Consider the following 60948-nt stretch of genomic DNA (forward strand, 5'->3'; position numbering starts at 1 on the left):
TATTTTGTGTAATTCCTGATAATGTCCGAGGAGGAAGAAAAATTAAACAGCCAGTATGAGTTATTTTGTTGATATGGCATGAAATTTCAGACAAACTGGTATTGGGGAAGAACTAAGTTTTTCATTTTTATTTTCTTTGAAACACAGCCACATAAGGTTTCTTGAAAGACAAAGAACTTTGACCAAAATGTATTGTTAATGGCGATTCATATTCTTACGGGAAGTGTCATTTACCCATCTCAATAATTGGACTATTGTGATTTGTAAGAATTCTTATCAACCATGTTAACTAACACATTCATCAAAAATTGTTTTCAAGGTTGCTTTTGGATTTTTTTTTTTGTAGAATTTATATTTTTTGCAAATAAATTTATAAAGCTTGGATGTGTTCATGTTTGTGCTGTTTGGTCTGTCTCTCACATACAGTCTGAAGTTTGTACCCCTCTTCCTCCACCACATCTACATGGTCCCAGACTGTGATTTCCAATACGTCATCCTTATACTCTCATGATGGCTCCTTTTCGAACTATTCAGGTCTCTTAGGGTTGTATTTTTTCTGATTTACTGAGTCAGCCACTTCTGAGATTACAACTGCCCCAAAAGGGCTGGGATCTGAGCATGTTCTGGAATCTGCCTTTGACTTCCTTTCTAGAGAGACCCAGAATTGTCATTTCCGTTCTCTTTCCAACTTCTTTGGGAGTGGGAAGATAGCCACTTTCCACTCCTTATTCTCTTTTGATCTCTACAACTTTATTTCAGGGGACTCATTGCCCTTCCCTAACTGGGCAAAATTTCAGGATACAAAATAAATGTACAAAAGTCACTAGCATTCTTAAATACCAACAAGAGTCAAGCTGACAGCCAAATCAGGAATGAAGTCCCATTCACAATTGCCACAAAAAGAATAAAATACCTAGGAATACAGCTAACTAAGGGAAGTGAAAGATCTCTAAGAGAACTACAAACCACTGTTCAAAGAAATTAGAGATGATACAAACAAATGGAAAAACATTCCATGCTCATCAAAAGGAAGAATCGATATTGTTAAAATGGCCATACTGTCCAAAGCAATTTATAGATTCAATGCTATTCCTATTAAACTACCATTGAGACTCCTCACAGAACTAGACAAAACTATTTTGAAATTCATATGGAACCAGAAAAGAACCTGAATAGCCAAGGCTATTTTTTAGCCAAGGCTAAGCAAAAAGAACAAAGCTGGAGACATCACAAGGCTACAGTAGTATAGTTTGTATCAGTACCAAAACAGCATCATACTGGTACAAAAACAGACATATAGACCAATGGAACAGATTAGAGAACCCAGAAACAAGACCACATACCCACAACTATTTGATCTTTGACAAACCTGACAAAAGCAGGCAATGGAGAAAGGATTCCTTTTTCAATAAATAGTGCTGGGATAACTGGCTAGCTAGATGCAGAAGATTGAAACCAGACCCATTCCTTACACCACATATAAAAATCAACTCAAGATAGATGAAAGATTTAAATGTAAAACCCCAGACTAAAAACCCTGGCAGACAACCTAGGCAACACCATTCAAGACATAGGCATGGGCAAAGAGTTCATGACAAAGATGGCAATTGCAGCAAAAGCAAAAATGGACAAATAGGATCAAATTAAAGAACTTCTGCACAGCAAACGAAACTATCAACAGAGTGAACAGGCAACCTAAAGAATGACAGCAAAATTTTGCAAACTATGCATGTGACAAAGGTCTAATATCCAGCATCTATAAGGAACTTAAGTGTGCAAGAAAATAACCAAACAACCTCATTAAAAAGTGGCAAAGGACACTAACGGAAGTTTTTCTAAAGAAGACATGTGGCCAACAAGCATATGAAAATAAGCTCAACATCAATGATTATTAGAGAAATGCAAATTGAAACCGCAATGACATACCATCTCACACCAGTCAGAATGGCTATAACTAAAACATCAAAAAGTAACAGATGCTGGTGAGGTTGTGAAGAAAAAGGAATACTTATATACTGTTGATGGGGGTGTAAATTAGTTTAACCATTGTGGAAGCCAATGTGGTGATTCCCCAAAGACATAAAGACAGAAATACAGTACTCTAAAAAAAAAAAAAAAAGAAAAAAAAGAAACTGGCTGCTTATTGTAATGACCCAAATGTTTATTCTCCTTAATACTGGGATTTAGAACTTTCTGTAAGACAGAGGCTCTTGTGCAGGCCTTGCTCTTTTCATAGGAAGCAACCAGAAAAAAATGGCGAAATGTTCTACCCCTTAGGAGGTTACTGTCTTTGGGCAGCCTGCAAATATTGGCTAAGAATCTGGTGGAATGCTGTTGCTTCTCATAGGTGGCAGATTCAGTTGTGCCTCTAAAATGTATGTATAGATGCTGCATGCATCTATCTCAGTCCTTAGCATGGCAGCTTCTAGGAACCTCCCTTAAGGGACAGCTGGTTCTCTCTCCTTTCCTACTTATAGTTCTCTTCCTGTACCGCTGCTGCTTGGAGTGCAGACAATTGGGCCACAGGGATGAGGGGCCTGGGAGAACAGTGAACTGGAATGAGCCTACACTCCTGAAGGCTACAGGGATCCCTGAGGGCTACAGAGCCATTCTGACAGCGCTGGGACACTTACCTCTGTCTTCATTAATGTGATAAAGAAACCCCATGAGGCTAGTTTACCTGCATAACAAACCTGTGCATGCACCCCTGAACTTAAAATAAAAGTTAAAAAAAGTATTCTGTATCTCAGCAAAAATAAATGAGAAATATTTGAGGTGATGAATGTGTTAATTAGCCTGATTTGATCATTCCACAATGTATACATGTATCAGAACATCATGCAGTACCCAACAAATATATACAATTATTTGTCAATTAAAAACAAAACTTAAAAAGAGAATAAACACTTTCTGTTTTAAGCCACTGTTATTTTTTGCGTTCTGCCTGCCCTTGAACTTATTCCTAACTCCTGTTCTATTGTACCAAGATTTCTGAAGGCCTGCTGGGCAGCCTCAAAAACGCTTTTTATTTTGCTTTGCCCTTCTCAGCTCTTGCCATTAGAACTTTGGTGAGCGTCTTCCAAGTGTCTCACAGTTTGCCCTTGGCTTCCTTCTCCTAGCTTTCTATGACCAGCTTCAATAAATGAAAAAGTAGAAGTAAAACGTGCCTCAGTTGTATTTTTTAATGGAAAATTTTAAACATACAAAAATAGAGAATAGTATAATGAATCCACAGGTACCTGTCACTCAGTTTCAATAATAGCAACAATGGCCAACCTCCTGCCCCCAGATTATTTAAGATCAAATCTTACACATCATATTATTTAGTTCATAAATTCTTGTGAATATCTCTAAATGAAATGTACTTAGGAAAATGTAATTATGATGCCATTATCATACATAAAAATGAATAATTCCTTAATATAATCAATGAATAATTCCTTAATATAAACAATGAATAATTCCTTAATATAATCAAATATCCAATCAACATTCACAATCCTTTCTGATTCAGCTGTGAGGGTTTCCATTTAAGCAGTTCCAGCTTTTCTGAACTGGTCTAACGAGTGTTTGCTTGCATTTGACTCTTTGTGTTTTCTATATTTAAGATTTCCAACTTCAAAATAAGCAGGCACTTTTTTTTTTTCCAGTCGTCTTTTCGATACTTAAGAAAAACCAACTAGGGCTCTCCTCACTTCCTCCTCATCCCCAAGTCATTATACCACCCTAATGCCTGCCTGGGGCTCCTGAGCATCCCTGCCACAGTCACCCAGGTATAGTTTGCCTTAAGAACACCAATGATCTTAAACTTCAACTTTCAAATTTGCGTCCAGGTGAAAATGTGAAAAATTCACATTCACAGATAGCACGTATTTGTCACATTCTGAGACATGTTACTTAAGCAACATCTCAGTTCTGCGGCCTCCTCATTTGGTTCTGGAGTAGCATTGTCTGAAGATTGTTTCTGTTTTCTTTATAAGTTTCCTCAGTAATGAGGGAGTCATTTCTGGGATTAGTGGCCAGATCCACTCTTTACTGAACCTGTGGGCTCTTAGTGTGGGCGGATTATCTAGCGGTGAATGTTCTCTCAACAAGTGAAGACATTCCTTTTTAAGAAATTGCATTAGGGAGCATAGGTTTGTGGATGATCTTCCAAATCAATAGCAAGGTGAAAATGAATCTATATTTCTTCCTAGGAGAATGATTTAAGTATCAAAGACTAAGAGAGGCCTTTGGAAAAATGGAAACATTCATGCCAAAAGCACCTGTTCATGGTTTTGCCACTAAAAACCACAAATTAGGATTGGAGATTTTATCCAATTATGTTAGAAAAATTACTTGATTCAGTCTTCGCTCAGTTGAAGGAGTTGTGCTCAGTTGCAATGATCATCTAGCCTTTGTTATAGCTAAAGTAAAATTAAACTAATTTTAATTAGTCTTTAATTATTTAAGATGACATTTCAAACAAAATTTTTATTATTTTTCTGTAAAAAAGTTCTTCCTCTTTAAAGTTTATTTTCCATAAATATTTATAATCACTCATTTGCTATGTGCATATTTTGGGATTTTTTTTTTTTTTTTTCACCCAGGCCAGAGTGCAGTGGCGCTATCTCGGCTCACTGCAAGCTCTGTCTCCTGGGTTCACGCCATTCTCCTGCCTCACCCTCCCGAGTAGGTGGGACTACAGGCACCCGCCACCGCACCCAGCTAATTTTTTGTATTTTTAGTAGAGACGGGGTTTCACCATGTTAGCCAGGATGGTCTCGATCTCCTGACCTCGTGATCCACCCGCCTTGGCCTCCCAAGTATTTTGGGATTTTTTGTGCTTCAGACTTTTCTTTTTTTAGAAACCGATGTTTATTTTCCATTAATCTTATTTCCATGTTGCTTAAGAGCCCGTGCAAGGGCAGCTTAAGACCATTCAGTGGTTGCTTCTACCCATTCAGTGGCCTGAGACTGGAAGCTGCAGACCAGTCTTCCGTGGCAGGCTGAGCACTCCAGTCTTCAGAAGGGAACTGCTGAATAGTCACAGAGGGCACCTGCGCACCTTCAGACCAGTCTGAACCTCAGGCTGAGTAGCAGTGAACTCAGGAGCTGAAGCAGTCCATTCACTCTGAAATTCCTTCTTGGTCACAGCCTTTTTGGCAGCAGCCTGCTCTTCTTTTTCAATCTCTTCAGGATCTCTGTAGAAGTAGAGATCAGGCATGACCTCCCACGAGTGTTCACAGGAAATGGTGCTACGCATGCGCAGAACTTTCTGAGCCGGCATCCAGCACTTCAAACCCACCGGTCGCTTGTCATTGCATGCGATGGCAATGTCCACATAGCACGAGCAGAATCTGTGTTACAGAGCAATGGTAGGTAGGTTAACAGAAGATACCTCCGTGAGAGGCTGGTGGTCAGCCCTGGGGTCAGTAACTACAAGAAGCCGTGGCTCCCAGAAAGCTGCCTGGATCTGGTTAGTGAAGTTTCCAGGAGTGAAGCGGCCAGCAATTGGAGTGGCTCCAGTGGCAGCAGCAAACTTCAGCATGGCCCTCTGGCCAGTATTCCTGGAGGATATAACACTGACATCTGCAGGGTTTTCAATGGCAGCAATGGCACGAGCTGCCAGCAGAAGCTTCTCCCAGGTCCTCTTCAGATTTATGATGTAGATGCCATCACTTTTCCTTTTACAGATGTACTGTTCCATCTGGAAGTCAAGATTGGTGCCACCTAAGTGGGTTCCTGCTGCAAGGACATCCTCCTCCTTCATTTGCAGGAGATCAAGGCCTCCGGACATTGTGAAAGTTTCCCTTTAAGTTACAACAGAAATCCAGAACAATGCCGTATGGACTCCTCTGTGGGTAGCGCGGAAAGGCTTCAGACTTTTTTAACCAGGCAATAAATGCATGGGGTCCAATATTTAAAATGCCACATAGTGAAACTGTTTCCTGACACTCCCCATTTATTCATTCTCCCTGAAAACGACTCCTGTTACCAATTGCTTGAGGATTCTTCCGAAGGTAATCTATATGTGTATATATATGTATGTATTTCACCTATATATAAATTTAGTACTACCTATACATTATTTTGCACCTCTTTTTCACTTGAGAATATTTAAGGAGATTGACTTCAAACAGTCTTTTTTCAGGACTCAGATAATACTTTTTGTACTACATTTATCAACTTAGTCAATTTTGTGCAAACAATTCTCAATCAGATTTATAAGCACAAATTTTCCCTTAAGTTTTTCCAGGAAGTCATTAACACCTGTCACTCCAAAATGCATGACATCGTAGCTGCCATCAAAGGACTTCTAGAAGATCTAATTACTATAAAATATCAGTAAAATCAGATTGACCTCAAATCCTGTATCTTTCAAAAAAGAAATAATTTTGTTTTTCAAGCATTGTTATTGGGTATAGTAAAAATGATTTTTTTCTTTTGTTTTTTTTTTTGTTTTGAGACAGAGTCTTTCTCACTCTGTTGCCCAGGCTGGAGTGCAGTGGCACGATCCTGGCTCACTGCAACCTCCACCTCTCAGGTTCAAGCAGTTCTCTTGCCTCAGCCTCCCCAGTAGCTAGGATTACAGGTGTGTGCCACCACACCCAGTTAATTTTCATATTTTTGTAGAGACAGGGTGTTGCTATGTTGGCCAGGCTGGTCTCAAACTCCTGACCTCAAGTGATCTGCCCTTGTAGGCCTCCCAAAGTGCTGGGATTACCGGCGTGAGCCACCGCGCCCTGTCTATAGGTTATACCTCTTTAACGTTACAAACTGATGAAGATTAAGTAAATAAACCTCAGCAATGACTACTACATATTTTTAAGCAGATCTACTTTTGCTTCTCATAATCACTGAGCATCCATTTGAGCTTTATTCTTCTTTTCTTCCTTTTTTTGATAATGCTGGCAGACATGATGAACCAATAGCATCTGACCTTCACAAACTAGGCAGAGTTTCAAAAATAAGGTGACTCGTTACATTTGTTTGGATTACTTTTTGAATCCCCATATTTTCTCACGTTGGCACAATTTTGCTTCAAGTGCATCATGGAATAGATGAGACAACAGGAAGCGATAGGCTTTCCCTATTCGGTGAGTCAGGCAGTAACCAAGAGATCAATGTGGATGAATTCAGGGCTTGTGAAGGCATCATTTCTCATCAAATGGAACTGTACTTTGCTGGACGGAAGTCTGAATATGTGTAATCTAATGCAGAGGTTCCAACTGATGTGACCCACAATGTTGTCACCACCACCTCCCTCCTTGTCCTCGCTAGTGACCTAAGGTGTGTCCACTGTGGAAAAATCTTTCTGTTACCAGAAACTGATCCCCATCCAGACTCTAAGAGAGGGTTCTTGGACCTTGTGCAAGAAATAATTCAGGGCAAGTCCACAGAGCAAACTGAAAGCAAATTTATTAAGAAAGTAAAGGAATAAAGAATGGGGGCTGGGCACGGTGGCTCACGCCCGTAATCCCAGCACTTTGGGAGGCCGAGGCAAGCGGGTCATGAGGTCAGGAGATTGAGACCATCCTGGCTACATGGTGAAACCCTGTCTCTACCAAAAATACAAAAAAATTAGCCGGGCGTGGTGGTGGGTACCTGTAGTCCCAGCTACTTAGGAGGCTGAGGCAGGAGAATGGCGTGAACCCAGGAGGTGGAGGTTGCAGTCAGCCGAGATCATGCCACTGCACTCTAGCCTGGGTGACAGAGCGAGACTCCGTCTCAAAAAAAAAAAAAAAGAATGGCTATTCCATAGGTAGAGCAGCCTTGAGAGCTGCTGGTTGGCCATTTTTATGATATTTTCTTGATTATGTGCTAAACAAGAGGTGGATTATTCATGAGTTTTCCAGGAAAGGGGTGGGCAATTCCCAGAACTGAGGGTTCCCCCCATTTTAGACCATATAGGATGACTCCCTACATTGCCATGGCATTTATAAACTGTCATGGTACTGGTGGAAGTGTCTTTTAGCATGCTAATGTATTATAATTAGCATCTAATGAGCATTGAGCATGACAAATGGTGACTTTCATCTCCATTTTCATTTTGGTGGGATTTCGCCAGCTTCTTTACAGCAAACTGCTTTACCAGCAAGGTCTTTGGGACCTGTATTTTTGGCTGACCTCCTATCTTATCCTGTGACTAAAAATGCCCAACCTCCTTGGAATGCAACCCCATAGGTCTCAGCCTCATTTTACCTAGCCCCTATGCAAGACAGAGTTGCTCTGGTTCCAATGCCTCTGAAATTTCATGTCTAATTGATGATCCCAAGATGTTCAACCGTGTGTTCTGTGTCCTGGACGCTCCCCCTTCACCTCTGGCTGCCAATGCTGAGAGGCAGAAGTAGGAGAGAATAGGCTCTGGGGATCTGCTGGGCATTCATTCACGGAAACTGGAAGGATGGCTGGTCCTCTAAGGACACCAGTTCTGGTCCACAGGCCAGAACTTCTGCTAGCCCTTACCTCCTGTGATGGTTACTTTCAGGTGTTAACTGACTGGATAGCTGGTTAAGCACCATTTCTGGGTGTGTCTGTGAAAGTATGTTTGTGTGCGAATCCGGGGACTGACGGGGGAAGATCCGCTCTCATTGTAGGTGGGCACCATCCAATCAGCAGGGTGCCTAGATAGGACAAAAAGGAAGAGGAAAGGTGTGTTTGTTTTTCCAAAAAGGATATTCTGGAACTGGGATGTCTCTTTTCTCCTGTCCTTGGACATCAGAACTCCAGGGGCTTAGGCCTTTGAACTTGGGAACTTGCGCCAGCAGACCCCTGGGCTCTCAGGCCTTCAGCCTCAGACTGAGAGTCACACCATGGACTTTCCTTCAGCCTTGGACAACTATGCTGCTGGCTCCCCTGGTTCTCCAGCTTGCAGAAAGCCTATCATGGGACTTCTCAGGCTCCGTAATTGCATGAGCCAATCAATTCCCTTAATAAATCCTCTCTCGTATCTACCTGTATATATATTAATATATCCTATTTGTTCTGTCTCTGGAGAACTCTTAACTAATTTACTTCCATTATGTGGGAATTTCTTAGATGCTGAATTGAGGAAAATGACATTTTTTTTAACGTTACTGTTGGTTACCTCCCTATATAGTCAGTTCTTTTGCATCTGTTTGTTTGGATCAGCAGGAGAAGGCAACAGTGAGACCCCACCGAATATCTTCTCTTCTCTCTAGAAAGTACTCTGAACATATAATGCTGTGAACATGGCAGGTCTTATCATGTTTTCAGGATGATGAGATATGTACTGCATATTAAATACTCATACCTGGATATTAAATACTCAGGTTTTTAAAAAGTCTTATAACCATTCTAACTGACCATGATCCCAGATGGAACCCCTGCCTGCAGTCATTGCTTTTGTCTCTGCCACCTGGCTGCCCCTCTAGACAGCTTCCTTTCCTTCCTGGGCTGCTCCCAGGCAACTCAAAAAACTCAACTTCCTCCCCCAAAACTCAAATTCTTACTTTTTACGTAGAGCGAATGAAGTCTGTCTCAGCTTTCTTGCGAGGGAAAAGCTGCTTCAGTCAGTTGTCTTTTTAAATAACACCCCTTCCCACTTTGTGTAACAGAATGTTTTAGAAGCTTATGCTTAAAAATTTTTTTTCAGCCACAAATTGAGGCAGACTACTTTGATGAAGGTATTCTGTATTGGCTGAAAGGGTGCTTCTGCAGAGGGCTGGTGCAGGGGGCTGTAATTGAGAGAGTGGGAGGAGTAACCAGGAAGGAAACTGTTGATGAGCATGACTGTATGGGGGAGTCAGCCCAGCTGGAAAAAGGCCAGGACTTGTGGAGAAAGGGCATGTGAGGCAGAGAGATGAGGGGGGAGTTTATTGGCTTCTATAGAGTTACTGAATGTTCTTTCTTCTTAGATATATAAGAAAAACTAAGTAATAAATCCTAAAAAGGCAAATGATGAAATTTACATTCTTTATTTTTCAAAAAGAACTTAGAAAACAAGGACAGGAAGGATATTTTTAAAATGTAATATAGACCATATTAAACCAATATCATGGTTGACAGTATATAAGAGAAAAAGACAAATAACTAAAATTGATATTAAAACATTTATTGAGCATTTACTGTGTATGAGGCATTGAATTTGTTGCCTAACATTAATTATTTCATTTAAACCTCATAAAAGTTATACAAGGTATATATTCTAATACCCCTATTTAAATAATTAGGAAACTGAGGCAAAGGGAGTTTAAATAAGTTGCCTAATTATTAAGTCTCCTCACTTCCTAAGTAGTCTATAACCTAGAAAAGATAAAAATAGACTGTGGATCTCAACAGTTCACTCAGAGAGCATAGTCTTCATCGTGGGGCAGATGTGGGCACTGCTGTGCTTAGCCATTTTCTCCTCCCCAGTCCTTGGTCAGCATCTCTAATTGACAATGACACTCTCTCTTTCTTTCTTTTTCTTTCTTTTTTTAACCTCTGAATTTTTATTGGCCTCCTGCTCCCTAAAGGGTCCCCTGCTTCCGCTGGCTTAATGTCTCAGAACTTTGGTGTCTTTGGTCTCAGACACAACTTTGCCATCCACTATCCAGCGGCTGTTGATCTTTTGGATGGTTTGCATGGAGGTGCTGCTGTCCAGGGCATTATGAAGATTGAAGTTCTTGCCATCTTCCAACAGGCTGTTGTAGGTGGCTATCTCAGGTTCCAGCCTGACCTTGATGTTCAGCAGGGCCTCATACTCCTGGGCCTAGTGCTGTCCCTCTGCCTGGGTCTGTGCCAGCTCTGACTCCAGGTGCATCAGGATCCCATTGAGCTGTTCCATCCGCAGGGCATAGCGGGCCTCCACCTCCCTCAGGCTGTTCTCCAAGCTGGCCTTCAGATTTCTCATGGAGTCCAGGTTGATCTCCAAGGACTGGACTGTATGTCTCAGCTCTGTGAGTGTCATCTCTGCAGCTCCAACGTCGGTGGACTGCGGGGTGACCACTGTGGTGCTCTCCTCAATCTGCTGAGACCAGTACTTGTCCAGCTCCTCTCAGTTCTTCCGAGACAGCTCGTCATATTGGGCCCGGATGTCTGCCATGATCTTGAAATGATCCTGAGATTTGGGGGCATCTACCTCCACAGTCAACCCAGAGCTGGCAATCTGGACTTGTAGGCCTTTTACTTCCTCTTCGTGGTTCTTCCTCATGAAGAGCAGCTCCTCCTTTAGAGCCTCGATCTCTGTCTCCAGCTGCAGCCAAGTGACATTGGTGTCATCAATGACTTTGCGGAGCCCATGGACGTTGCTCTCCACAGACTGGCACATGGTCAGCTCTGTCTCATACCTGACTCTGAAGTCATCAGCAGCTAGACAGGCATTGTCTGTCTGCAGAACGATGCGGGCATTGTCCACAGTATTTGCGAAGTTCTGAGCCCTTAGGTCCTGGATAGTCTTGAAGTAATGGCTCCAGTGTCTGACCTGGGGTCCCTTCTTCTCCAGGTGCTTCCGGATTTTGCTCTCCAGCTTCCAGTTCTCGGTCTCCAGGCTCCTCATTCTGTCCAGGTAGGACGCCAGGTGGTTGTTTAGGCTTTGCATGGTCTCCTTGTTCTGGATGCTTCCCACTCCTGCCAGACCCCCGGCCATCCCCGCAGCCAGGCCACCAGACCCCAAGCCGCCCCGGAAGCTGGTAGAGCAGGACACCGAGTTCCCGGAACCAGATCCCCCGGCGCCTGCATAGAAGCTGGCTGCGCTGCTGACTGGCCGGGCGTGTAGCTGGGCACCTGGACAGAGCCCAGGGAAAGGTAGTTGGTGGAGAAGGTGGAGCAAGTGGTGAAGCTCATGCTGTCCGGGGAAGAGAACGAGGGGACAGGACTCAGGCTTTGCCGACGACCGACATTCCCTCTTTCTAAGTCCAGATATAGAGCTCCAAGAACCCACCAGCATGTAATCAAATGGAGCACACAGGGAGCAAGTTATTTGCGGCTGGATACTAAAGCATCAGGGTGAAGGAAAGGCTGCTTGCTGCTGTCATTGCTATTTAACATTGCTCTCTAAATAGAGGCTAAATAAATTATAAGCAGCACTGCCGGATCCTGTTTGCATGGGCTCTAGACTGCTGACTGGGCCCCAACTCTGCATTCAGTGACATCATGTTGCAGCTTCACCTTGGTCGTTTTGGAGGTAATTATACTGGCAAACAGGCAAATGTTGCAATTACAGCCTTTTTTCTTTTTCTTGCTTCTCTTTTCTCTTAATTTTTGAGATTCAGTTGTTAGACATTTACTAGCATGACACTGATTTATAAGCTAGTAAAAAAGCTAACTATTGAAAAGGGGAGATCAAATGATCATTACTTAGAGAACATATGAGTTCATACACTGAAAACCTTAGAGGGGAAACAGTTCTCTCAGAGGTAACAACATTTCTGTACAATATTGTTACAGACTGCTGATTCATTCCTTCTAGACAGACAACATTCCTTCAGCATTGGGTGAGTTTGCAGGTTGCAAATCTTGGTGCAGACAGCATCTGTGATTTCCATCATGTGGAGAAGGCTGATATCAAGGGAGAAAAAAAAGTCAGCATTTTGTGAGAGGCTGTGGTGGTGGGAGACTAACTGACATTTCACATCCCAGGTTCTAAAAGGCCTGGGGCCCAACAGCGTCCTGGCTTCCTTTGTTCTTCGGCTGTGCCCTGAAACACTGTAGTGTCCCTTCCTCTAAACTCCACTTTTTGTTTAAGCCAGTCCAATAAGAGGTTTCTTTCATTCCAGTCAAAATCAGCTTAATTAACGAAGTCATCTATTTATTCTTACTGAATCTATAAAGGAAAAGCCTCTAACTTCCTCCCTTGCCCCGATACCCTCCTTGCAGAAAGATTAATGCTTTGCACAAGGATCAATAGGACTCTTCTTGTAACAACTTCAATACAAACTAGGTATTTTCTAAAGTTTTCTGCAATGATGTATTTAAATGTTATATAAAGTGACATTGATTTGTGGTGATAAATGTAATTAATGAAGTTGGGGGACAACACTCTGATGTTAAACCAAGGGATCTGATTTTAAAAATACTGATCTCTAAAAAGGCAGATATCTCATTAAAAACAGGCAAAAGATTTGAATAGACATTTCTCAAAAGAAGACATACAAGGCCAGGAATGGTGGTTTGTGCCTGTAATTCCAGCACTTTGGGAAGCTGAGGCAGAAGGACTGCTTAAGCCCAGGAGTTCAAGACCAGCCTGGGCAACATAAGAGAGACCATGTGTCTACCAAAAATTAAACAAAAAAATTAGTTGGGCGTGGTGATGAACACCTGTAGTCCCAGCTACTTGGGAGGCTGAGGCAGGAAGATTGGTTGAGCCTTGGAAGTCGAGGCTGCAGTGGGCCATGATGGTACCACGGTAATCCAGCCTGAGCAACAGAGCGAGACCCTCTATCAAAAAAAAAAAAAAAAAAAAAAAAAAAAAAAAGAGCCAACCCAAAAAAAAAAAAAAAAAAAAAAAAAAAAGACATACAAATGGCCAAGAGGTATATGAAAAAATACTCAGCATCACTAATCATCAGGAAAATGCAAATTAAAACTACAATGAGATATTGTCTCACCCCAGTTAGAATGCCTATGATTAAAAAGACAAAAAATAACATGCAAGCAATATGCAGAGAAAAGAGAACTCTTATACTCTTATACACTGTTGGTACAAGTGTAAATTAGTACAACCATTATGAAAAACAGTATGAAGATTTCTCAAAAATCTAAACATAGAACTACCATACGATCCAGCAACGTCATTACTAGGTATTTATCCAAAGAAATAGAAATCAGTATATCAAAGGGATAGCTGCACTTGCATGACTACTGTAGACCTACTCAAAATAGTAAAAATATAATATCAACCTAAATGTCCATCAATGAATGAATGGATAAAGAAAATATGAAAATGTGGTATATGTACACAATGAAATATTGTTAGACCATAAAAAGAATGATATAATGTGATCTGCAGCAACGTGGATGCAAATCAAGGTTGTTATGTTAAGGAAAATAAGCCAGACACAGAAAGACAAAGACTGCACATTCTTACTCATATGAGGGAGCTAAAAAACTTGATTTTATGGACATAGAGAATAGAGTAATAGATATGAAAGACTAGGAAGGGTAGGTGCAGGGAAGGGGGAAATGAAGAGAGGTTTGTTATGGTGTAAATATACATTTAGATAGAATGAGTTCTAATGTTTGATAGCAGACGAGGGTGACTATACTTGGTGGCCATATTAAATATATTTCAACATAATTAGAAGAGAGTACTTGAAATGATACCAATACATGCAATTGATAAACGCTCAAGTGATGGATACCCCAAATACCCTGGCTTGATCATTACACATTCTAAGTATGTAACAGACATATGTGCTCTATAAATCTGTGAAATATTATGTATTAATGAAAGAAAAAATGACTGATCTCCGTAGTGATGATAAATAACTGACTGTTAGTCATGTCTTCATCAGCACTGTGCTGAACATTTTGAGATTCCTTCTTTCTAGTCCTCATTTTCTTATTGGCAATGAAACCCTCCCCTTCTCATGGAGCCTCCCACCATTCCCCACTCAAGGTGCACATTGGTGACATTCAAAGAATTTCCACCTCGGTCTGCTTCTTGATACTGTATCTAAATATATCTGCAGGTGTGAACAAAGCCTTCTGGTTAAAGTTCATAGGCCCAGAAAACATGTTACCATCTCTTGGAATGATGAGAAAGAAGTACCAAAGAGACCGAACTTGTGACAATTTTGAGGACGGGAAGCTGGAAAACTGTATGTTTTATATGGATTTCAGAAATTTAGAAAAAGCATCTGGGCTCTTTTTAGCAAATAATAGAAAAAATCAATACTTATTCCTTTAGGAAGATTTTTATTATGTAAAGTTTTAAACATACACATAATAGAGCATATAAACAATGGAATGCATCTATAACCCAACCTCAATCATTATAAACATGTGGTTTCAAGGTTATTTTGAAGCCAATCCCAGCCACTGTATCATTTCTTTTTTCTCTCTTCAACTATCTTCTTTTTAATGACTTGAACACCAGCACTGAGACTCATGATTTAACTGCCTAATTTCTTTGCTTTGTGCTTTGGAAAGGACAGGGATGGCATTTCCCACCTTGGCTGAGTTAAGTTAAAACTTTGTCTTGTAAATAAATACATAATTTCCTACCACACACTGCAAATCCAAATGAGACCTAGTTTCCATCAAGGGGCCAGATGTTTCTGGGCACCCACTGTCACTGCTCCTTCTGAGGGCCGGGCTGTGGCTGCCACAGGAGAATGCAGCCAGAATGGCTCCCCTTCTGCAATTCACTGCTCTTCAGACAGGCGAGAATCTGCTCCTGCCTGCCAGGGCTTATGGGGTCTGGCTCTTGAGAAAAATCTTGCTGGGGCTGGTCCTCTAGTAGTACCAACACTTTACCCTGAATGACGGTGAGTTGAGACTTTGTACAAATGTTAGCTGGCAAGTTGGTTTTGACACTCACCATCTTAGCTGATTTATGGAGTTAATACTGTCCTAGGGCCTTTCTCAGGAAGACCTGGATTCCCGTCCTCAGAGAAGCTGAAAAAAGTGGCTTGGGCCAGTTATGGATATGCCCACAAGGAAAAGAGAGACTGTGGGAGGTTTGCAAGGCTGAGCAGCCTGTAGTTTTAACTCGGAAACTGGCAACCCAGGCCCAAACCAACTGTGCTTGTTCTTGTAAGGTGGAGAAGAACTAGGTGGCAAAGGCTTTGATGTCACTCCTTTGGTGCTTGACCTTATTTCCTGTTTGGAAAAACAGTTCTCTTTCTAATGAGAATAGAAAATTGGGAGGCCTGCTGTATTAGTCTGTTCTCACGCTGTTAATAAAGACATATCCAAGACTGACTGGGTAATTTATAAAGAAAAAGAGGTTTAGTTCCACATGGCTGGGGAGGCCTCGCAAGCATGGTGGAAGGCAAAGGAGGAGCAAAGACACATCTTTTATGGTGACAGACGAGAGAGCATGTGCAGGGGAACTGCCCTTTATAAAACCATCAGATCTCCTCAGACTTACTCACTTTCATAAGAACAGCATGGGAAAACTGTCCCTGTGATTCAGTTACCTCCCACCGGGTGCCTTCCATGACACGTGGGGATTATGGAAGCTACAATTCAAGATGAGATTTGGGTGGGGACACATCCAAACCATATCACCTGTAAAAGGCAGTAGAGTGGAGTTTTATAAAAATGTACAGTCATCCACATTTTAGGGACCAACACCATGGACTTTATCTTGCTCACCAAATTCTTCACATGATAGAGCTCATTCCCTATGGCCTTAGCATCTCAGGCACCACAGAACCTTCACTGCTTGAAATTCACTTATGAAGTCCGACAAATAACTTTCTTTAAACAAACAAAGAGGCATTTCTTCAACTTGAAGTATATAAAACAAACAAACAAAGATCCACCAACAAAACAAAAAAAGCAGTAAAATCTCAGAACTTTTGTGCAATGCTTCCAACCTGGCCACGTATTAAATAACCAGAACACCAAACCAACCAAAAGCTACGCAAGTGGCAGGCCACCCTGGGCAGAGCCCTGCCTGCCTGCTCATGGCTACCCCAGCTGGGGAGCAGGGCGTGATCATGCTGGAAGAAATGAGAGGTGGGCTTCCTCCTTGACTTTCAAACTCTAACCTTGGGGGCCCCTAGTCCTAACGCTGTATTCGGTAGCTGGAGCTATCCAGCCACATCAGGGGCAAGGGAAGGCAAACCAGTTCTCAACTTCTTCCTGTGTTTCTAGCAGGAAGGAAGGCAATGGCTTCAGTTCCTTCACCTCTAGGTAACAAGGCAAAGGCCTCCAAAACCCAGGAAGAAGAGCTGTGAAGTTTTTGCTTCTTTTCCCAACTCAGGATGAGCGAGTGGGCTCCTAGAGAAAGACAGTCCTCCTACCACAGAACCCTGAAGGCTTCTAGCACCAAAGGCTCACTAACTCTTCTTCCCCTCTGTTTGCAGGTAAAGGGGGCGGGAGGCAGAAGAGCCCTTCTCCTGATTTGTGCCTGAAGGAGGCAAGAACCGGCATCTGCTATATGCCCTCATGATTCCTCCCTCAGCAGGAGAGGGGAGAGGCGAGGGTGCAAACGCTCTGGGCAGGTCAGTGCAGTTGGATGAAAGCCTCCAGCTCTTCTGGGATGAAGCCCTTGTAGGGCATCTTGTTCTTGTCCAGGGCCCGGGCTGCAAGGCATTGCAGGGTCATGTAGTTGAAGGGCTGCGTGTTGCCCCTGGCCAGCAGATTTTCCTCCAGCAGCTCATAGGCCATCTTCCTAAAGGTGTTTGTGGCGTCTGTGTGGGCCCCTGCTTGGATCAGGGAGTTCATGATTGTCGGGCAGTTGTTCTGGGCTGCCATGTGTAGCCGGGTGTTGTTGTCAAAGTACCTGCTGTCTGGGTCGGCCCGCAGTTGAGCAGCACTTTGACTGCGTGCAGGGAGGTGAATCTGCCTCCATTTGTGGTCCACATTTATGGTGTCCTTGCCCACAGCCACGTGCAGAGGGGTAAAGCTGTTCTTGCCCCTGGGGGCACACTTGAGCAGATGGTAGATGGTCTGGTGCTTCAGGTGCTCCTGGCTAGGGGTGCACTCTACTTTCTCCAACAGATAGAGAAGGTAGAGGATGATGTCCAGCGCCCTGGTGAACTGGGCCGCGTCTTCAGGCTCCTTGGGCAGCGGCAGCTCCTTGGGTCCGGGAAACGTTCCATTTGCCAGACCCCTTTCGTGAGAACCTCTATGAGGTCTGCAAAGCCGATTTGTATGCCCAAGCTGCCTTTGGCTGCCCTGTCCTGCAGCACGTAAGGAAAGAGTTCCGGGAAGGAGAGGAAGCTGCTGGCGGTCATGGGGCTCAGAGGCTGGCTGACCTGCTGCATGGCCAGGTCCCAAGTGGATGCAGCGCTGGAAATTGCCGCAACCCGCCTACACTGCGCCCCAGTAACGGATGTAACAGGAAGTGTCGGGGTGAGAGGAGCAGAGGATTCGCCAACAGATCAACAGGGCCTGTATGCGCATCTCATCTAGGTGGCTTATCAGAGTTTCCAACTCCTTGGTGGTGTGGATCTCCCTGGAATAGCCATAGGCCAAGACCAGCTTCTGGGGTTCTGGTTTGGGCAGGTGACTCCATGGCTCATCTCCAGTGTTTAAGGATCCCAAGCAGATCTCGCTTCTTTTCCACATACGTGGCTCCCAGAAATTTCAAGGCTTCCAAGGCAGCTTCCGGGCTGGTGGGACAGCAGCTTTCATAAGATTCCCCGTTCAGTGGTTCCTCCGCGGAGGAGCTGCAGCATGGAGTCTCTGAGGCTGCGTGCACCCCCGGCTGGTGGAGAGCCTTCTTTTTTTTTTTTTTTTTTTTTTTGAGACGGAGTCTTGCTCTGTCTCCCGGACTGGAGTGCAGTGGCGCGATCTCGGCTCACTGCAAGCTCCGCCTCCCGGGTTCACGCCATTCTCCTGCCTCAGCTTCTCCGAGTAGCTGGGACTACAGGCGCCCGCCACCACGCCCGGCTAATTTTTTTGTATTTTTAGTAGAGACGGGGTTTCACCGTGGTCTCGATCTCCTGACCTCGTGATCCGCCCGCCTCGGCCTCCCAAAGTGCTGGGATTACAAGCGTGAGCCACCGCGCCCGGCCTAGAGCCTTCTTGGAGTAGCCCTGGCTGGGCCTCTCTCCCAGCGTCCTGCTCCTGGCTGGGCTGCTCCTGGATGAGGTACTCCACTATGCTAGTGTGGCCCGTCATGCTGGCACCAGCAGCGGGGTCCTGCGAAGGCCATCCCATGCGGGTCTGGCACCCCAGCAGCAGCTGCAGGCTCTCCAGGCTGCCAGACTCGGCTCAGTCTTGTAGGGCCGTGTTGCCATTAGCGCTGCGCCGGTTCACCTGGGCGCCCTGCTCCAGCAGGTAGCGGGCGATGTCTCGGTGGCCTTTGTAGCACGAGATCATGAGGCACATGTGGCCGTGCCAGTTGGCCACCTCCGGGTCGGTCTGGTTCTCGCCAGTGGCCATGGAAGCAGGCGGCGCTCAGGGGCGTGGAGCTGGTGCCCTGGTGCGGTTAGCCGAGGCCCTGTGGGGCAGCAGGCTCTGCACCACGTCCAGGTGGTAGGCGGCAGAGGCGGCCCACAGCGGCGGCGAGCCCTCTATGGTCTCACCACCCAAGTGTCCCTAGCCGCCAGCCTCCACCCTCGCGCCGCACCGGTTCACCGGGTATCCTACTGCGTCCAGGTGGCCGGAGCGTGCTGGAGGTGCAGTCCACTTTCTCCAACAAGTAGAGCAGGTGGATGAGCAGCGGCGTTCCCCTCACTGGCCACCTCGCCTGTCAGCTTGTCCAGCTCCTCCGGGCTCCGGCTGGTGAACACCTTCTAGAGCAGCTGCAGCTACCGTCGCGGGCGGAGTCGTACACCGCGGTGCGGAGGTCCATAGTCTGGGCGCCGCAGGACACGGAGCCAGCGGATTAGAGCCCGGATGGGCTGGCGGGCGGCAGCCTTCACCGTCTCCCCCGCCGCCACCTGAGGAGTTCCCGTATCATTTCGTCTATACATATTTACTGTATATATCTCTTAGAGAACCAAATCCTTTGAAAATAACCAAAATATCATTATCACATCTAAAAATATAGTTTTTAAATAATATCAAACATCCACTGTGCACATTTCCTAAATTGTCTTACACATTGTTTATCCAGTGTGTACGTTTGAAGTGAAATCCAAATAAGATACAAATATTGCTGTTGGCTGATGTATCTATACATTTTCCCGTTCACTTCTTTCCCTTGAGAGCCTTTGGCTGAAGAAACTGGGTTGAAGAGATCTCAGTGTCAGGATTTTGCTGAGTGTGTCAGTTATAAAGATTACTGATAAAAAGACTTCAATGTCCGGTGGATTTCAGTGGGTTCCTTCTCATCGAGCTTTGCTTTTGAGGATGTGAGGTGAGGAAGAAAGCCCCTTCACAGGGACCTTCTGTCTTTGGCCAGAACTGGCCTCCATTGTGGAAGGAGGGGAAAAAGTGATTTCAAATGCTTTTGAGTATTAATCCCAATGTCCAGTGACAAAATCTGTAACTTATCTGGGAAATACCTTTAAGTGCATCATACTTATATAAGTAAAGTACATAAAAGAAACATAAAAAATTGGAGGTAAATCATGTTTGCTGATGGGATAATTTAATATTTTAAATATTTAAGGCAGTTGAATTAAAATCCCAGTGAACTTTTTTTTTTGCATTTGCATCTTCACTAGCTGATCTCCAGATGAACATAGATGAATGAATGTGTGTAAATAGCTAAGCTAACTTAGAAAATGAGGAGTCGTAAGGGGGCAAAAAATTATCTGAGTTTAAGTTATTATTCAAAGCAATAGAAATGAAAAAAATACACATAAATACATTTAGTATTTGATCTTTGGAAAATGAATGAGTTACTTAATAAATAGTGTTGGGAGACTTGGACAGAATATGAAGTATGGAATAGGAGGAAAAATTGAGTTAGATAAGCAGGTAGATTTAAAAAATTAAATTTGAAAGCTAAAACTGTAAAGCTAATAGAAGAAAATTCAGAAATTTTTCTTTGTGATTGGGCATGTAGAAAGATTCTAAAATAACTCCATCAGATAGAGTGACCTTGGACCATAAATAAATAATAAATCCTTCAAGTATAAACTATAAAGAGAAAAATTAATATATTTCATTACATCAAAATGAACCGTTAACCTGGCTACCCTAACTTCTAGAGTCTGGAAAGGTGGCATTTTAGCTTTCTAGTCAGTACTTAATAAAGGACAATCAAAAACACCACAAACAAAATTTAGGAATGGGGTTTCATTTGGAGAAAATGAAAAACTTAGGATAAGTGATAGTTTGAGAGAAGATCTATAGTATATTTATCACCAACAAAGAATTAATATTTAGAATAATAAAATAAATTTTTGCAAATAAGCAAGAAAAAAACAACATAAAAAGTCAAGGATTATGATTAAGACATACCCTAATGGCTGACAAATGACATGCAAGAATGAGTTGTTTAACTTCATTTTAATCAGCAAAATATAACTTAAAAGTCTGAGATACTGCTTACTGAAGTGCAAAAAATTAGAACATTGCATATCAAATGATGGTGGGACTATGGAGAGATGGGAAACCTCGTGTGCTGCTGGGAGATATGGACTGGTATGGTCACCTTAGAAAGCTATAAAGCAGTACTTAGTGGAATTGATTCATTACTCTGTAGACCCTAAACACTATAGAAATTCTTACAAGCGTGCACCAGAGATATTTAAGAGGATGTTTATCGCAGCATTATTTGTGCTAGCAAAGAACCAGGGGATAATTAGGATAAATTTAGATTATACAGCAGTCACAAGAAAGGAACAAAGTAGATATTTAGCCACATGAATAGATCTCGAAAACATACTTTTTGTAGTCTAGCACTATTTACATAAATTACATGTACACAAATATTAATGTTCATATTTTAAAGACATTCACACATATAAAAATATATATATTGGAGGTTGAAGGTACAAATAAAATAAAAATATTGGAGGATGAAGGTACAAATATGAAATACTTTAGGTTGGGAGCCTGTGGAGGGGAAGAGAAATTGGATTGTATAAGATGGAGATAAAAATAAGATAAGAAACAAAGATAATGTGTCATGAATTGATGGCATGATTAATCCCATTAATCCCATTCTACGCATCTGACATGCCTACAATAAACGAACTTATAAATCCACCAGCTTCTCTTGAGAAATAGGAAGATTTGACCACCTAAGATCTGGGATGGTGGAAGCCAGGAGGTGAGACAGATGTGGAGCAAGGCTTTGCGGCTCCCCTCCCCGTTGTCTATCACCAGTCAATGGAAGACATGTTTATTGGTCTCTGGTTTCTGTAAGCATTTGTACTAAGGCCTCTGCTCTACAGAGGTGTGAAAACTTTGTTCCAGAGGGGGTTTCAGGAGTAGGTGACCTCATGGGCATGGACCAGTTTCATAAGCCTAATGGGGTGAATTTGTTTATCCTAAAAGCTGTTGCTATGCTGTTAAGTTGCCTGGGCTGAGAACCCCAAAGACAGAGTCATTCAGAAATTTTATAGACACTGAAGTCAATATTCACCCTAGGCAGGACTCCCCTTGAAGATCCAAGTAGATTAAGGGAAATAATTCTAAATGAAGTCCATAAGGAAACTTTTATAAGAGTGTAATATTTTCTTCCGTCATGAATAATTCAGTTAAGAGACCTATGAAGAGCACACCTCTTTTCCCCTTTGACCGTTCTACTATTGGAAATGATCGAACTTTCAGTCCCTGATTAAAGTTTTCAATTTACCCCACAGAAAATGTGCCAATTAATTCTGACTCCTGTAGACCCTTGTCAGAAAATAGCAGCTTTTCCAATCATGACCTGGCTTGGTTAAAACGCTAAGAATGTTCTATTTTAGAATAGCTAATAACTTGAGACCACCTTCAAAAGTAGACTCTTTGGGATGAAGTAAGAGAAATAATCTCAAAACAGCTTTAAAAAAGGTATTTTCTTTTTGAAAGAAAAAGGGTTTGTCTGTAAGCCATAGGTGAAATAAGGTTAGTTACTACATTCATCACTGATGTATAACAGGTGGAAAAAAATTAAGAGAGCTTCAATAAAAGTTCTTACTTAGGACAAAGGAAAGTCAAAGCAAACACAGGACCCCTCCATACATTGCTCATCTGTAGAGAATATGTATTACATTCCATAGGGCAGTATTAGCAAGAACAGTGAATCTAATGGACTTCACCTTATTGAATAGCTTCTTTGTTAACAGAGACTAACAGCCAAGGTCCATTTTGCCAGAGTGTGTTAATAATTTTTTTTAATGCTGTACTTGATAATTTAAAAAATAATCAACAAAAAATAAGCCTGCATTTGGCTATGTGTAGCTGTGGTCACATTATGGACTTGTGCCATGTTAGGGGAACCATTTTCTGAATTTCAACCAACTTTGCTGCCACCCAGGAGAGCAGTGATGTCAATATGCACTGGAGGTCAACATGTTTTGCAATAAACACTCACCATCATGACCTAATCCTGGTGAGCACCAGTTACTCCACATCAATAGCTGAAGGACTGAATTTGAAAGTCTACTCTTATGTTACTAAAACACATGGCTTCTAATATGAGGGAGTTTATTGCCAGTGGTGGTGTAGAATGATATAAAATGCAGACAAGCACCCAGATTTTAGGACTATGTACTGTCATTCCCCAGAATGAACCAGCTCTCCATCGAGGGGAATAACTGCTTAACTTGGGCAGGAAGAGCAAGATAGATCTGGAACATCTTAGCTGAATGGGAGTGAGGATGATACTTTCAGAAATTTCTGGGGTAGTGTTAAGAGGTGAAAAGAGGTCAGCCCTATAAAAATGAATGAGTGGTGAGAAATGAAAGTCAACTATTACCACAACGTGAAGAAGGTTGAGTTTAAACAGGAGCCTTGGTTTCATATATATATACACACACACACACACATATATACACACACACACACAAAATACAACATATATATATTCATATATATACACACACACACACACACAAAATACAACCACAAAAAAAGGTGTCTTGGAGTGTGCTAAGAGGCTATGGAAAGACAATTGTATTAAACACAAGCATGCATTTTCAGCTGAAATTCCATATAATATATGGAATGAGTGATATTGTGAGGATTATACTAAAATTGATATTGGGAAAAAGTTTTAGTTCATTTACTTAATAATGAATATCAGTAATCTCAGATGTCCAGCTTTGGATTTGCCCCTTCCCACTCTCCTTATGAAAATTTGCATGGGGTAACAGGTAACTCCGATCTGACGTTAAAGCCTCCACAGTTGCGTTGGCCATAACCTGACAGTTAACAGCTTCCCCTACTGATTCTTCATTGACAAGGAAGCCTACCTTTGAGTTAACAAGCTCATGGAAACAACTACCCTCCTCTGATAGAGCAGCAAAGAGACGAGCGCTACTATAAAAAGGGCCAAGCTTCTTTGGTCAAACAGGGGTTTGCATAGCATGTCATAGCTATTCTGTCTGGTTACTATCCTGAGGTGCATCTTGTCTCATCCATCTTTTCTCCAAGAACCTTGGTTGTAGTGGGGAGTGTGTATGTGCGTGTGTGTGTGTGTGTGTGTGTGCAGAAAGCACAGACCATAGTGCATATGGTGCCAGCCACATTCATCCTAAGGTTGAGAATTCCAGATGAAGAAATTATTCTGCCACTGGACTAATGGTAGATAGTTGCTGCTACTTCCATTTTTGTCCACTAGACCCACTAAATATGACTTTTCTGGCTATTATTTTCCTTGAAATCTAATGATGAGGACTTAATATAGTGGAGCATTTGAATAGATTGACTTTAATATTACTATTTAGGAGTCATCTTCAATAATTTGGAAAGAAATAGTGCACCCTCTAGTGAACATTTTAAGGACTAGCATCGACCACCGTGCAAAACAGCTTGCAATTGGGTCAGTTAATGGGGAGTAACGTTACACATCCTTGGCACCCTTTACTCTGTAGCTTACTGGTTGCCGTCTTTGTGGTAACATGAGTAGTATGAAGGACTAACCACAGGACCAGAAGACGACAATGGTTGGAAGCGGGGAGTGTGTATGTAGAATGTAGTAGAGTCCTTGCTGCTTCACTCTACTGCCCTTTGCAGAGTGTAGGAAGAATAGGGCAAAGTTTTGCAGGGAATTTGGAGAGACACTCTCTCACAGAAAAGAAAATCAGAGCATCTGGGTGTCACGACATGGAAATATAAAAACTTAAAAAAACCCTGTGATTGTGAAATTAGAAAAATTATTTTAATTCTCATTAGACTAAAGTCACTTGGCATACAGAGAACTGGCCAAGTTGTGAAAAGCAGGAAGAAATTTTGCTCTTGAAATCCTACGATTGGTTTTTTGTCCTTGCGATAGTTTACTGAGAATGATGATTTCCAGTTTCATCCATGTCCCTGCAAAGGACATGAACTCATCCTTTTTTATGGCTGCATAGTATTCCATGGTGTATATGTGCCACATGTTCTCACTCATAGGTGAGAATTGAACAATGAGAACTCATGGACACAGGAAGGGGAACATCACACTCCGGGGACTGTTGTGGGGTGGGGGGAAGGGGGAGGGACAGCATTAGGAGATATACCTAATGCTAAATGACGAGTTAATGGGTGCAGCAAACCAACATGGCACATGGATACATATGTAACAAACCTGCACATTATGCACATGTACCCTAAAACCTAAAGTATAATTAAAAAAAAAAAAAAAGAAATCCTACGATTTGTCTTCACCGACCCCAGTCAATTAACTTCGAGAAGACTGTGGAATGGCAATATTTCCATGGAATGAGATAGAAAGTGTGATGGATAAAAGTGGCATATGGTTACCTAATATCCTAAAAGCCATTACTAGCAGAGATTATTCTTTTCTATTTTTAAATTTTTTGAAGTAATGTTTCTTTTGACAATGTCCAAGTATCAATTTTTTAAAAATTCAGACAGATGTAATATATATGAACTAGGCTAAAAGTGTGCTCCAAAGGTAATAAAAATAGTATCAATTGTTAGAAATAATAAACCCCATATATATAATTTGAATTGTTTGATTTGCAATGTATGTTTATTTATATTTTGAAACTAGTAAAGGCCTTTTTACTTTGTTCTTGTGTGACATTTCTGATGCGCTTGCAAGCAATTTGTTATTTTTGAAATCATGGTTACTTGCTCCAAACCTCCAAACAAGAATCTTTGTGAATTTGATTTATTAGAAAAGTTTTTGACTATATATACTCTGTAATTTATTTGGTTTTCTCTTAAAGCAAAATGTAAGATTAAACAGAACTCTGTGCTATAAGGTTAAACATATAATTATATGGTATTTTTAAACAATCGAGTACTTTATATAAATTAGATGTAATAACTTTTAAAGAAACGTTAGCCTGAAAGTGATTTTCTGTGACTTTGCCAGGAATGCGCTGGGAAAGGGCACTAAAGAGGGAGTGTGCTCAGAAATTGAGATAGCCAGAGATTCTTTTTAATCAAAGGTACGTAGAAGCTCACCAGTTGCCCCAGAGACACAGAAGTGAAAATCTTGCTAGACCACTGTAAAAGTTGGCTCAAATCTTCTCTAGGGTGAGAGGGAGAGACACACACAGGCGGATACCTAGTAGTGTTGGTAAAGTTCCAAATGGAATTTAAACTGGCCCTTTGAAATTAGAATCACAAATTAAATTATGCATTTTGGTTTTGTTTGGACATTTCCATACTGACTGATTGCTTTTCATTTAAAGGGACTCTTTTTTGGTGGAGGGGGTGAATTTAAACTGAGAAATTGTGTATACTTGCTGGCAAGCTGCAGCTTCACTAACCACATAATGCTAAATTTTGTGGGATGGAGGCATGGAGGTATACAGCCCAGTGACTCCCAGACTTAGTGTGCTTAAATGTTATGTGGAAAGACTGTCATAGATGTCTAGGCATCAAGCCCAGGGGTTCAGATTCAGAAGTTCTGAGAGGGGGATGAGAAGGCATCATTTTAAACAAGAACCCCAATCCCAGGTGACTTGGAAGCAACTGGTCTAGGGATTATCACTGAGAGAAACACCAGCTAACCTGAGGTCAATAATGTGGAGGTGTGCAACCATTTATAAATGAATTTATTGAGAAAAGTTCAGTGATAGTTATTTTTGAGGAGTCTGTGTGTGTTTTGGAAAAACTGGGAGGTGGCCCAACAATGACTGAAATATAATTGCACTGGTATACAAATCCGAATGCACTACAAAATGCAGGCTCTTCAGGGCATGTGCTGGAGCCAGGGCGGAACTCCTCAGCCCCACTCTGCATTCTTGCATCGGGGCTTCCGTTCCTGCTCCCTCCTCTGCTGGGGCTGCTCTTCTTCTTGTCCTCCTGACTTTCTCTCATCAGTCAGACTCTGCTGTCTTGTCACCTCTCAGGAGCCTTCTATGAAACCATCAAGAAACCTCCTTTCCCAGCCACTACCCTTCTCCTTTTCCTACTTCATCTTTCTTCATAGCACTTGCAATTTGCTGAAATAATATTGTTGATCTGTTTACTTTTTTAGTGTTTGTTCTTTGAGACTAAACTCCAGGAGGTCAGGGATTTTGTTTGTTTCGTGCGTAGCTGTATACCCAGCACCTAGAATTAAGTAGTGAAAGAAATCCAATTCCTTTTCCAATCAAAATTTAACTGGTTTTGTGGCCTGTTTTCCAGGGGTTTGTGCTCTAACATGGAAGAATACACTGACTCCCTGAACAAGTCCATTCTTGAACCATGGGGAGTTCAGTGTTATGCCCATTTTCCCCAATGATTGAGAAATTTACTTTGATATTCCCTTTTACTCTTGATGGCTGTCACTTTTTTGAAAACTTGAGATTGGTAATAGACAATGTATTTCTCACTGTCTTTAATACAATAGGGTAAAGGTTAATGAATAAATATGGCATATCTTGAAATGAGGTGTGTGTATTTAGCATTCATCTGAGTGTCACCACACAGTGGTAGAGGATGGATGGGATTAAGAGAGAATATTTGTCAGTGCTCATTCAGGAAAACAGCTCATGCCAACTAGTTCAATAGAAGGCATCCAATATGGGAAACTAGTTACAGCAATGATGCAAGATCCAAAATGGCAGGAAGGGAAAAAAGAGGCATTCCCATTATTATCCACAGCAGAAATTTCCTACCAGCTTTAGAATGGAGGAAAGGGGGAAAAGGGAGGTAGGATGGCCAGAGTCCAGAGGGGCTGGGAGCACAGAAGGAGAGGCTGTCCAGAGGAATCTGGAAGTCCTGGAGGATGTCCAGCCACTTCCAAGGATGCCTCCAAAGCAGAGAGGTAGCTGAAGAAATGTCCTGGCCTCTTCTTTTTTTCACCCTCAAATATTCTGCCAGTGTTCCCACTGCCTGAACCCAACTATAAGGCAGTAGGAAATGGAATTTGTAGGGATCAGCCCAGGCCACTACAGAAGAGACTAGAGAAAGGGCTGGAATGGGTCTGAGAGCACACAAGGACAGAAGGAATTTGGAGAAGTGCAAATAATATAATCATCTTGGTTCAGGTTTGTTCTGCATATGAATTATTCTAACTGCGTGGTGTGAAGCTCACTACGTGATATAAAATTTCCTAAGATCCTGCCACAAAGCTGTCTTGTTTGCATGAGTCCAAAAACTGCAGGCTAGAAAGGTGACTGAAAGTTAGAAAATGGTTACATAAATGATCAGCCATCCACATGGGCTTGTTTTGGATTTACTACCATTATTTTTTATTTTATTATTTTAGTGCTACTGTTATACTGCATCAAACCTTATTTTCCTGTGGGGTCTTTGGCTCCCTTAATGACAACTCAAGTCATTTCTGTAATCTTTCAAACACTTTTAGTTATTAAGAGGTGAATTTCAAATATTAGACCTAACCTTGTGCATCCTCTGTTCCTCTTCCCATGAATACAGGTGGACTTTAAGCTCTAGCAGCTGGGAACTGTGGACATTGGTATAGTTATTCTCTCACTCACCTCCTTTCCTGCACTTGCCCTCCTGGTGCTAAGAGGAGAAGGAAGATGAGGGAGGGAGGCTTCACACATACCTAAAGGTTTTTTCCTCCTATTGTTCATCAATGAGTCCAGATGGGACTGTCGGTTTCCTCAGAGCAGCAGGCTGTCCTGGGTGGTGAGGTGTATGTTTGGGTCGTTGGAGGAGGCAGTCCCTTCAGAGGCCCTGGTAAAGGACCAGCAACTGAGCTTGTGTTTTTCTCACCTGTAGCCCCTACAACAAGTTATCCAGATTATCTTGTTGCTGCTAGGGTTGCCTCACCCAGAAGTGGCTCTCTTGAAGGGGCCAGTACAATGAGTGGCTGAATCCCTACCACCTGCTACAGGGTTTGCTCGAACATCTGCAGGAAATCCACAGATGTTTACACATCAAATGGTAACGCAGTCCAACTAGGTTCTCTCTCTGCACCAAGGCCACTCTTCTGCCCATTTCTTTATGCTTCCACCATCAGACTTGGGGAAACAGGCACTGTGTGAGAACAGAGGTTCAGCATTTTTACACAAAAGATAATTGAAAATCTTGAGCGCAGTGGCTTAGGTATCTCCAGTATCGCAGGGATGGGGCAGGGGGATTGATAGAATGGCCCTATCCCAAAAGATAGAAGAGGAGGAATGGATGGTTTGCTACTCCACAAATTATGCATCTCTATTCTCCCAACCTGTGGCAAACTTGAATCCCTTCTCTAGTCCTCCGGTAGTTTTATATTAATACAGATTCTGCTGAAATGGTCCTTCTGTGTCCAGAGTTGGTTCCTTCCGGAGGGCTCGTGGTCTCACTGACTTCAAGAATGAAGACACAGACCTTCGTGGTGAGTGTTACAGCTCTTTAAAGGTGGCATGGACCCAAAGAGTGAGCAGCAGCAAGATTTACTGTGAAGAGCAAAAGAACAAAGCTTCCACAGCGTGGAAGGGAACCCGAGTGAGTTGCCTCTGCTGGCTGGGGTGGCCAGCTTTTATTCCCTTATTTGTCCCTGCCCATGTCCTGCTGATTGGTCCATTTTACAGAGCACTGATTGGTCCATTTTGCAAACCTCTAGCTAGGTACAGAGCACTGGTTAGAGCACTTTTACAGAGTACTGGTTGGTGCATTTTACAAACCTCTAGCTGGCTACAGAATGTTGATTGGTGTGTTTTACAAACCTCTTGTAAGAATTTTACCTCTTAAAAGAATCTTTAACTTATTAACTTATTAATTTTAACTATTTATCGAGCACTTAACAACTGCTAGGGATTTAGCTGGTCATTGAGGATAAAATGAACAATGTACGGTTGCTGCCTTGAGAAGCCTCAAGATGGATAAATGGATAAATAACAGGAACTAATTGTGGAGCATTTATTCAAGGCCAGATGGTTTGTCAACTTAGTTTAACTTCTCATAGTTTTGTTGCAAAGTGAGAATTATTATCACCAGTACACCAATGAGGAAATGGTTATAAAAGTGATATAACTCACAGAGTTTAGATGACTTAACCAGGACTGCTCGGGTGTTGGGAATCATGACCAAGTGTTGGTCCTGGGACCGTCAGTACACCTTATTTCCTCAGGGGCCCTCACTTTCCTCAGAGTCAAATGTCTCTTTGCTTTCAGAAAATTCCAGAAACTGTAGTGATGATCAGGGTTTGTGACTTAGTTTTATTTATTTTGGGAGCAGGTTCAGGCATGTGTATAGAATGGAGGCGGTCAATGGTATGAAGACCTTGACAGAAAATGACCAATGGTGAAGTTGTTCAGCTCCTGTGGACGGGACTAGCTAACTTATAGCTGAAACTCCCAGATGTGAAAAATTTAAGGCCAGGGTTAAATTTCTCAAATTTGAAAATCTTATAAACTTAAGAAAATTTGATTTTGTAAACTCATATCTGAAAATGGCGTTCAATTCTTAGTTGTAAATTAACTCAATTTGAATTGAAGAATAAGTAAAGCAGAGTTAAAAAATAAAATAACATCCTTCCAAAGCAATTAGCCTCTCAACCCTGCAGATATAAGGAAAACAGATAAAAGTACTTTAAACATTTGATTCACCTGAATTAGCAATTTAATTGAGGATAATGGCTCTTTTGTGGAGCCACAAAGGCAACTTTTTTTTTTTTTTTAAAGACTCCAGAGAGGCGGAGTCTCGCTCTGGAGTGCAGCGGCGAGATCTCGAGATCTCGGCTCACTGCAAGCTCCGCCTCCCGGCTTCACGCCATTTTCCTGCGTCAGCCTTCCGAGTAGCTGGGACTACAGGCGCCCGCCGCCACGCCCGGCTATTTTTTTTTGTATTTTTAGTAGAGATGGGGTTTCACCGTGTTAGCCAGGATGGTCTCGATCTCCTGACCTCGTGATCCGCCCGCATCGGCCTCCCAAAGTGCTGGGATTACAGGTGGGAGCCACTGCGCCCGGCCACAAAGGCAACCCTTTACTCAAATACACACATGAACACACACACTAACTTCTTATCGATAGAGATGATGTTGTCTAACACAGCAAGGTGTCATAATATTCTGCTAAGAATATAGACACAGTCCATATAGCACAGTATTTTTAGTTGTTTAAATTGAGTCTAACACACACTCAGCGAAGTGTAAAAATTACGTTTTTTTTTGTTTTTTTTTTTTTCCAAAATGAGCACACTCAGGTAAACAGCCAGATCAAAAAACAATCAAGAGCTTGAAGTAAATGAAATCAGTATTTGCTCTTTTGTGTCTGGCTTCCTTCACTTGGGATTATGTTTATGAGGTTTATAGATATTGTTGTATGTAGTTGTGTATACTCTTTCTGAATAGTATCAATGGGGAGCAGAACTACATAGTATTCTATTATCTGAATGTACCACAATTTATTTTTCATTCTTGATGGACATTTGGGTATATTCCAGTTTTTGGCTCTTATAAAAAGTGCTCCTATGAACATTCGTTTTGTATCTTTTGGTGAACATATGTATACACATCTTTTGTGTATAGAGGGTCATAAGATAGGCATATGTTCAGCATTAGTAAATACTGCCAGATAGTTATTCCAATATGTTTGCATCAATTTTCACTCCCACCATCAGTATATGAGAGTTTAGGTTGTTCTACATTCTTGCCAACACTGGGTATTTCTTTGTTTGCATTTTGCTTTTAATTTGCATAGTCATGATGCCTAATTACGTTGTGTACCTTAAGTGCTTAAGTCGTTTTCTCCATTTTCCATCAAGTTGTCTTTTTCTTATTAGTTTGCAGTTCTTGGTATATTTTGGATGCAAATTCTATATTGGGTAAATATATTGCAAATATATTACATTATGTGGGTCGCCTTTTTATTCTCAATAATGTCTTTTGATGAACAGAGTTTTGTTTTCATGCAGTCCAATTTATAATCTTTTTTTTTATTATAGCTCTGTTTGGAACTCTTTGTCTGCTATGAAAACATCCTCTAACATTTTCTTCGAAAACTTTTATTGCTTTAATGGTTACAATTATATTTGCAGTCTACTTAGACTGTGTTTTAATGGTTTGAGAATGATATATATTTTGTTTTCCATATGGATATCCAATGAATTAAACCTGGTAGCACAATTAAAAAAATGTAATATTTTTTATTTGAATAATGGTACTATTGTTACATGGAATGGATTGTATCCCAAATTATTCTATAAGTATTTAAGTAGTTAAATTTATGGAGTCTTTGTATCACATACTATGAATATTTCTTTTTAATATGCTTTCACATGATCAGATCCTATCAAATAAATGAAACCTTGGGTGATAAATAGGTTTGGAAATACTTTCTCAAATCCCTATATATATTGAGTAGATTAGAGATAGTGATTCCAGAAACCTTCAATATTTAAGCATATTGACTCAAATAAATTAACATTCATTATTTGCTGTAACACTTTATAGAAATGTGCAGAAAACATTTGAAGCAACTTGAAGAAAATAGTTTATACAGATCATATAAAAAAACCCAGACAGTGAAAGTTGGGCAGAGATAGTGCTTTTTCTGAGGGATTTAATTAGAAAAGGAAGAGAGGAGACAGTGACAAACAGTGCTAAATAGAAAACATTTGCATGAATTTGTGATTTTGAAAAATTCTTATTCAGTAACAAAAACAACTTTTTTCTACTCTGCTGACACTCTATCTACTTCAATATGAAGAGGGTGAAAAGGCAACCTGCAGGATGGAAGAGCATCTGTTGCCAGTGCTTGGCTGGAATGAGATCACCTGCAGGTAGCACCCAGATCATGATTCTTTACCTGGGCTTTTACTAAAAGCAGACTGGGCTCTCTAGAACAAAGCCATTATTAGCTCTAGAGTCAGGAAAAGCAAGACAGTCCCAGACTATGTCATGGCGGAGAGGCAAAGATGGCTTGGCAGATATCTGGAGTAAAACTGAAATGATTCAAGGTGCCAACCCCCAGAAGAAGGCTTTGCTCAAATTGTAAGAATTCTCTACTACAGTTTTTAATCGACACCAGTTAATTCACTCCTTGGACTCAGAAGGCATTTTGTTCTTCAGAAGGGTTTCTTTCTTTCTCCACTGGCTTTACTGAGGTGTAGTTGAGAAATTAAAAAAAAAAAACTCAGAGTGTACAATGTGATGCTTTGATATACCTATACATTGTATAATGATTTCCACAAACTAATCAACACATTCATCACCATGCATACTCTTTTTGGGGAGTGTATTTGTGGTTAGGACACGTAAGATCTACTCCTTTAGCAAATTTCAAGTAAATAACACAATATTAATCAGTCACCATGCTAACCATTAGATTTGCAGAACTTATCTATTATACCTGAAAGTTCGTGCTTTTTGACCAACATTTCCCCACATCCCCCCTACAACAACATGGATGAACCTGGAGGACATTGTGCTAAGTGAAATAAGCCAGACACAGAAAGACTAATACTGTACAATTTCATTTATATATGGACCCTAAAAAGTCAAGCTCGTAGAGAGTAAAACGGTTGCTAGTGGGGCTTCTGAAGAGGAGGATTCTTGTCTGGTGTGGCAGATCTTGCCTATTAGCAGAATGGGAATTTAATGTGTAATTCTAGTTTACCATCACATAGGGCATATCACAAGTTTTATTTTGTTTAATTTTACTTACGTGTTTTATTTTATTTTTATACATTCTGTGCCCAGGCTGGAGTGCAGTGGCACAATCACAGCTCACTGCAGCCTCCACACACTGGGCTCAAGTGATCCTCCTGCCTTAGCTTCTCAAGTAACTGGGACAGCAGGCATGAGCCACTGTGTCCAGCCCCTGTTTAATTTTCTAGCAGGAATTAAGCACCACATAGAGATGACTTTTTTGACTATTTAGGAACAAGGCAGAGTCTCTGACTGGTGAATGAAGGGGAAGCACTCTGCAAGATATTAACAGGCCAGTATAGTGTACTTTCCTAAGAACAGAAATTACAAGTGTTTCATTAAGAAATGTAAATTGTTGACATAATTTTAATCCACAGCATTATTTAAATTGTCTAGTTCAAGATTATTTTGAGAAAACAATTAACTGTGGCAATTCTAATTAGATTCCCTTGATGTGTATATTGGAAAAATATATAAAGCACAGATTATAAAATAAAGAACAGCATTGGAAAGTTTCAAAATATATATTTTTAAGAAAAGCTAAAATAAGAATCAAAATGAATTTGCTTGGATTCAGATTTTGAGTATATTTTGGTTCAGAATTTTCTGCTTTAAGTAAATAGAGATAATTTAAAACTGATTAACATAATCGAGCCACCAAAATACTTTAAATTCTGTCACTAAACTGGAATTTAATCTGTGTTTCCCTAAGTAAGATAAAGCAATCCAACTTTCGATAATTAGACTGGTACTTCTTGGAGGAGTAAATAAGCCAAGGATAAGTAATTCCCACCTCTGCTCTAAGAGTTTTAGCATGTGGAATACTGAGGGGAGAAGACCAGGCCCTGGTGGACAAGAGAGAGTGGGAGATGGGAACTCTACTGAGTCTTGGTCACCAGGAGCAATGCGCCTTTAATCTACTACCTGAGTTGGCTGTATAATTTCTGGTACATTTCATTTCTGCAAAATGAAAATTTTGGGCGCCCTAATGAAAAACAGGAAAAAAAAGTGCTTTTAAGGTTCTAAAGTATAAAGCTTTGTTTCTGTATTCCATGGGCCCTGTCTCTCATCTTCTCATGGTGATTTGTGTTATTTAATGTCCTAAATGAAATAAATTATTAGCATAAATTTTTACCATTCATCTTTATAATGTACATTGCCCATTTTAAATGCAAATACAAAAGTATTTAACTTGTGTGCAGAATCACTGAACTCACATAATTTGAATTTTGTACATGCATATGTATTTTGTTCTTCCCAGAATAGTGGAAAACCTGCTGAAAATAACTCAAATGTTTTTATTTTACTTCTTGATATGTGTACAATATGGGTTACCCTGTCTTTCCCTTTCTTTTCCTTTCCTTCTATGTCATCACTTTTGGTGTAAGTCCTTGAATAATACAGGAAAGTGATACAAGCAAGAAAGAATATGATAGTTTCTTAGTCATGAATGTTCTAGAACATCATTGCCTCCTTTCTGAGTTCTGGGTTAAATGGAAAATGTGGCTATCAATGTCCCATTTACTCAGTCGTGGACATAACACATTCATCCTGCCCTTTGAGTGTTGCTGGACTCCCATGCATTGCTGGTCCACTGGAACTTTACACTCATGGGACTCTTGAATGCTATATGCAAATAGGGCAGCAAGGCATGCCCTAAATGCAGACTGTGTGTAGCTTCTCCGCTCGTGCTTCATTGTGTTTTCAGACTTCACTTACAAAAAAGTTTAAAGATAGTATCATTAAGAATCCAAAGATGGTGACAACCAGAGCATGAAATCAAGTGCAGGGCTCTTCTGCACATGGCTTCCTGTACAGTTGCACTGGTTATAAAGCCATGGAACCAGCCTTGCCTGCAACAGTCAATTTGTTCAGATAGCACCTCGAGATTTACACTATTTCTCTTTAGAGTAGCAGGCCTTCCAGGGCATGAGGCTCAGTCAAAGGGAGGCCCAAGAGGAAACATTCATACTGCATTTAGCACTAGCTCCTTCACCTCAGTGGTGAATTCCTACACTACACGATGATCTGCCTTTGTGCCCAGGCCACAGTCCAGACTGTGAGATCCGTTGTCAAAATGTCTGGAAGTGGGTGGGACATGTTAAAGATTCCCAGGGGATTCCAAAGTGTAGATTAGATTAAGAACCACTACTTCACTGCTACTACTTCTTGTTACTGAAAGTATGACCCCTAGACCAGTAACATCAGCATCAGTCACCTGGCAGCTTGCCAGGAACACAGAACCTCAGGCCCCACACCTACCATGTCAGGTCAGAATCTGCATTTTCATCTGCAATTAAACTTTGAGAAGCATGGCTGCAGCTGGATGGGCCATTTGTAACACCTAAAAGTTGACTCCTTAGGCTCTTCTATAAACACTGGTTATTAGCCCTGGTTGTACATTTAAATGATCTGTTTTATTCTAGCACCTAAGTACATAGATTCATTACATTTATTTTTATGTTTAATAATTGTTTATCAGAATTGTGCAATTGGATTATTTTAACCAACTGAGCTTTATTAACAACAAATGTCATTAAGATTTATTTTAATGCTTGGAAATGTATAATCATAAAATTAAAATATGTTTTAATGTTTTAACCTACATATGAAATTTGGCTACAGAGAAATATAATGTGTGACCAAGAAAACCTATAAATATATTAAAGCATAAATTAGATTTCAGTAGTAAAAAGTGTGTGAGGAAGTAGATTGGAAATATGAGATAAAGGAGAAAATGCATGTAAAAATTTTGACTGTTAAAGATGGACATGTTCATGTATTTTTTAAGTGGCTGATGATAGATATAAAATCCTGATGATTTTTTCATTCCATTGGATACATTTAAAAGAGTAATATAACAGTTTTATTTTAAGATATCAAAAGGTCAGTACTTGAAATATGCCAACAATTAAATTACTTCTGTTTAAATTTATGATGAAAACACTAGACAACAATGTCTTTATTTTGGTGTCAATATTTATAATATATCAGGGATTATGTTATTTGCAACAATTTAAATTTCTGATGAAAAATATTAAATGCCAGTATGTGAGAGGTACATAATTTTTCAAAATTCTACAGATGTAAAATAATTTGAAGAACACTGAGATACATGGCAGAACCTAAGAATCTCATGGGCATCTTTGAGTTTCTCAGCCTGCAGCCTCCCTGGGGTCCACTTACCAGCACACATTCATTTTCTAGTATCCTACGCATCACTCTGAGAGGAACGTGAAGGACAGTTTTTTTGGTGAGTCTTCTCTGTTGCCTAAACTTTTCCTTCTTACTGGTGAGGCTACTTAAACCTGGGCATGGCCTGAGTTGTTGAACAAATACAGACTTACTTGTTATTGTATTCCCCGTTGGCATTGCAGCTTAATAGCCTAGTGAGTCCCTTGTCACCTTGATTTTGGGAGATTCAGTTATCTAATAATCATGTTTAGCCAAGCCTTTGAATCTTTATTCTGAACTTAGAGTTTCCCTTTCTTAATACTAAGCTTGTGGGCTGTGCCATTCACAGAAAAGGGAAAGAAAACCACAGGCTGGGGTGGGGAGAATAGAATGCCTTAGAATGTTGTCACTCAGAGTCCTAGTTGAGTGCAACTCACAAAATTTAATTTTTGTTTTTATCGAGTTGTTTCTTCATCAAAGTAATGTCAGCACACAGTTTTCAAATCAAAGAATTACCAAAAAGCTCATATCGAGAAGACTTTTCCCTCCCTATCTCTCTCCATCTTTAATTCCAGTTCTAGAGGTAACTACTTTCAACTCTTAGCCTTTTCTTCTGGAATTTACATTTGTCTATTTACAAAAGTTACTTATGGGGCTCCTTCTTGATTTATTTAGCTGATTTAGACTGTATTTGTAACATTTTTTATCGCAGCTGAGGCATTGACTCTTACAAGACATCCTTTTTATCTTCTTCTGCCAACCAATACAGTCATAACTCAAATTTTGGTTAATATTTTTGTTGCACTATTATGAATATACAGACTTTTTCACTGATGAGTCAGAATGCTAGGTTAAACATAATTTTCACTCAGAAGTTGAACAGTACTCCTCTTCTGTGCTCTAGCATTCAGTGTTGCTCATGAACAGTGGTGTTATTATCTTCCTGATACCAAAACCTGGCAGAGATACAACAAAAAAAGAAAACTTCAGGCCAGTATCCCTGATGAACATCAATGAGAAAATCCTCAATAAAATACTGGCAAACCGAATCCAGCAGCACATCAAAAAGTTTATCCACCATGTTCAAGTTGACTTCATCCCTGGGATGCAAGGCTGGTTCAACATACACAAATCAATAAACCTAATTCATCACATAAACAGAACCAAAGAAAATAAACAGATATTATCTCAATAGACAAAGAAAAGGCCTTCGATAAAATTCAACACCCATTCATGTTAAAAACTCTCAATAAACTAGGTACTGAAGGAACATACATTAAAATAATAAGAGCCATTTATGACAAACCAACAGCCAGTATCATACTGAATGGGCAAAAGCTGGAGGCATTCCCCTTGAAAACTGGCACAAGACAAGGATTCCCTCTCTCACCAGTCTTATTCAATACAGTGTTGGAAGTTCTGGCCAGGGCAATCAGGCAAGAGAAAGAAATACAGGGTACTCAAATAGGAAGAGAGGACATCAAATCAGCTTCATTTGCAGATGACATAATCCTATATCTAGAAAACCCCATTGTCTCAGTCCAAAAGCTTCTTAAGCTGATAAACAACTTTAGCAAAGCCTCAGGATACAACATCAGTGTGCAAAAATCATAAGCATTCCTATACACCAAAAATAGACAGGTAGAGAGCTAAATCATGAATGAACTCCCATTCACAATTGCTACAAATAGAATAAAATAGCTAGGAATACAGATAACAAGAGAAGGGAAGGACCTTTTCAGGGAGAATTACAAACCATGGTTCAAGGAAATCAGAGAGGACACAAGCAGATGGAAAAGCATTCCATGCTTATGGATAGGAAGAATCAATATCATGAAAATGGCCATATTGTCCAAAGCAATTTATAGATTCAATGCTATTCCCTTTAAGCCACCATTGACATTCTTCACAGAATTAGAAAAAAACTATTTTAAAATTCATATGGAACCAAAAAAGAGCCTGCATAGCCAAGACTATCCTAAGCAAAAAGAATAAAGCTGGAGGCATCACACTACCCAACTTCAAACTATACTACAAGGCCACAGTAACCAAAACAGCATGGTACTGCTACAAAAATAGGCATGTAGACCAAAGGAACAGAATAGAGAACTCAGAAATAAATCCATGCATGTACTGTTATCTGATCTTTGACAAACCTGACAAAAACAACCAATGGGGAAAGATTCTCTGTTTAATAAATAGTGCTGGGAGAATTGGCTAGCCATATGCAGAAAATTGAAACTGGATCCCTTCCTTACACCTTACGCAAAAATTAACTCAAGATGGATTAAAGACGTAAATGTAAAATCCAAAACTATAAAAACCCAGAAGAATATCTAGGTAATACCATTCAGGACATAGACATGGGCAAAAACTTTATGATGAAATTGCCAAAAGCAATTGCAACAAAAGCAAAAATTGACAAATGGGATCTAATTAAGCTAAAGAGCTTCTGCACAGCAAATGAAACTATCATCAGAGCAAACAGACAACCTACAGAATGGGAGAAAATTTTTGCAATCTATTCATCTGTCAAAAGACTAATATCCAGAATCTACAAGGAACCTAAGCAAATTTACAATAATTAAAAAAACCATTAAAAAGTGGGCAAAGGATATGAACAGACACTTCTTAAAAAAAGACATACATGTGGCCAACAAACATATGAAAAATAGCTCAACATCACTGATCACAGGAGAAATGCAAATCAAAATCACAATGAGATACCATCTCACACCAGTTAGAATGGCGATTATTAAAAAGTCAAGAAACAACAGATGCTGGTGAGGTTGCGGAGAAATAGGAATGCTTTTACACTGTTGGTTGGAATGTAAATTGTGGAAGACAGTGTGGTGATTCCTCAAAGATTTAGAACTGGAAATACCATTTGACCCAGCAATCCCATTACTAGGTATATACCCAAAAGAATATAAATCATTCTATTATAAAGATACATGCACATGGATGTTCATTGCAGCACTGTTCACAATAACAAAGAGATGGAATCAACCCAAATGCCCATCAATCATAGACTGGATAAAGAAAATGTGGTACATGTACACCATGGAATACTATGCAGCCATAAAAAGGAATGAGAGCGTGTCCTTTGCAGGGACATGGATGAAGCTGGAAGCCATTATCCTCAGCAAACTAATGCAGGAACAGCAAATCAAACACCGCATGTTCTCACTTATAAGTGGGAGCTGAACAATGAGAACACATGAACACAGGGAGAGGAACAACACTTATTGGGGCCTATTCCGGAAGGGCAGTGGAAGGAGAGCATTAGGGAAAAGAGTTGATGCATGCTTGGCTTAATACCTAGGTGATGGGTTGACAGGTGCAGCAAACCACCATGGCACACATTTACCTATGTAACAAACCTGCACTTCCTGCACATGTACCCCGAAACTTAAAAAATAAATTAATTAAAAAAAAGAAAAGTGGTGCTATTTGAATTTCCATTCCTTTGTACATGGGCTTCTGTTTGCTTTCTGCAGGTTTTTAGGATATTCTGTGCTTCATATACGGAATCTTTAATTTTATTATCTTTTAAAATTTTCTGTTTGTATTTTTATTCAGCTTCCTGGGAGATTTGTGGGAATTATCTTTTGATTCTTCTACTATATTTTAAAGAATGATTACCTTTTTTCTATCTATAAGAGCTCTGTCTTGGCCAGGCGCGGTGGCTCACGCTTGTAATCCCAGCACTTTGGGAGGCCGAGGCGGGTGGATCACGAGGTCAGGAGATTGAGACCACGGTGAAACCCTGTCTCTACTAAAAATACAAAGAAAATTAGCCGGGCGTGGTGGCGGGCGCCTGTAGTCCCAGCTACTCCGAGGCTGAGGCAGGAGAATGGCGTGAACCTGGGAGGCGGAGCTTGCAGTGAGCCGAGATTGCGCCACTGCACTCCAGCCTGGGCGACAGAGCAAGACTCCGTCTCAAAAAAAAAAAAAAAAAAAAAAAAGAAAAGAAAAGAGCTCTGTCTTATTCTGATTGGTGAAACTTGTTTTATTGACACACAGTAGTTTCTTATGTTATTGCATTGTAGTGTGTGGTTAAGAGGTAGACCTGCAGCCAGACCACCTACATTCAAATCCCAGCTCTGTCATTTAATGGCTGTGCAAACTCGGACAAATTACTAAATTTTCTTATCTGTAAAATAGGATAAGGCCTTCATCAGAGGATTGTTGTGATTATTCAATGAATGAATACACTTAAAGCACTTAGAACACTGCTTGACCTGTAACAAGAGCTCCATAAGCATTTGCTGCCTTCTTTATCTCTCTGAGGTTATTAGTTACAGGATAAAAAAAAATTTTCTGGTTTGTCTCCTTCCTTTGCTTCCCTTTTGTTTAATTTGGTGCCCATCTTGACACTGGAAGATTTTCTCAAATGTCTGGTGATCTCTGGCTGTTCATAATTAAGAGTCACTAAAAAGTTGATTGTAAATTGTAAATGTGTGTATCAAGCACCAGAATGTTTTTCTGATGGAGTTCACTGTATGACGTGAACATGATAAACCTTCCCCCCTTTTTTTTTTTTTGGCAGGATGCTGAAAATCAGTACATAGATATCTTTTATCTAGAGCTGTTTAGTTTCTTCAGAGAAGAATTCTGGGAGCAATGAAAGTTCTTGGCATCCAATAGTTCAATATGTACATTTTCATTAATCTCCATTTTTGTCTCATACTTTGCCATAGTTGTGCATCCTTTAGTCTGGACCCTCTCTGGTTGGGTTTCTTCAAAGAAAAAATATTTTATTTTCTTTTGGGAAATTGTTGAAGGGGTGGTTACTTATTCTCTTTGAGAAGGAGAGATAGGACTTCCAGCTACTCTCTATTTAAATAGATTGTCAATAAATCCATCAATTGAAATGTGTTTAACTTTACATTTAACACTTATCTGGTATCTTCAACCCTGAGCCTTTCATGGGTGGGATATGTTAGCTCATTTCCTGTTAGTATCTTACCTCTATAAGCACTTAAGTTAAATATTTCTCAACTCTGTTTAGTCAGTTAGTTACTACTGCTCTTTCCTCTTTCTACCTTTGAAAATTTTATTAATATATTTTCTTCGCAGTTGTCTTCTATCTCATTCTTTTTGTCTTTAGGTTTATATATTTTTATTTCTCTTAGTAATCACTTGGGTGGGGCTCAAAGAAGTAGGCACCTCGGATTAATTTGTCATGTTTAACTAGAACTCAAATACATTTTTTTAATGGGAAGCTTTATCACCTTTTTCTGGGAAAGGTGAGGAATCAGTGACTACTAATAACTCTAGATCCTCTGGAATACACCTATTCCAATTTCTAGGAGCCAATATTCTGACTGGCAGCTAAACACTTCAGGGTGAGACAGAGTTTGCTGCAATTCATCAAATTGTATTATTATCTGATCTCCAGAAATTTCATGTTATGGAGTCAATATTGTCTTATAACAAAGCTATCCCACATGTTTTTTTGTTCTCTGTCAGTTTTCAATGAGTCAGCTTGTCTCTCCCTTACCTTATTTTTGTGAATGCTGAAGGAAGTGGCCAACACCCTATGATAGTCATGGCAGCATTTTCCTATCAAACTCCCTAAGGCTCAAGTCTCCGTGATTACTGGATCCGAACCCAAGAGCTGACAGGCAGTAGTTTAACCAACTGCTTTACCACCTTCAAAAAGTGTACATAGTAATAAAAATGTTCATATGGAATTCTTGGATTCCAAACCTCAACCTTCAAAAATATACTTATTTACATTTTACTTGAATTCAGCCACATCAAAATTTTAGGTTCTATCCTTGTGAAAACCTTTTACTGGATAATAATTTAAAAAATCAGCCTGGATTCTTTGGGTTCTAACTAACCATAGTCAAACTAAAAATTATCTGTCAGAATCCACAGAAGAATTCAACAGTAAAGCTGAGAAGCATCTGGTTCTCATAAGCAGATGTGACCAGGAACCTCAATGACAGCAAGACATGACCTGTCTCATCTCTGCTATTCTGTATATCGCCATCATCATTTCTAGTTTGCACGACAAAGGGCAGAATATAAGCCACCAGAAGTTCATGAGTTTTTGATACTGTATCTTCCACCAAAACAAAAGACAGTTCCACTTTTTCAGTTTCAGTCCAAAGATATCCCTGGGAAGGGCTTCACTTGGCACAGCTTGAATGAAGTGTCTATTCCTGAGCCAATCAACTGAGGCCATAGCATGGGGTCAGGTAAGACTGGGTTATCCCCCAAGGGAATCATTTCGATAGGGAAGCTGTGGTGACAGTGGCATGTCCTCAAAAAAGTTTTGGAGCATTTTTTTTTTCTCTAAGTTCAAAATACAGGTAATGCTATGTTCCTTATACCCATCAACTTAAAGTGTAGCTATGAAAGGCAAAGGAAACCTTTTTGTCATTTCAAACCCTTCACTCTTTTTTACTCTGAAAACACCAGCTTATAGCAACAAAACTGATAGTTCACTTTAAAAAAAGGAAATCTGAGAGCACTTACTGACTTCAATTCATTCAACAGGAAAACTTTCTTGTGGTATTGACAACCAGAACTATAAGCAACAGAATTAAGGATGCTGGATTGAAAAATACTTTTAACATAACAGACCTCAGTAAATATTTTGGATATTGGTGGTAGTGAAATGTCCAACCTGGAATTAGAATCACTTTAAAACATGATAGATAGCCATTAAGTCAGTCACTAAAGTGATTTCTGACAATATGATTGGTGTATGCATATGAATGATTTAATAAAATTACATAAATTGAAAGGGAAGATTTGCGTCTTGCCTCAGCACATACAGTTTGTCAGAGCTAGTCATTGATACCTTGCAAAGGAATTGACACAAACTTGAATTTGAATTTCTTCAGTTGGTTTGCTGTCACACAGTGATTTTTACTTTCTGATTGTTTAAAAATACATGTAAGAATTACAATTTGCATTTGAGCTTGTTCAAGCAAGTGCAAACAATTCAAGACTTATAATTTAATACTGAGTTATCCTTCCCTGCAATTTGAAGATGAGGAAATTGAATTATTTACTTTGTGTATCAGTGCAGATACCACAGACCTGATTTATTGCTGGTAATGATAGTAAGTAGATTAGCACTCTGAATATTCAAAATTTAAAACACATCTTATTAATTGTTAAAAGTCTCCTAAGAATTAATGCTTGACTTTGAAAAGCAAGAAAACATATTTTGGTAAGTGCAAGTTTTCAAAAACATTAATGGAGACTAGTCAGAAGTATTCCCTGCTGTTACAATTTTCTCTGCTTCAAACTTTCAGAAACTCTCTGACCCCAAATATACATGCGCAGTGATTTCAGGTAATTTCACCTACGTGTAAAGTGTGATAGATAGCTGTGAATTTAGGTACATTATTTTAAAATTCCTCTTTTGTGATATTCTCTTTAGGGTAATGCATTAAGAATGCATGCGTATTTATGTAGATTACATTGTATATTTGTCTAACATAAATGTAGATGATAGAGTCATTAGAGCCTTATTCATTTCAACTCATGTTAAAATCTTTGAAATTTGAAACATTCAGGGATGAGACAGAAGGTGAGTGTGAGGACAGAAATGTATGAGGATGTATCTTCTGTTTCTGTTGAAGCTTTAACTTTAGCGGCGTCACAGTGCCCAGGGAACAGAACGAAAGATTAAAAGAGATGCTATGAGCTAGGAGTCATATATTTTGCCTTCATCAGTGGGATATGGGCTCTGTTAAAGCTGGTAGACTTCAAATAAAGTCATAATACACCAGACTGTAGAGGGAGCATTTCAGAGAAAGTGGCTGGTAAAAAGATAGACAGTCTATATTTAATAATTATTTATAACTGTTTCTCAGAGTCCTTATGAATACTAGGGTTGTAAAGGTGTGGAAGAAACTAGGCCAAATGAAGCTGCATATAGATTAATTAACCTAGATTCAGGAAATACACGAAGATGTATCATTGCCTGGTGTTGTGTGTGGGATGTTCTTGATCATTTAATAGAGACATGGTGGTTTTCAGAATTAAGCTTTAGGAGTCAGTATTATCAGATATGTGCCCCAAATTAGGTGTAGATGATAGGATGCTTTAAGGCATTGCCTATGTCCCCACTTTGTGTCTGATAGAAAGGGTGACTGGGATTATGGAAGATACGGAAAGGATAGTGAACTTTGATATACCTTGGTACTTGTCATGGCTTTGAAGGAGGCCAACCAAAACCTTTTTAAAGGGTTAGTTGTCCAATATCAGTGAAGTATGTGGAGTGAAGATCAGGAGGAGTAAGCTTTCCCTGAAAGATTTTTGCTCTCACTACAGGCATTGTTATACTAAATTCAGGGACTACAACATTTTTAGACTTTAATAGATAAAATGAGTGACTTATAAACAACTATGTCCAAATTTCCAAGCTTTTCTTGATTTAATTCAAAGTTATCAAATGCAGGAATGTGGGTTAGGGTTCTTACTGGAGGGTTGGAAGCCCTGGACAGACCCATACACTGAAGGAGGTGAAGGTCCACTAGTCCACAGACTCGAGGTCCACATAACAACATGCTGCGGTGAGTCAGTTGCTCCTCTAGGAGAAAAAAGCTTTACCTCGATGGTATTTTTCTGGCTGTCACACACATCCAGTTGAAGGGCAAGTTGTCATGAATGTTCATCTGCAGAGCACTACTGGTTGCCTCAGAACCTCCAGCAGAGGAATGACCTGGGTCTATTGTTTCATCTCTACTCCATCATGGACTCTGGGATACTTGGCAGCATCTCAGTATCTTGCTTCCCTTCTGTGTCTCTTCACTTCCTTTTGACTGTGATGAATGTGTTTCAGGTACAGCCTGTAATAAGAATGAAGAGATCTACAGCTCACCCTCTGCCAAGTGAACAGGGGATTATTATAAACACTAATTATTAAGACTCATTTGACTGTCTGCTGCCTTCACTACCTGCAACCCACCCTACTCTACCCAATCCAAGGAAAGAAAGAAAGAGAAGAAGGAAGAAAAAAAATAAGGAACAAAGAAGCAGAGAAAGAGACTTGCATAGTTTACATATGAATCTATACAAAAACATTTTAATAAAATATTTAATTTCACCACACAGAAAACTAGAACTGTCAAGCAATTTACTGCTAGACTTTGTGAAGAGTAAATCTGTGAAGACTTTTATTCATAATGCCAATGGAAATAGATTGAGAAAACGATCACTGATTTATGTAAGCTGGGATTCCAAGCAAATATGCTGGTCTGAAAGAAATCAGGATGATTATTGCTGCCTTATTGATTGTCAGAACTCTAATTTGGGAACACGGGATCCACTTAAAACCTGGACTACTCTCTCACTGTTTGGAGCAACTTGCACCAACATCTAGGGATTAATTGGCTGTGAAAATAAAGTCACCTAATGGGAATTTGTTACAACATAATCACATAAGTTTACTGCAAAACCCACGAGACCCCTGCAACCCCAAATCCTGAAGCCTCGTCAGGCTCCTTACCATTATTTCCCTCCTCTTATAAACATTTCCAGCATTTTTGTGCTTCCAAACCCCACAAAATAGAAAATTGTCCCACAATTGCAGTTGCTAATTAATTGTTGATGGCAAAGTGAAAGCCATTGAAAAATAGAGTGAGTGAATACTCAGGATATTTGGCTGTAAGACCATCATGGTATCTCAAATAATGGGGATTTATTATTAAGTTACTGATGTGGCAGTAATGGAGATGGGGTTTTACAAAGTGTGTGAAGAGCTAGGTCATTCCAAAGGAACAGGGGCCATGCTTACAGACACAATTTAGAGGCTACACTAGAAGGAAGAGTCATTCAAGATTCAAGGCTTCTCTGTGGAACCAGGCTTTATGGGGCCTGCTCAGGCCTTCAATTCTCTGCTGGGTTCCCTCTGATTTTGTGACTTCTGCTTAACTATCATCCTCTACTCACAGCTTCACTCTATGGTATACTTTTTGTTGACTCAAAGTTTCTGCTTACTTGTAATTTGGCTCCTCTATGGTTCCTCCGCTTCATGTCTGCTTTTGCTGTTTTTTTTTTTTGTCTTTTGTTTTTTTTTTTTTTAATTTCCTGCTCCTGATTAGAGTCCTCTGTCTTTCACACTAATATTTCTGCCATATTAAAGGAAGATACTTTGGGCAAGACAATTACCATGATTCCTGTTGAGCAGAATGTTTCTTTTGGTTTGTTTTTGTTTTGATAACAAATGGTTTTTTAAAAATTGTGGTAACATTTATATAAAGTAAAACTGATCTTTTTAGCCTTTTTAAAGTGTATAATTCATTGACATTTAATGCATTCACAGTTGTTGTACAAACATTACCACTATCTAGTTTTAGAGCATTTTCATCACCACAAATGGAAACCCCATACCCATTAATCAATGACTCCTCATTTTTTCCTTCCCCAAGCCACTGGCAATCACTAGTCTTTTCCTTCTCTGTGGATTTGCCTATTCTGGACATTTTATATAAATGGAATCATACGACATGAACTTTTGTGTCTGGTTTCTTTCACTTCACATAATGTTTACAGGTTCATCCATGGAGCATGTGTCAGTACTTCATTTCTTTTTTATAGCTAAATAGTATTCCATTGTATGGATATTTTGTGGCCATTTATTGTTTTGTGGATGTTTGCATTATTTCCACCTTTTGGTTGCTGTGAATAATGCTGCTATAAAGATTCGTGTATAAGTTCCTGTTTGAACACCTGTTTTAAGTTCTTTCAGGTATATACCTAGGTGTAAAGTTGCAAGGTCATATGGTAGTTTTGTGTTTAACTTATTGAGGAACTGCTGAACTGCTTTTCAAAGTAACAGTACCATTCTACATTCCCATTAGCAATACATGAGAGTTCTAATTTCTCCATATCCTAACTAGCACTTGTTACTTCCCATTGCTTTTTTGAAAAGAGCCTTCTTAGTGTGAAGTGGTATCACCAAGTACTTTTTCTAAAGCTTAATTTAATTTTTAAAAATTGATATTCAATAATTGTACATATTTGTGTAGTACATAGTGCTGTTTTGATACATACAATGTATAGTGATCAGATGGGGGTAATTAGCATATTAATTCTTTTTGCTGAGAACATTCAATAACTATAGTCATCCTACAGTGGTATAGAACACTAGCACTTATTTCTCCTATTTAGTTGTAATTTTGTATCCTTTAACAAATCTCTCCTTATTCCCCCATTTTCTCTACTCCTTTCAGTATCTGTTATCCTCTGTTCTACTTTTAACAGCTGTTTTCAGCATCTACATATGAGTGAGAATATGCAGTGTTTAACTTTCCTTTTGTGGTTAATTTCACTTAGCATAATGTCACCTAGCTCCATCCATATTGCTGTGAATGACAGTATTTATTAATTTTTTATGGCTGAATAGTATTCCATTGTGCATATACACAGCATTTTCTTTATCCATTCATCTCTTGTTGGACACCTAAGTTGATTCCATAGCTTGGCTATTGTGAATAGGGCTGCGATAAACATGGAGGTACAGATATCTCTTTGATATACTAATTTCCTTTTCTTTAGATATATATACCCTGCAGTAGGATTGCTGGATCATATGCTAGTTCTATTGGTAGTTGTTTTTTTTTTTTTTATTATACTTTAGGTTTTAGGGTACATGTGCACAATGTGCAGGTTTGTTACATATGTATCCATGTGCCAAGTTGATTTCCTGCACCCATTAACTCGTCATTTAGCATTAGGTATATCTCCTAATGCTGTCTCTCCCCTCCCCCCACCCCACAACAGTCCCTGGAGTGTGATGTTCCCCTTCCTGTGTCCATGAGTTCTCATTGTTCAATTCCCACCTATGAGTGAGAACATGCGGTGTTTGGTTTTTTGTCCTTGCGATAGTTTACTGAGAATGGTGTTTTCCAGTTTCATCCATGTCCCTACAAAGGAAACGAACTCATCATTTTTTATGGCTGCATAGTATTCCATGGTGTATATGTGCCACATTTTCTTAATCCAGTCTATTGTTGTTGGACATTTGGGTTGGTTCCAAGTCTTTGCTATTGTGAATAGTGCCGCAATAAACATACGTGTGCATGTGTCTTTATAGCAGCATGATTTATAGTCCTTTGGGTATATACCCAGTAATGGGATGGCTGGGTCAAATGGTATTTCTAGTTCTAGATCCCTGAAGAATCGCCACACTGACTTCCACAATGGTTGAACTAGTTTAGAGTCCCACTATTGGTAGTTTTTTGAAGAACCTCTATACTGTTCTCGATATTGGCTGTACTAGCTTACATTCCCACCAACAGTGTATGAGTTCCTTTTTATCCACATCCTTACCAGCATTTGTTATTGTTTGTCTTTTTGATAATAACCATCCTAACTAGGGTGAAATGATATCTGTTGGCCATTGGTATGTCTTCTTTTGAGAAACGTCTGTTCAGATCATTTGTCCATTTTTTAATTGGATTTTTGTTTTTTTTTTTTTTTTTGCTGTTGAGATGTTTGAGCTCCTTGCATATTCTGGATGTTAATCCCCTGTTGAACGAATAGTTTGCAAATATTTGCTTCCATTCTGTAGGTTGTCTTTTCACTTTGTTGGTTGTTTGCTTTGATGTGCAGATGTTTTGTAGTTCTTATATAATCTCATTTATTTCTGTTTGTTTGTTTGTTTTGCTTTTGTAGCCTGTGCTTTTGAGGTCTTATTCATAAAAATCTCTTCCCAGACCAATGTCCTAAAACACTTTCCCTATGTTTTCTTTTTAATTATTTCATAGTTCCTGGTCTTACATTTAGGTCTTTGATCCATTTTGAGTTGATTTGTGTATGGAGTGACAAATGGGGTCTAATTTCTGCTTAGATTAAAAAAAAAAACCCAGAGTTGTCTTCGATTTTCTTTTGATTCCATACAGCTGCATCACCACAAATGGCCCTACTTTGAATATATACCTGGAATTTGACCAGCTCTCCTCACCTCCACTGCTTCCACTTTGGTCCAAGTCACCATCATCTCTTGCTCCTCTACAGTTGTTTCTCTATCCTGTCACTCCACTGCTGACAGCTGCCTATTAGCTTTCAGTCTCACTAAGAATAAACATTCCAGATTCCAAATCATAAAAGTCCCTGATTGGATGCCAACCCTTTCTATGATGTAATCTCCTCTCTTTCTCTAACTTCTTTCCACCCAGGCAGAGTACTCTGGATTTTACTTAGGCATAAACTTTTCCTCCGTCTATGGTTTACTTTTGTTTTTCTCTTTTCCTGGAACACTTGTCTTCTCCCATCAGCTTCCTTTCTTATTATTCAGGTCCCTGTTCAAATATTATTCCTCAAGGTGGCCTTCTTCAACTGCCTTAGATAAATTTTCCTTTCCCAACCTCATTCTCCTTTCTTATTTTAATTCATAACACTTATTACTATTTATTTATTTGCTTAAATAGCTATTGTCTATTTCTCCCACTAGAGTATAAGCAAGATGATGTCAGATTCTTTGTTGTATTTATCTCAGCTTTCCCAGTGATTATCGTAGCATCTGACATATAGTAGCTATTCAATACGTATTTATTGCATGAATGAATGAATAAAAAAAAATCCCATCTTCTGTGGTGTTCTTAGTAGAGTCTACAGCATGAAGAGGGGCTGGGCAGGCAAAATTAATAACAATTTATAAGTTCAAAATATTTTTGCCTCATTCATCTTCAGGAAACGACTTTATTATCTCATTTATTTTCTGCTGCTTATTGAAAAAAATTGGATTATTTGTTTTTCTATTCATTTTGCTGTCCTTATGCAATTTTTTTTGGTACAGCTAAACAGACCACAGTTTCAGTTTCAGCCACTTTTGGATGAAGGCAACCTTGTTTTCAAGGATGTTTTGCTCAGTCCTTAACTTTTTCAGAAGAATGGTATAACACACACGTAATTCATATGAGGCTATATTTTTTCCTGATGGGTTTACTAGTTTTAATAAATTGTAAGTGCTATGAATCTAGCTCTCACCTTTTAATTTCATTCTTGATACTATGAATTTTATCATCAGAAAGCATATTCATTTCTTCCGTAACCTTTTCTTCTTCATGTTAAATGAGTTCTGTTTGTGTAGTACTGCTTTATGGTGGGTGATCCTCAAAAGAGAAAACTCTCTTATCAGTCATAATTGAATAAACATTTTCAAATTTGACAGAATATGTTCTGGCATAGTTATGACCAAATCACAATTGGCCATTTGTTTTTTCTTGGCCAAAGCTCTGATGCCAATGAACTAGGTAAAAGAAATTTTACGAGCATAGGCCTTGGAATTGGTCAACATGGGGTCAAATCTCAGTTTTGCCCCTTATATCTATAATGAACAAGTTACTTCTTTGAATTTCAGTTTCTTTCTTTGTAAAATGGCTAATACAGTGCAAGGCTTCAGTGTCATGAACATGAGCAATGATGCATGCAAAACACCTGGCAGACTCTAGCTGGTAAAGATGGCTGGATAACTGATGTTATTGTTTAGCCATATTTCTTGAAGGTTTTAATTCATAACCATAGGTTCCATATAAAAATGGAAAATACCTAGTCATTATAATTTTCTTTTTAAAACTAGCATTGTTTTATTTGTTAAATCAAGAAAGTATAATCTGGTTGACTATTTCCCCCTGTCCCTCTCTTAGAAATTGCCTACTGTCTTTTTGGATAGTATTTCTACTGTTTGAAAATGTAACTTAGCAGAGTAAAAGTTGAGGGCTTTTGGTTGAGACAGATGGAAGATAAAGAGCGCAGGTATGGAGGTAAGACAGATTATGTAACCTAGTGTGACTAGATCTCAGGTTCCCTTGGGTATGTGGTAGGATATGTGGCTGGTTGCAAGATTTGCAAGGCCAGATCTCATTGGGACTACAGGCGCCCGCCAACACGCCCAGCTAATTTTTTTGTATTTTTAGTAGAGATGGGGCTTCACCCAGTTAGCCAGGATGGTCTCAATCTCCTGACCTCGTGATCTGCCCGCCTGAGCCTCCCAAAGTGCTGGGATTACAGGCGTGAGCCACCGCACCTGGCCCTACTAACAATATTTTTTCTTGGAAAAAATATTTTTGTGGATATGTTAGATAATACAATGAAAAAGAATTATCTGAGAAGAAGAAAATACATTAAATGTCAGCAATTGTTGTCTTTGAATAGAAGGATTATGAGGGTGATTTTAATTTTCTCTCTACTTTTCAGAAGTTTCCAAATATTCTAAAATGAGCATATATTACTTTTACAATCAGAAGAAGTCAAAATGCACAATGAAAAGAAGATATCACATTTCATTTTATTGTGGGAAAGTTGAAGAAGCAGGACATCTTCTAATTTTCTTGGCAAAACACCACATACTCATGAAAAATTGCTTTTGGTGAGAATAACCAGGGGACATACAAACTCTGTCTCAGAATATAGTCCTTTCTGAAATACACCAGGGGACAGGGGCAACCAGGGTAATACTCGTTCCTGGCCCTTAGCTCGTGGGTTCATTTCTATCACTGCTGCTTGTGAGTCCCTCTGCTGTTGCAACTGTGCTTCGCAATCCCCAAGGTGGGAAAAGCACAGGGAACTGAGGCTCCTTGAGATGGTTAATTATAGATGTCAACTTCGTAGGCTATGGTGCTCAGTTGTTTCTTCAAACACTAATTTAGGGGTTGCCATGAAGGTGTTTTGTCTGATATGATTAACATTTACAATCAGTTTACTTCCAATAAAGGAGATTATTCTCCATAATGTGGTAGGCCTCATTTAATCAATTCAAAGCCTCAAGAGGTTTTCCATAGAAATTCCACCTTAGTTTCCAGCCAGCTGTCCTGCCCTACACACTTGCCTGCTCCCATTGTCAAGTGAGCCAGTTCCTTAAAATCTCTCTCTCTCTCTCTCTCTCTACACATATGTTACCTACTTACATATATATGACATATATTAACATGCATATAAAAATATAAAGACCCTTACTGAAACATACCTCTAAGCTCATTTTTTCCTGGAGCCCACACAATGACCAGAGAGATGTTACTGACGTAGGAGTTTTCTCGGCCACTTTGCCAACCAGGGACCTCCATGGCCAGTAACACCCCTCTGCCTGGGCCTTGCTTAGCCCCCAGCCTGCCACTGGAGGTGCCCCACCCACTCATCCCACTTGTCCTATAGCTTGTATCTGCATTCTGTGGTTCCTGAGCTCTTGTCTCCAGTGCAAGAAGAATGAGGATATACTGATAATTGAAAGGTGAGGATAGGCAAAGGAGGATAATTTTATTGAGTGATGGAACAGCTCTCAGTGGAGAGGGCATCTGGGAGGGTCCCCCACACCCACAGTCAGGTGATTTTTCTCCCATTGTGGTTGGGTCCAGGGCTTTTTATGGACTCAGAATGGGGAGTGCATGCTGATTGGTTTGTGAGTAGGCAAAAGAGGTTAAAGTGAAGACACTACTCTAAGGTGAGCACGACAGTGTAGAAAACCAATTAGGAATGGGTAGGTATATGTAAAATAGGTGAAGGGTAGGATCAATCAGAGGAAAGCACTGCCAAACGGGAAGACTGGTTCTCATTCCAATCTGTGGATTTACCTGAGACTTAGGTTTTAAACTGTCTTCAGCTTGAAGGTTAGGTTTCAGCTGGGACCCACCCCTATCTGCCTAGGCATTTGTCTGCTTCCTGCCTGTATCATTACTGTTCTTTCTCCCAGTCCTTCCTGTGTTCTGAGGAGCTAGTCTTCCAGAAACCAAACAGTCACATCTAACTGGAGCTCTCTCACACTCTTTTACTGACAGTCAGAGACTTCAGTTATACCTAGAGGATATGGGTTGAAACTTGACAAAGTGACTGAGTCTGTTGGAGGGAAATATTGGACTTTGGGCCCCTGAAAGGACATTGTTCTGCAAAGACACTTTCTTCCTCCCACCTTTCTATCCTCTCCCCTTCCTCATTCTCTAATTCCACATGTCTTCACAGGAGATTTTTGATCTGTCCTTTTGGCCTAGTCTTGTGAATTGAAGACTAGAGAGATTCAGGCTTTGATCAGATAATAAATGATGCCTCTCTGCATTTCATGTTTGCTGATTCTGAAGGCAAAGGGGTGACTAACTGTAGTGGTTTGGACTCCTCAATGTACAGGAGCAGGGGTTGTAGGTGTCTCCCTCCTCTTTTTTCTTTAGGTAAGAGAAGAAAACACATGTTACCACAGAGAACAATGTTGTTGGTTTTGTTTTTGTTTTTGCTCCAAAGGACTGTCTGGTCTTATATGAGGAAAGGATATTTCTTCTATTAGCATAACTTAGACTTTCCCCTTGTGAAATAATAACCCTAGACCTGTAGTATTCAGGGGCATGTGAAACTTTTCTGAGCTTGACTTTTTAATTTTTATTGGTTTGTTTGGGTTTTTATAATTGTGACAAAATATACATAACATCACATCTACTGTCTTAACAGTTTTTAAATGTAAAGTTCAGTAGTGTTAAGTACATCACATTGTTGAGCAACCAATCTCCAGAGCTGGCTCATTTTATCAATTGCTGTACTTATCATAAGCAGCTATGTTTAGTGATTTGGTCTCGGCAGTCCCTGCTGTAATTGAATTCTCCTTGATGCCTTGGAGGGTGGGTTTTTTCTATTCATTTAGCATTGTAGTAGTTTTCCATGGCTGCTGCAACAAATTATCACAAGTTCAGTTACGTAAAACAACAGTTTATTAGTTCTGGAGGTCAGAAGTCCAGCACATGTCTCACTGGGCTAAAATCAAGGCCCTGGCAGGGCTGTGTTTCTTTCTGGAGACCCTAGGAGAGAACCATTTTCTTTCCTTTTCCAGCGTTGAGAGACCACCTGTGTTCCTGGATTTGTGCTCTTTTCCTCCTCTAAAACCAACCATTTAGCATTTCTCTGACTTTTTATTTTTAATCACACTTCTTTCTCTGACTCTCCTTGGCCTCTCTTTTTCGCTTTTAAGGCCTCTCATGGTTATGTCATCCTCAGATAATCCAGGATACTCTCTCTATTTTAAGATAAGCTGATTAGCAACCTTAATTCCATCTGCAATCTTTTTTTTTTCCACTTTTTATTTTAAGTTCAGGGGTACATGTGCAGGATGTGCAGGTTTGTTACATAGGTAAACATATATCATGGGGGTTTGTTTTACCAATTATTTTGTCATGAAGATATTAAGCCTAGTATCCATTAGTTATTTTTCCTGATCCTCTCTCTCATCCTACTCTCCACCCTCTGATAGGCCCAAGTGTGTGTTGTTCCCCTCTATGTGTCCATGTGTTCTTATCATTTAGCTTCCACTTACAAGTGAGAACATGTGGTATCTGGTTTTCTGTTCCCGTGTTAGTTTGCTAAGGATAATGGCCTGCAGCTACATCCACGTCCTTGCAAAGGACATGATCTCATTCATTTTTATGGTTGCATATTATTCCATGGTGTATGGAATACATGTACCATGTTTTGTTTATCCAGTCTACTACTGATGGGTATTTGGGTTGATTCCATGTCTTTGCTATTGTGAATAGTGCTGCAATGAACGTATGTGTACATGTGTTTTTATAATAGAATGATTTATATTCCTTTGGGTACATATCCAGTAATAGCATTGCTGGGTCAAATGGTATTTACGACTTTAGGTCTTTGAAGAATCGCCACACTATCCCACACTGGTTTAACTCATTTGCACTCCCACCAATAGTGTATAAGTGTTCTTTTTTCTCCACAACCTATTTTTGACTTTTTAATAGTAGCCATTCTGAATGATGTGAGATGGTATCTTGTAGTTTTGATTTGCATTTCTCTAATGATCAGCAGTGTTGAGCTTTTTTTTTTTTTAATATGTTTGTTGGCCACATATATGTCTTCATTTGAAAAGTGTCTGTTCATGTCCTTTGCCCACTTTTTAATGAGGTTTTTTTTTTCTTGTAATTTTTTTTTAAGTTCCTTATAAGAACTGGGTATTAGACCTTTGTCAGATGCATAGTTTTCAAAAATTTTCTCCTGTTTTGTAGGTTGTTTACTCTGTTGATAGTTTCCTTTGCTATGCAGAAGCTCTTTAGTTTAATTAGATCCCATTTGTCAACTTTTTCCTTTTGTTGCAATTGCTTTTGGTGTCTTTAGTCATGAAATCTTTTCCCATGCCCATGACCTGAATGGTATTGCCTTGGTTGTCTTCCAAAGTTTTTGTAGTTTTGGGTTTTACATTTAAGTCTTTAATCCACCTCAAGTTAATTTTTGTATATGGTGTAAGGAAGGAGTCCAATTTTAATCTTCTGCATACAGCTAGCCAGTTATCCTAGCACCATTTATTGAATAGGGAATCCTTTCCCCATTGCTTGTTTTTGTCAGGTTTGTTGAAAATCAGATAGTTGTAGATGTGCGATCTTATTTTTGGGTTCTCTAATCTGTTCCATTGGTCTATGTGTCTGTTTTTGTGTCTGTTTAGTAACCAAAACCATGCTGTTTTGGTTACTGTAGCCTGTAGTATAGTTTGAAGTCAGATATTGTGATGTCTCCAGCTTTGTTCTTTTTGCTTAGGATTATTTTGGCTATTTGAGCTCTTTTTGGTTCCATATGAATTTTAAAGTAGTTTTGTCTAGTTCTATGAAGAGTGTCAATGGTAGTTTAATGGAAATAGTGTTGAATTTATAAATTGCTTTGGGAAGTATGACCATTTTAACAATATTGAGTCTTCCTATCCATAAGCATGGAATGTTTCTCCATTTGGTTGTGTCATCTCTGATTTTTTGAGCAGTGGTTTGTAGTTCTCCTTGTAGAAATCTTTCACTTCCCATTTTAATCATATCCCTAGGTATTTTATTCTTTTTGTGGCAATTGTGAATGGGACTTTGTTTGTGATTTGGGTCTTGGCTTGACTGTTGTTGGTGTTTAGAAACGCTAGAGATTTTGGCATATTGATTATGTATTCTGAGACTGCTAAAGTTGCTTCTGAAGAAGGTTTTGGGCTGAGACAATGGGGTTTTCTATGTATAGGGTCGTGTCATCTTCAAACAGTGACAGTTTGACTCCTTCTCATCCTGTTTGAATGCCCTTTATTTATTTCTCTTGCCTGATTGCTCTGGCCAGAAATTTCAACAATATACATTGAATAGGAATGGTAAGAAAGGGCATCCTTGTCTTGTGCTGGTTTTCAAGCGGAATGCTTCCAGCTTTTGCTCATTCAGTATGATATTGACTATGGGTTTGTTATAGATGGCTCTTATTATTTTGAGGTTTGTTCCTTCAATACCTAGTTTATTGAGTTTTTAACATGAAAGGATGTTAAATTTTATTGAAAGCCCTTTCTGCATCTATTGAGTTAATCATGTGGTTTCTGTCTTTAGTTTTGTATCTGATGAATCAGATTTATTTATCTGCTTACGTTGAACCAACCTTGCATTCGGGGTTGGAGCTTACTTGATCGTGGGTTTTAAGCTGTTTTGTTTGCATGAGTATAAATCTAACTTTATAAAAACTATAAATGGAATTTACAATCATGGTAAAGTGTGACATTGCTACTTAGAAAACATCTTAGATTGTATCCAGTTGAAGTATGGAAAATTCCAGTTTCTTATTTTGGGGGAAATGAAATGCCTCATAAATAATACTCTAGGAAGGACAAGAAACTCACCTACAAATTTTTTTCTTCTGTACATTTTTCTAACACTTGAAAAAATGCTGACATTTTATGACTATGAAATTGATGGAAAGTGAATAAAGAACTCTAAAAAAGAATAGCATATCATTATACATTCAAAATTGGTCTTCATTTTAAGAGTAGAAAACTGGGTAGGGATCTGAATCACAGCTATTTGAAATGAGATACGTGATATGTATTGTCTAAGAATACTTATGTCAGAGAGCCATAATTTTATAAATTTCTTAAAAGGAAAGAATTTTGTTTTACTGTATCCAAGAGGGCAGAAAAGAAACATCAATATACCACATGAATTCTAAGCTACAGAATAATGAACTATCTTTTGTATTTAAAGACGATACGGTCAAGTCACCGTTGGCAGAAAAGATATTCTAAGCTAATAAAATCTGAACCTCCATCTCTCCCTCAAGCTGTCCTACCAGAACTAAAGTTCAATAAGTCAATCAGACAATATTGCCGAGGGCCCTCAATGTGCAAGGTACTTTCATTTGTTCAGAGAAGCAAAGAAAAAGTTGTCTTTTTGAAAGAAACTTGCTAAAATAATTCTGTGCCATATACTGAAAGAATGGTATAAGTGGAAAGAGTATCTTCTGGTTTAGTTTAGTAGTTATTCCGAGGTATGCCACAAAAATTGGCATACTCATAAAACTCTTACCTTAGGCACTGGAGTCATCAAATGGAGACCTGGAGCTTATACTGCAAAGGAAATGATCACCTATAGCCCAAGTATGTGTGGAAAAAGTGAAATGAGTTAGATTTCCACATCTAACCAACATCAAATTTAACATCTCTTGGATCTGACATGTGTCACAGGCCTTCAAAGTGCAGGTTGACTTGCCTAACTGATTTATACATTATGAAAAGAAGCCAAACACTTAGAAATACTCTATTAGACACTGCTAATTAAAAATCTCAATGTGCCTCATTTAAAAAAGTACTTGCTGAGATTCTTTTGAAGTGTGATTATTATTATTCATTCAAAACCCCTCTTAAGTTTTTATGAATGCATAAAATGATTTATCAGCCTTGTCCATGGGCTGCTCCAGATGTTGCTTTCCAGGCTGTAATTTTTATGAGTCTACTTTATAGGTCAAAGAGCTGTGAGTCAGGGTGACTGCTTATAGCCTACAGCCTGGAGAGGTGATACTCAATCATTTAGGAGACAGGAAAGCAATGAAATGACCATTTAAAATTTTTACATTTTAAAGACTATGTGAGATGTAAATATAGGCAACAACAAACCTAAGTCACAAGTCAATTGGAGATACATTGACTTAAGTTTTTTAGCTCTTTTTTTTTTTTTTTTAAAAACAAAACAAAACAAAACAAAATCTAAACCCAGTGGAGGTAGTAGCAGTGTCTCATAAACTTCAATGTAAGGTTCCACTGCATCTTCTTATTACCACCTCTATCTTTAATCCTGAGGCTTTGATGCCCAGGGAATGTGACATGCTGAGCAGTCTAAACAAAGGAATAAAGCTGACCTGGATTCTTTTTGAATCCATTAATTAACTGATTTATTTATGCAGGAACATTAATAGGGCAGTTACGGGGCACTGTTGGTATATAAAGATGCCTGGGACACAGCCCTGCCCTCCAGTGGCAAATAATTCCTTTGTAAGGAATAAGAGATAAGGAGGGACCAAAATGAAGGTAAAGAAAAGTGGCAGGAGAGTACCAAAGAAAGATGAGTGGAGCTTTTTGAAAGACCATCAGGATAACTGGATTCACTGAAAAAAAAGCAGGATAGGGTAGAGGTGAAGCCTGGAATTTGGAGTCAGATAGACCTGGGTTTGAATTTTGCTTCTATAAACTTCCAATATCTGTGACCTTGCTCAGGTTATTAGCCCCCAAGCCTTTGTTCCTGGACGTAATGGTAATGGCCTTATGAAGCCTCTATGAAGTTCTTCATAGAGGATCAATAATGTTATTCTAAAGAACTGCAAATCTTGGCACATAAAGAGTGATTAGCAAGAGGCAGCTGTTATTTTTATTGTTGTTTTTATATAAGACTGCTCAGAGGTTTGGAATATTTCTTGCATGGGGCAGAGAATTGGATTCATAAAATTTCTCTTGCCAGTAATATGATAGATATCCCCACACAAGCTCATGAAAACATGCTGTGATGTTTTCAGGAATTTTGCAAGCTGTTTGTTAAACATAGCTGTCCTTGAAATCGGCCATGGTGGGAATATTTACACTATGAAAACCAGCAAATGCTGCAAATCTGAGCTCCCTGGTGCCCACTTGATTTACCAGCACATCATTGCAAGCAAATTTCAATCCTAGCAGACCTATGGGGCTCCAGGAGTGGAGGGGTGCAAGTATAGATTTGGAGTGGGGAGAGAGCCTCCCCATAATTCAGGGTTTTAAGTCCTGTCTTGAGGGAACATAACCAGGGTCAAAGGTGATGCCAGAATGAGAAGAAAAATGTGGTGGCGAATAAACTCTCTCTCTCTTTTTTAAAAAAAAATTCCTTAGAACTTGTAAACATGTTAAAACTCTCCTGTAATTTAAACATTTTATTTAAGCCTTTGAAAGCACTGTTTAAATGTCATATTTATAGGTGCATTCTGGAATTGAAAATTACAGCCCCAGAACGGCCCAAATGTTTGTTCCTTGATAGCAGCTGTTTTCAATATAATTGGAAGAAATGGAGCACACATGTAGTAATAATATTTATAAACACTTCTTTTTATGCTATCCAGATCTCCGCAGTGAATAACAGTGCTCCGGGTGCCCAAGTATACCCAAGTCAATCATTTCCCTCTTTTCTGAACTGTAACAGGAGGATCTTCAATAGTTATGAGGTATTTAAAATCCAGCCTGGTCCTTATTATGGAGAAAGTGTTCCTTGTACCTAACCTAATCAGTATTGCTTGAATTGAATCTCATTCCTTCTGTCTTTGCCTCCATTGGGGATGGAGAACTGCTGGTCAGTATTTCCCATTTATTCCATCATCAAAGCTGGTGATGCTGAATTTAAGCTCCTGTAAGCCCAGTTTATATTTAGTCTTTTAAAATTTCTCTCTGTAGTACTGTTTTATAAAATTTTCACATCTAGATTTTTTTTTCTGCATTCTTCTTTAAAGATTTTTTTTCTATCTCTGTTTCTTCCATGCCTGTTATGTCTCCAACTGCAAAAGCATTCTTTGTTCCACTAAGCCCCTTATTTAGGGCCACTGCTGCCTGTCTATTCAAGTAGTAGATCTCTATCTGATAAATACCCCACCCACCGATCCTTTTCTACCTCTAGATTATGCCTGTTTTGGAAGGAGCTCTATGCACCTCTGAGGTTAGGCACTCGGCAGTTTATTTTTAGCTCCTTCTTTTATTTGGCTTGCTAGGTTTTGCAGCTTGCTACTATTGCGTTCCAAACCTCAGTGACCAATGAGGTGTAAAGTCATCAAAAGTCTCTTAATTTTCTCCCTGAGTGAAGCTGGCATTCGAAAGTTTAGAGTTATTAATGGTTGTTTTGTCAACGATTAAACCACATTTGCTTGGCCTGGGAGACCTTTTTGGGACAGGG

The 60948-nt window shown here is 39.6% G+C and overlaps 1 protein-coding gene, 1 long non-coding RNA gene and 3 pseudogenes across 2 annotated transcripts in view; 1 reads left to right on the top strand and 4 right to left on the bottom strand.

Moving 5' to 3' along the window:
• The window catches only part of RFPL4B (ret finger protein like 4B), a 3971-nt gene extending 3592 nt beyond the window's left edge, over positions 1-379 (top strand). Inside the window, exon 3 of the mRNA XM_032165388.2 lies at positions 1-379. This exon is cut by the window's left edge and continues 1310 nt beyond it. The gene's annotated coding sequence lies outside the window, so the exon portion shown is untranslated.
• A 4532-nt stretch (positions 380-4911) lies between these two features.
• LOC116475762 (small ribosomal subunit protein uS2B-like) lies at positions 4912-5779 on the bottom strand (annotated as a pseudogene).
• A 4701-nt stretch (positions 5780-10480) lies between these two features.
• On the bottom strand, positions 10481-11769 carry LOC116475763 (keratin, type I cytoskeletal 18-like; annotated as a pseudogene).
• Positions 11770-17100: 5331 nt separating this feature from the next.
• On the bottom strand, positions 17101-19399 carry LOC116475767 (protein fem-1 homolog A-like; annotated as a pseudogene).
• Positions 19400-45125: 25726 nt separating this feature from the next.
• On the bottom strand, positions 45126-49834 carry LOC131381772 (uncharacterized). The gene is made up of 2 exons (XR_009210705.1): positions 49721-49834; positions 45126-45627 (listed from the first exon to the last, which is right to left on the bottom strand). It is a non-coding gene; the product is annotated as an uncharacterized LOC131381772 (long non-coding RNA).
• Between the last annotated feature and the right edge of the window lie 11114 nt (positions 49835-60948).

Source organism: Hylobates moloch, unplaced genomic scaffold (genome assembly GCF_009828535.3).
Source record: "Hylobates moloch isolate HMO894 unplaced genomic scaffold, HMol_V3 SCAFFOLD_2, whole genome shotgun sequence".
NCBI classification, from domain to species: Eukaryota; Metazoa; Chordata; class Mammalia; order Primates; family Hylobatidae; genus Hylobates; species Hylobates moloch.